At 39.6% G+C, this 72,089-nt stretch overlaps 1 long non-coding RNA gene across 1 annotated transcript; it reads left to right on the top strand.

Moving 5' to 3' along the window:
- The first annotated feature begins 48,449 nt into the window (after positions 1–48,449).
- On the top strand, positions 48,450–49,379 carry LOC143703086 (uncharacterized). The gene is made up of 2 exons (XR_013190719.1): positions 48,450–48,594; positions 49,252–49,379. It is a non-coding gene; the product is annotated as an uncharacterized LOC143703086 (long non-coding RNA).
- The last annotated feature ends 22,710 nt before the right edge of the window (positions 49,380–72,089 follow it).

Genomic DNA, 72,089 nt, shown 5'->3' with positions numbered 1-72,089 from the left:
CATTGAAAATCAATGGAAAAGCAGTGCAGTGGAATGCAATAACTATTTTAATACAGCGTTTTAGTGGTTTTCGTGGATTTGTGTGAACAAGGATCGTTTTATCAACGTTGTGACCTGTACATGAAAAATGCAAAGGAAAAACTTTTTTTAGTTTTGAGTACATCGTTGTCATGTAAACGTACCCTCAGAATTCTTCTTTTTTACCGTTATATTATCCATCAACTTTTGAGTTTGATTGCTTAAAGTAATAGCAAAACTTTCCTCAAGTTAAGGTTACACAAATGATGCCTCATATGGGAAACATTTCAATAGGGCCCTAAAAGCTGAAATTGCTTCCTGAAGTCTTTCAAATGTGGTTTTTATATCTAAAATGCTGAAATATCTGTAAATGTCAGATGACAGTTCAAGGCAGAATGCTAATACTCAAAACAGAGAAAAGTTTCCAAATGACTGAAATCTAGCCTTGAAACTACATACACAACAGTAAAAAAATGGTATGAGAGCATTTATGAATTATAATTTTTATACGTAAATAGTCATGTAATGTGGATATTACTAAACTTCCTATAACATTACTAAAAAGAAACATGCCAACAAGCATTACAGTTTGGAAGGTAGAAGTCTGCAGAACATTGGTAATAGCTAATGTATAGGGTATATTTGTAGTCCAGTCACAGCAAACAAAGTATGGCAGTCCTCCTTTTTTTATTTATTTCTTGAGTCATTTATCTTACAGATGTCTACACAAGCATGTTGTCATTACAAATGATTTCCCTGGGTTTCACCAAAGAGCATCAGAGAGCCACCTTAGTGCTTTCACAATCTATAGTGTGTGCCAATAAAAATACATGCTTTTCTGCAAGCGTTTTCAGGTGTCTGGGAGTGAATTTTTGATTCCATAACATTTGGCTAAAACCACACCACCTAATCACACTCTGAGCAGTCTGTTCTCTTCATTCTGTTCTACTTAATGTACATTTGTGCAAAGATAGAAACATCACTTTTAGTACAAAGAGTTATGAAAAACTGTATTAATCTCAACCTTGACCCAAACTCCAACCTCAACCACAATCTAAAACATTCTCTTACTATAGTTGGCAACCATTGGAGTCTGAAAATAAATATAAAAAGGAGCAAAAATAAAATAAAGAACATTCATGCCTTTAATCAGCCATGGTTACATTACAATATATATGCTGTGTACTAGTGAAATATATATGGAAGGTAAACAACAAAGAATTTTCATGAAAATGTAATAATCGGGCTAAAAGAATCACATAAAAACCACTGATTAGAAATAGGCCCTAGCTCTCTTTTTTTATCTTAAATATCATTAAATATGATTGGGAGATTTCAATAATGCATCACTTAAATTCTAAATACAATAGAAATCCAAATGTAAACTGCAATATTATCTACAGTGGCTTTACAGGAGAGATGTAACATTCCTCTGTCATACAATCTTGCTTCTAGGCAACAAACATATTTGGGCAATTTGTCATTGCATGGAAATAATTCATGTGAATGGTGATATGATGTCATTTTAAATGTTTAAAAATAAAGTTTACTCTCTAACAAATGCAAATCTTATGATAAGTGAAAAAAAGTAAAGAAAAGAAAAATGCTTTTCTGAGGTCAGTTCTAAGTCAGAGATGTGCATCCACCACATGGTCAGGAGAAACAACATTTTATTGATTTATTTAAAGTCATCGCTCCAATATTAACCCTTCATTGTCATCATGTGCTTGCAAAGTCAAGAAAATGGTTCTGTTACCCAGAGGCAATGTTGTGCAATTGAGTATTAGTCTATTTATAAATCAAATAGGTGCATATTACCTCTTTTATAAGAACATTTTGAACAGGATGTCCTGCGTGAGCCAAGTAAGGGATAATCCACGACTAGCTCTGCATTAAACGATTTTGTGCGTTTAAACGATTGGAGGCAAAGAACCACCCAACGCGAAGCAGATGGTGGTTGGCTCCACGGATTGCATTCAAATTGTTTAAAGGGGACCTATTATGCAAAATTCACTTGTATAAGGTGTTTGAACACAGATGTGCTACTACCCTTTGTGTAAACAACCAGCCTATAATGGTAAAAATCCACACAATCCTTTATTATAATCCCCATAAATCATAAACAGTCTCTCCAAACAAGCGCTTCCAGATTTCCCCCTACTCTTACGTAAGAACCCTGCCCATGACTGGTGACGATCTGCCCTATTAGCATAGATATTGAGCCGCAGAAATCTGCTATTTCCGTTTCCTCACTGTATGAATTTCATTTATGCATGAATTTCATTTATGAAGGAAATATGCCTAAGAAAGTCATTAAAGTGTTATATTTGCACAAATTATTATTTAACTGATTCATAATTGAGGGTCAGTTCAACGCTGGATTTGCACAAAAGTTGTTTCTGTAAGATTTTTAGATTAACATGATGGTACATGCTGGTCGAACTCCACAACAACTACATCAATTTATTCACTAAGCATTCAGAAACATCCAGTTGTATTCTAAAAGTTGTAACTTCTTCCTGAGTCTCTCAATCAGTATCTGACTCTGGTTCAAACATGTAAGGGTGTTCTCTCACTAGGTAATCTGAACCGTGCTCTTGCATGTTTGACACCCAAAGTCTGGTTCATTTGACTAGTGTGATCGGTCCTTACCATGCCCAGGCATGGTTAGTTTAACCGTCTCTGGCCCGCTTGGAAGACGTTCAGTTGGACTTGGACGCGGTACACATGTAAAATGATCGCTAACCGTGCCGGAGCATGGAACCGCTACTAATTTTGTGTGCGCTACTGTCATTACGACAGCAAACATCTTCTATTACTACTTGGATTGTACAATTAATGTTCAATTTTGCTGCGTGACATTCTCCAGTTTTGATGTTACCGAAGTATCCGAAGCACCAGCTGTAATGGCTCCACCCTCTTCTGGAAAGCGGGGCGGGGAGTAGCAGCTCATTTGCATTTAAAGGGACACACACCAGAACGGTGTGTTTTTGTTCACACCCAAATAGGGGCAAATTTGACAAGCTATAATAATTGATCTGTTGGTATTTTAAGCCGAAACTTCACAAACAAATTCTGGGGACACCAGAGACTTTGATTGCAGTTGAGTGATTGCATGTTTAACCTAGCTAAATGCATGGAGATACGAGCATCAGAAGTAATTAAGTTTGCACAAGTTATTTTAGCAGTTCCTGCCAGGTTTTGCTTAATAAGGGACTTGTGTCAGGAGTCAAGCTCAAAGAAACCTATGGCTGCTGTTGGCCATTATAAGCACTGAGGGATGTGTTTACATCATTCTGATGGTGTTGTTACCCCCTCGTACCCTGTCCTTGCCATGTAGAGTAAAATTCTGTAATTGTCACAAGCATGATGCCTGATTTTGGTGTTTGTTTTCTCTCACTCAATGATCACTCCAATACTGTAACATTCTCACTTCAATTCCAAATGGTGCACAGCCCTAAACGTCAAAGCGGAGACTGAATGTGTATTAACTGTCCAATTCTGATTGTTCCCTGAATGTTACTCTTCTAAAAAAACATCTAGTCTGACTGCATCAAGGAAAGGGAATAAAATGACTAGTGTTTCTCTAGTGCTTCAGGAAAACCAAGATTGTATCTTCTGCTCCACTCCAGGGCCAAAGCACTGTTTAATTATGCACTTCAATATCAACCGTTTGATGTTGTTCTCTCTGTGCAGTCAACAAACTCCAATCTGGGTTTTGAAAAGTGATCATTAAGGAATAAGCTGTCTGCAGAAGGGACTTATAAAAAGAAAAGATTACTAAGAGGCGGGCTCCTTTGTGACTTTTATACTGTAATTAACAGTTTTAAATGTGAAGAGAGAGGCCTTTGCTCATAATTAAAGTCAGACATGATACACTAAACGCATTCTGAAGTCCCTCCGGGAGGAAGATAAGGGCTATTTCACTAACGAGCTATTGTAGTCTGATGAGCCAGTGAGGAGAGGGCAATACATGTGACTCTGCCAACACAGAAGGGCGTATTTATTGCCCGGACATGAGATAAGGACCAATAAAATCTCCAAGGAAATATTATTACGCTTTGTGTAAAATTGGCCCCAAAAAGGCTTATCAAGAGAGGTCAGACTGTTCTTACACACGCAGGTCAGAATGTTGTTGAATAACACTTGCTAACTTTAATGATACTCTACATTATGACACATGGAGACAGTTCATGTTGATTATAAAGCTGAAGGGCTTAAACTCCTACATCCAGTGATGCTTTGAAAGTGAATGGAAGGGTATGACTTACACAATCAGAGTTTACAAATGAGCTTGATGTATGCAAGAAATAAGAATCTGCAAATTATTTAAAACACTATATTAAACTATTTTAACTATATAAAACTGCTTTTTGTGCAGTTTTTGGTGTAAAAATAATTTAAATTTGAAATCTGCATTGCTCTTGTTTAATAGAGTTGGGGGGTAACACATTACAAGGAATGTGAGTTATGTAATCAGATTTCTTTTTCAAGTAGCTAGTAAAGTAACACATTACTTTTAAATTTACAAAAAAATATCTAAGTGGAAAAAATATCAGTTACTTTTTTCAAATAAGTAATGGAACTTATTTATTTATGTTGAGAGAAATCGTAAGTGTAGAGGTGTTGTAGAGGTAAACATGATGCTTATTGTGGTTCTAAACTAAATATGAGCATGCATTTACTCATCTCACTTGCTCAAAAACAGATTTAGTATTCCTCAAAATGAATAAAAACAGTGAATACAAACTCATAACATGTTAAATAACGCAAATAACGCAAATATTGTGCATTTAATATCACTTTATTAACAAATGTCTTTGCTGCTGACCTTCGATGATCTGATTCAACCATACTAATAATAAGCAAAGATTATTTAAACCTCATATTTGTGTTTACTTTTTTATTGCTAAAGTAAGAGTGTTGAACTTTAATCTGTACAGGGGCAAATTTGCATTTTCTTCAGGCTGAGGCTCATTCATATCACTTTTGGTGTGAAAGCCTTTACAATTGCAAAAAACATAACTTTATATATATTATATATATATATATATGAAAACTATGGAATAACATGGTGACACTCTCCCTCATCCCACGAAGGATATGAAACATGTAAATATTTGCTTATAAACTATCAAACATACATTGTACAACCTGTGCAAAATGCACATTTTTGCTTTGTTTGTGAACAAATACAACCAATCTATTAACTTTCATTAGTAGTAAGAATACAACATGTTTTAATAAACTGTTTATTTACACACTTTCAAGGTGACTGCATTATAGAAATTATGAAAAATTCAAACACAAGTGATAAATCATGTCTTTTACCTGTGGTGACTGACTAAACATTATTAAATTAACAGCAATTAAAAAAATAAACATTAAATGTTTAAGATGTAATAAATGTGAACATAGGCAGAGAGAGAGAGAGAGAGAGAGAGAGAGAGAGAGAGAGAGAGAGAGAGGATAGAGAGAGAGAGAGAGAGAGAGAGAGAGAGAGAGAGAGAGAGAGAGAGAGAGAGAGAGAGAGAGAGAGAGAGAGAGAGAGAGAGAGAGAGAGAGAGAGAGAGAGAGAGACTCCGCCGTCTGTCATTGGTGAGACAAAAATTGTCCCACCCTCAAAACCAATCATTGGTTGAGTCAGTGTTGCTCAAAATTATTTTGATAGCACCTCAAAGTGTTACACCTTTCAGGGAAATCAACCTACAAATGGCTTAATTATAGTTGTCTCTGCATATTAAACTGGAATTGGAGAAAATATTTTAGCATTGAAAAAATTATACACATCAGCTTTCATCAAAATGTACATAATTTAAGGACACTTCAGAACTCTAGTGCTCTTCCCTTAAGTGAAGTGAAGTTGATGATTAAGCGGAGGGAAATATTAGAGACCTCTCTGACCACAGCAGGGTGCAGTAATCTCATATTTATAGTGCACATTAACTCATTTGTAACGGTCTTTATAAACCAGCAGATATCTGTGGTTGAATAATTTTGTGGCTTGTAAAACTAATAAACATGGCACTAAATGTGAAACTAATTAACTGTTGAGTTTACAAAATCTGCTGAGTAAAAACATCAGCAGGCAAAACTCATTACAATATCTCAGTTGCCATACTCGGTATCAGAATTCCCTGTCCTCGGTTTGCCGAGATGCAGAAAGTAGGAATCAAGAACATGCTTTCATCCTCCAGATATCTCAGAGCAAGAATCTTTCCCACTTGATATCTCAGGTTAAACCTTTAATTAAAGTCATCATATCAACAGGCAACAGGTCCTTTCCTTGATCTTTTCAAATAAAATAATTTGATTTACTACATGCAATATTCAGAAGTCCAGTCCGAAAAGACAATTTATTAAAACTAAGATGCAAAATGTTTATGAAAACAAAACAATGAGAACATTAACATATCATTCAGTTACACATAAACAATAACTATTAGGTTTTGACAACTTGGCACAGCAAAAGAAAATAGTCAGAGAGAGGGTTATTTGCTGTGTAAAATGTCTGCCAATATGCATATGGAAATGATAAGCAGATGAGGCTGTGCATAATAAAGAAATGGTTTCTTTCGGGAGAAAAAGAGTGCATACACACACTTTTATGATGGATACTGGATTTAGCATATGTACAGTTTTATAAACCTTTTGTGCAAAATCAAAATCTGATGTGTGAAATTCACACAAAGTGCATGAAAGCCCCAGATCATCTCATTATTACATCTAGCACCAGATGCTCATCATCTCAAGATGATAGACACTCATTTATTGTTTTCCAGTGCTGTGCAATCCTCCAGATAGTTCCAGTCCAATGGGGAGAACAGAGAGTGTGACAGCCACTGATGGAGAGGACCAATAATATCACAGCCCACTTTTCACAATCCAATCAAAAGCCCATGGATTAAAAAAAAAACATAGTTTCCCTCTGACAATTCTGTTTCAGGAGAACAGGAACCAATCAAAATATAAACTAAAAATCAAAACAAACACTGACACTTGACAGTACCTCCCCTTCCCGGAAGGCGCGGCCTCGCGCCGTAGATAGACCAACTGCGGAGGGAGGGGGTTCAGGAGGAGGACGAAGAACAGGTGAAGGACTGACAGAAGGTAGGAGGGACCAGGGTGGAGCAGGCTGTGCAGGGGGTCAGGGCGGAGACGACCGTACAGGCGGCCTGGTGGAGAAAGGGCTGACAACTCCAGGGGGCCAACTGACGGAGGTGGAGCAGGTGGAAGTGGAGACCCGGATGGATCCGGAGAGCCGACGAGCCAGAGCGATGCAAAGGATCCCGAGGGACATGGCGATGCCGACGGCTCAGGTGACCGAGGCGCAGGCGGGGATCCAGAAGGCCGCAGTGGAGCCGGAGCGACAGAGGACCAAGATGGAGTTGGAGGGAATGAGGTGCCCAATGGAGCTAGAGGAACGAAGGGACGAGGCGAAGCCAGAGGAGTGTAGTCCCAAGGCGAGGGAGGGCCGACAAACGACCAAGGCGAAGCCGGAGGGACGAGGAAGCCCGGCGGAGCTGGTGGTCTGATGGGCCATGGTGGAGATGAGGGAGGTAGGAACCAAGGTTGAGCGGACAGGCCGACAGGCCGAGGTGGAGTCCTGGTCACGGAGGCCGGAGGCGGACACCGGGGATCCACCAACCATGCTGGAGCTGAACACTAGTAGACCCACGAGCTCACCTCACTGAAGGTGGCATGTGGGTGAGCTGTGGGGCCAGCAGGAGGTGGCGACAGCGTGGTTGAGGAAGGGATGATGGGAGGAGGTGGGAGAGGGAGGCTCTCAGGTGACACAACTGAACTGATAATGACAGTAACCATGGGTACAAAGGAGTGGCAGGGAAAGAACAAAGGAGAACAGGAACCAATCAAAATACAAACTGAAAGTCCAAACAAACACTGACACGTGACAAACACTTTAGTATTTGTGTACTTTCTTTTGTTTCTTTACTTACTTTTGTGCTTTGCGAGTCTGTATTGATACTGGGTCAAATACTGAAAATAACTTTATTGTTGCCATCAGAGTCTCTCCAAACATCAAAACAGAAATATATCTCTGAAGCCAGCAAGGCAGATGTGCCGAGAGAAAATGTGCCCACTTACCCAACTTTAACAACCTCTGAGAGAAGAATCCTGGAATCACATCATGAACAGAATTACTCCAGCTATTCCATCTCCAGATCCAGATCCAGGGCAATGCCATCCGGACACAACTTGTCACAAGGATTTGTTCTGTTCTTAGAATGTGTCTGGAAGAGAAATGACAGCATAAACAAGGTTACAGCAAGCTCCAGTTCAACAGCCTGGATTTCACAATCTACTTTCCCCCTGCTGCATCTGCTTATAATGAAATCCCATAAATGTACAGCTCTCTGTATCTGGATATCTGCATATAATACCCTCCATAGCCCCGTCTTGAATTCTGCCAGGGATACTGTCACTTGCAGGAGATAATTCAGAGACACAAAACAACTATTTTGCAAAGGCATGACAAGATAAGCAGCCTTGATGAATAGGTATGAGATGCCAGCACCAACAAATGCATGGCATTCAGAACTGATTCTGCTTAAAAAGAGAGAACGGCAGGCTTTCTGAGAGAGGATGAGAAACAAATGAGACCTTTGTTGATCTGAACCCAGAGGAGACTTTTAATGACTTCATTTGAATTTCTTATCAAGACAGTCATCTTAAGTTAAACTAATGAAAAGTTAAAACAATGGACGTGACGTGTGTCCTCGCTTTGGTTCTGATAAAAAATCATTTTAGACACTTTAGCTTGAATGATAGATTAAATTTTTTTTGTCATAATTTCCATCAATGTCCTTCATTTACATGTATGCATTGTATATATAGATATATATATATTTTTTTTTTTGTGTGTGTGTGTGTGTGTGTGTTTGTTTTTTATTTCTATTTTAGCTAAGTGACTTGCACTGCATTCAAAATATACATTTTATCACTTCATACTTTACCTGAAAATTGAACCTTGGCATTGGTGGCCCATGCTCAACTGTTTGCATTACACAAGCGTTTTAATATTGAAGATCTTCATTTTGTGAAAATGCTAGCAACATATACTCACTGCTGTCCACTGCTCGGTTTTTTAAGCTTATTCACGCCTGATTAATATGTCAGCTATAGCAGATCGGTAGTGAATTTAAATAGGACTATTCCTTGTACTCATGTCAGTCAGCCCTCCCGCCTGCTTTAAACCATAAGGTCATCTATCTGTCATTACACTCAACTCGCATGGCGCATGTAGACTATCACAACGGTAAGTCAGTGCGCGCACGGAGAGCGTGCTGTGGCTGACTCGTGCAGAAAAAAATTCACAGGAGAACGAGCTGACTCAGTTTTTAAAAGGAATCATGACAGAAAAAACAGGTATGCTATGGAAATATACTCAGCTTTATTTCGAAGAAACAGAGCCAGAAGTGCATTCACCAAACGTAACAAATGCCAAAGCAGGAGACGACGGTGAACATTACAACACAAAAAGTGGGCCGCCCCCGCAGAATAACACAGATAACAGCATGGCAGATGATGCCCCACATAAAATAATAAACAGCAACAGATCTAACATTGCATAAAATTCGTTAAAAGAGTTGCTACACCCAAACTAAACGTGAATAGGCTTTGTTTTAATAGCCTAGTAGCAGAATCAGATAATCCTTTCAGAAAAAGCAGTAATGCCACGGCGGGCCAGCATAAAAAAACACAGTGCTGTACAGCAGCCTACCTGAGCTCTAAACCAGGCGGAGTCTCCTGGGCTTTGAGTTGAAAACGTTGATTATGTCATCATAATCCGAACTGTCAATAAGTTCTCTTTCAAACGACAGAAGTGGCAAGTTGTTCAGGCGTCCTGTCAGCATTGATGATCTCAGGCGCGTTTGGATCCTGTTTGTTGCGGAGAAAAGTCTCTCTACGCTCCAGGATGTTAAAGGCAGTGTTATAATGGCCCTCAACAAACGATTGATGTTGGGGAAAATGTCGGCAGGGCAGCTATCCAGTAATTCCATTAATGTGGGGAAGTTCTCCTTATCCATTTTCCGTCTGATGTGTTGGATGAATACCGCATGTTCAGCATCAGCAATGTCAATGCCATACAAAGCACACGGATCATTTAAAATGTTTTTCACTCCAAAAGTGGTAGATCCAGGTGTGAAAGAGGCCGAGGCTCTCATTACACCGTAGGTGTCATCTTTAAACCTGCAGTTTAACTCTGTTATCTGTCGGTCAATGATGCAGTTCCACAGGGCCCTTAAATCCTCATTGCTTCTGACAGCCGAGGTCGGTTCCCGCTACTTTCTAAAGGTGCACGTAACTGCCAACTGTCGGTGCTAACGCTGCGTGATAGCGTAACTGGACTGACACATGATATGCCGACATATCAACTTTTGTAGCTATTTTTCATAGCAACTGTACATATTTTAAAATTTAAATGTCCTCAAGAAACTATTATAATTAAATAAATAAGTAATTAATTAATTGTTTTTTTAAAAAAAATAAAAAAATAAAATCTGAAATCTAAAATTTTAAATCTGATTGGGTGGGCCACCTGTCAATCTGGGTGGGCATGTGCCCACCCAGGCCCACCCATAAATCCGCGCCTGTTATAGTCAATGCTCTTAAGTCCACCAGCTGCGGACGCAGGGCATCTCAGAAGTTTCCCAGTAGCGTCTCTCCGCTCCGCTCCGCAGAGAATAGGTAGCAGGTCTGTTTTCGGCGCTTGCCGCGTCAACTGTCCGCTCCTGAGCCAAAAGAGGACAAATGAACAACAAATAAACAACGCTCCGATTCTGAGGAAAAATGAAGAAGTCACCAATGCTCCGCTGCTGAAACACGTCTGAGACGCTTCCAGTGGACTTTGACGCTGAGCTAGGGACGCATCAAAAACGTGGCGCTGACGTTCCGCGCCGTAGAAGTATCCAGTGGATTTTAGGGGTTACTGTTTATTGTTTAATAAACGAGTGTTTACCTATTTTCCATTTCTGGCCGTGACAGTATATAAGTATACATTTTTTAAAAAATCCTACTGGCCCCCCAAAAATATGACAAAATAATGTAAAAATAAGGAATTTATAAAATAACTGAAAAAATATAATTGAAGGGGATCTATGAAATGACTATTGAATAATACAATAATAATTGATGAAATAATAATTGAATAAGTAGGCTTACCCAACCGCATTTTCCCTGCATTTCATACTACATCTATTGGCTGGATTAGGAGATGCCGCTTGATCACCACTTAATGAAAAATGAAAGCTTTGCTAATGAAAGTTACTACTTGTATAATTGTAAGGCCCACTTACTTTTTTTAGTCAGACTGAATCATTAAAAATTCAAGGTTTAAGAATGTGAATTTACTCATTTTTGTATAAAAAAATATTTACAAATGAAACTGTCACAAGAGTCTATGGACAAAATAGTGACACCTATGCCATGACGTCTGACATGTTTTAGTAGTCAACTGCATTGTTTTCTCCTGGACATAACTGGAGATGACACTTTATTTTCTTCCTCCCCTCAATCACGTCTCTGTGTGTAAATCAGCGGCTCGTCTTTTGCTCAGGGCAGGCTGGAGCTAATTAACGTCTGTGTCTGAGAACAGAGTCTACTGGTCTTTATCATTAAAGGGCAGCGGAGAGCTTCAGGTCACAGCCTAACACAACCACAACGAGAGAAATTCCTAAGAGAAGCAAATATACACTCTCCATTCAAATGACCCTTGGGCTATTGCTAATTTAAGCCTGCTTAAGACGCCTATGTCCATCAAATGCAAGCAGTTGACCTTGAAAAAAGTAACACAATGAGGAAAAAAAAATCAGATTTTTTCTTAAGGAGACCTATATGTTTCAAAAAGCACAAAACATGTCTGTTACTGTAGCATACAGTATAGTATATATCTGTGCTTCTGTTCCTGGAAGCACACCAACAGTACACATTTTGGATATCTCTCTCTTATCTGACCTATCCATTTCAAGCCTTGGAGTCTCTACTAATGAGCTGATGAAGTGAAAATGTGAACTGTTGGTGTGCCTCTAGTCTCAGCCTCAGGATCGTTGAATTCTACAGGATTTCCAGGAGACGTGCGTCTCATTCTTTAGCAGTCTGCCTGGAAACCAAGATGACGTGACGCCAAACCTGTTTATGGAAGAAGCAACCCGTTGTGTTTACAACTGTGACAATGAGTTATCAGGATCAACTAAACACTGGATTTTCAAAAGTAAGTGAAGCATGACTCTTTAAAATACGTCCAAGAGTTTTACACATTTTAGGGGTCGAAGCTACATTTTTATACCCCTAAACATGACGTTTATCAAAACAAACTGTGATTGGTTGCTGCCTGTCAGATGGTCTCTGGTCAGTCCTTGGCCAATGAAAGCTGCTATGGAGTTCAGACCTTCTGCCGTCAGTCTGAACATCTGGCTATGTGAGACTAGTGTGCCTCGAAACAGGGTTGGGAAACGCGAGTATACACTACCGTTCAAAAGTTTAGGGTCAGTCCAAATTTAGACAAAATTTTCTGAAAAACCATGATGGCTTTATATGATTAACAGATTTAAGTTAGTCTTTTATTCACATATAAACGTTGATCAGCTAATATAAACAGAAGCTCAACCGTACTTGCTTGATGCGTGAGAACAAACCTCATTGGTTCTTGTAGAAGCTCAAACGTGCTGCATAACACGAGAATGAACCTCATTGGTTCTCACACGTCAAGTGAACATGCTCGAGCTTCCATTGACCACAACTAATGTGTGAGTTGATGAGTGCTTATATGTGAAAAAAAACTAAATTAAATCTGTTCATCATACAAACTCTTCATAAAATTTGGACTAAACCGCTCAATTCATAAGTATTAATTTTACGATCTCTTTATGCACCTTTTGATGCGAAGTGGTAGCTGCGTAGACTGTCAGTGGAGGGACATCCCTCAGATTTCGTTCAAAAGATCTTCATTTGTGTTCCGAAGATTAACAATTTCCATTACACGAGAGTAGATGTTAAAACTTCATGCTGATTTGTACTCGGCTTTCGCCAAGATAAGCACCAACTAAGACATAGCTTTACAGTAACCTATGCTTCTCCATCCATTTACGCTTCTTTCCATATGGTGATGTAAATCTCCTTCTGTCTAGTGTTAACACGCGTCAGCACACACAACAGCTGCAACGACAGTGCGGTCCCCCCATGACAACTGTCTGGATTGAGCTAGGGGACATCTCTAGGGTCTTCAAGTGGGCACCTTCCGTCCTCAGTGTTTCGTCGACTAGCCCACGACACCTCAAGAGGGCTCGACAGTGACTCTGGCATCCCAGAGTCACCCCCCTCCGTCCCCCACTCAACTCAACCCAGCTTACTGACCTCTACATCCCTCCTGCTGCTGAGACCTAACCACAATCTCACAATCTCTCCCCAACCCAACCATACGCGCCAACCCGTTTGACTTAGGCTGTCGAGCCCCACTGGTGCGTTAATATGCAGTTTCAGGGGCAACGGTTCCATATGGCATACCACCTACCGCAAAACACAATATCTGCCCAACCACCCGTAATTCACGCAATATACAGAGGAAAGTAATGACTGTAAATACTATACAACCTATACAAATAAACCAACAGACTCTTCAAGTTTTCAAGAATTCTACGAAACAGTAGCATGGCGGCCTGTACACAGCCAGCTAGAATCTTTCCGTCTCAACCACAGCCAGTTGCTGCTCCTTTCTGCTGCTTCAGATAAGTTATTTACTGTGCGACGCAACTCTTTTCCACTGAATCCGACGTCTCTGAGGAACCGGTTTGTAGAGTGTGCCACAAAACCTCGACAACCCACTTCCACTGGATAAACCTGGACTCTCCATCCTCGCTTTTCTGCTTCAGTGGCCAGATGAGCATACCGCAGTTTCTTCCTCTCATATGCCTCATCTACCGCATCCTCCCATGGCACTGTTAACTCTATCAGTTGAAAAATGCGTGCTGATCCAGACCACAAAACAATATCTGGTCGTAGGTTAGTGGTGGCAATCTCAGGTGGAAAAATAAGCCGTTGATCAAGATCAGCCAGCATCTTCCAGTCCCTAGCAGTTGTCCTGGGCGAGAATTGGGGTTAGCACCTTTTCTTGGTGGTTGCTCGCCTGGGCGGAGGAATATTGTCTTCTGCGTGTAATGTTTTGCTAGAACAGGCGGCAACTTATTGGTCATACTACACTTGCCTTCCAATGCTAAAGCCAAACATCGCAATACTTGGTCATGGCGCCAAGTAAACCGACCTTGGCTAAGAGCCACCTTACATCCTGTCAAAATGTGCCTTAATGTGGCAGGTGATGAACACAAAGGACAAGAGGGATCCTCTCCTACCCAGAGGTTTAGGTTCTGCGGTGATGGGAGAACATCATATGTTGACCTAATAAGGAAACTGATTCTACTCTCTTCAATTGACCAAAGGTCTTGCCAGCCCATTTTGCATTTTTCCACACTCTCCCATCTCATCCACTCTCCCTGCTTGGCCTGGGAAATGGGCTTTATACATCTCATCCTCTCCTCCTGCTTTCGCCCCTCGTTGACTACCAGCTTCCTCCTTTGAGCGGGGCCTGTCTTGTGCCATTTAGGAGGAGCTAAACTGAGCCCAAAACCCCCTCTTCCATGCTGTACCTGTCCCACGATATCCCCAATTTGAATGTCAGCCTTTGCCTCTACTACAGATGTCTTTGCTGACCACTTTCTACCAGTTTTTACCACAGGGGTTGCCTCCCTTACACATTTGTTGCGTGACTCTGCTAAAGTCATTTCCAGTCTGACCATGGTACACTTAAACTCCTCGGTAAAAGCAGAGACTGGCAGCTGCAATACTCCTTTACTATAAAGTCCCACTCTGCTGAGGCAGCGTGGAACTCCCAACCATTTCCTGATGTATGAACTTATTAACGCTTCCAGCTTATCCACTGTTGTCAAAGAAACCTCGTACACAGTCAGTGGCCACAGCAACCTTGCCAGTAGACCAAACTGAAAGCACCAGAGTTTTAGTTTGCCTGGTAGAGTACAGCTGTTTATGCTCTTCAACCCTTCCACTGCTTGTCGTCTAACTTCTCCCACTCGAACTGTGTCCTTTAGATCCCCATCGTACCATCTCCCAAGACTATTCACTGGTTTCTCAGAAACTGTTGGTATTGCCTCACCATTAATGAAGAATGTTTTACCTACTACCTTTCCTTTAACTATTGAGACGCTCCTTGATTTAGAGGGCTTAAATTGCATTCGTGCCCATTAGATATTATCTGTTAACTTCCCCAATAACCGATTAGTGCAGGCTAATGTTGTAGCCATGGTTGTCATGTCATCCATGTATGCTCTGATTGGTGGTAGTCGCATCCCAGAAGCCAAGCGCTCTCCTCCTACTACCCATCTTGATGCCCTAATTATTACTTCCATTGCCATGGTAAAAGCCAGTGGAGAAATGGTGCATCCTGCCATTATTCCAACCTCTAAGCATTGCCATGCGGTGCTGAATTTTGGAGTTGAGAAACTAAATTGCAAATCTGCAAAATAGGCTTTCACTAAATTTGTTATTGACATTGGTACTCTAAAAAAATCAAATGCTGCCCAAAGAAGCTCATGTGGCACTGAATCATATGCATTAGCCAAATCCAGGAATGTCACATGGAGCTCCTTCCTCTCCTTTTTAGCTGATTAAATGCGTTGCCAGATAACATTGATGTGTTCTAAGCATCCCGAGAACCCTGGAATCCCCACTTTTTGTACTGAAGTGTCAATAAAGCCATTCTTTAATAGGTAGGTTGACAATCTCTGCGCAATAATGCTGAAGAAAATCTTAACTTCGACGTTTAATAGTGAAATAGGACGAAACTGACTGATGCTTGTAGCATCTTTTTCTTTAGGTATAAAGACTCCACCTGCTCGGCGCCATGCTCTAGGTACAACCTGCTTTTCCCATGCCACTTTTATCAATTTCCACAGAATTCGTAGAACTCCTGAAGCACTCTTGTACACTCTGTACGGAACTCCATTAGGCCCTGGAGATGATGAAGCCCTTGCCTTTCTCACAACCTGCTCTATCTCTTTCCACTTAGGTGCACAGACCTCCATTTGGTATTCTGGTGGATTGATAGGTGGGATATCTGACGGAATTGACATAGGCTCATGCCTTTTTGCATCTGTATGCGTTTCTTCCAAATATCTCTCTAGCTCAACCCTAGATGCTTTTAAAGTGCCATTCTTCTCACTGGTGAATAACTTCTTTACGAATTTGAATGGGTCTTTATAGAAAGGTTTACGAGTTTGGAATGATGTGAGGAAGACTAAATGACGGAATTTTCATATTTGGGTGAATTATCCCTTTAATAAAAGTTATTTAAACAATTAAGTTAATATATTAAAGACTAATAGATTCAGTTCAGCCAAAAGCACTTTAAATGGGTGGCTCTTGGCCAGAACAGGCTGCAATAAGGACCAGACTTTGTGGTGCATATCAAAAGTTCAGCTATTTGATACTATAAGTTTCCTAAAAAGATGGTGTGAGCGAAGAGCTCATTGCCTTATGTTCTCTTTTGGCCTCTCTTACTAACCAAGGCTGGAATCAATTAGCCGTTAACACATCTGCTACTTAACATTAATTGACTGGGTCTGAGATGAGCTGAGTGCTTCTTGATTAGTTTTTAAATGCTTGGATGATATTAGACCACGTTCCAGGGAATCATGCCGATTTAAACACGCAGTCATTACTTTGCCGTCTTTTACACAAATAAATACGATAAAATGATTAATTGTGGGGCTTTTCTCACTGTGGTTGGTGTTGTGCAGGTGGAACGCTTACACAAGCCAGACTGAGTTTCCGTTGCCCGAGAGGAACTAAAGGGCAGTATTTCCAGCCAAATTCTTAAGACTTTAAAGGTGGTCGATCCATCAGAGTGAGCTGGCCTGCTTTTAACCTTGTTACACTGCATGACCTCAGACAGTCTATAATTGAACACAAGCTAAAAGAAAGTTGGCCATTACAAATAAATTTTGACACAGAGCACCACAGTTTGCGAAAACCACATTGTAACACCCAAAGCCAGAGATATGTACCTTTAGTGCCTCAAATGAGGTAGTAGATCCCTCTCAGGGGAGTACAGGTGGCACAGCACAGCAAACCAGGCCTGCTATATCTCAAAGATATATACTACTGGTCAAAAGTTAGTGTATAAAAGTTATATATATATATATATATATATATAATTTTTTTTTAAAATAAATAAATCTTTTTATGCTCACCAAGGCTGCATTTATTTGCTCAGAAACACAATAAAAACAGCAATATATATAAAAAAAATTATGACAATTTAAAATACCTGTTTTCTATTTTAAAATATTTTAAAATGCAATTTGGCAAAGCTGAATTTCCAGAATCACTACTCCAGTCACATGATCCTTTTATCATCAGTGTTTAAATTGTGAGAATATTTCACAATGTTACATTTTTTTTTTACTGAGTTTTTATCAAATACATGCAGCCCTGGTAATCTTGAAAGACTTCTTTTAAAAACATTTTTAAGAATTGTAATTTTTCTAAACTTTTGAGCGGTAGAGAATATAGCGAGGTTCAAACGTCTTAAACCTGGAAATAAAAGTTTGAATGATTGAAGCAAAGAAGTTATGCTATAAAAGGAAGAAGTACTTTTCCCATAAAGCTCTTTGGAACAGTCTCATATAGTGCTTGATAACATGATCATCAGGTTTTGCACAAACTTCATGCCAGCACGACTTGTCACCTATTTCATCAATACTACATATTAACACAAAATCAATAAACTCATAAAATGCTGTGTGTGTGTGTGTGTGTGTGTGTGTGTGTGTGTGTGTGTGTGTGTGTGTGTGTGTGTGTGTGTGTGTGTGTGTGTGTGTGTGTGTGTGTGTGTGTGTGTGTGGCAGGGCAGCCACAGAATAATTCAAATAAACTAGATGGGTCTAATCCTGCTATTACCAGATCGGCAATGACCTTGTTCACAGATGGAGGCCTGTGTATTCTCTGTCTGTGCTTGTTCTCTTTCCAGGAAACAATCTGTTGTGACGTTGCCAACAGCCAGTGATAAAGTGGGCTATCAGGCCCATTGGGCTTCTAGACTCGTTTGGAAATATCTTTCTCTGTGTGCATTTCCCTTTCTGGGAGAGGAAGCAGATGCTTGGACACATAATGGTCATGCTACAACAAGCGTGTCTCTATAATGATGCAGGCCAGAAGAATGAGGACAGTGTCCTGTCTGTCACTCTACAGAATTTTTTTTTAATTCATATATATCATATTGTATGTTACACATAACATTATTTACTCACTGTTATGTTGTTTAAACAACTAGTAGTTAAGGGCATAGTATCATGTTCCATATAACGGAAGTGGACAGTGATGAAAAAAAAGAAAAGACATTGAAAGAAAATGTAAATGGTTAAATGGTTTAAGAGTTAATTTAATTTAAAAGTTTAAGTTTAAAAAGTAAACTTTTGACATAATTTACTTAACTCTTTCTATCATTTACTGAATTTCTTATGAATTTGTAATTTGTAATTGTTCGAAAAAAAAAAAAAAGGTCCACCCCCTCAGTGTGGCCTATAGATTGTACGGAAATGTATAAATGTGATCATATAAATTTCTACTAAATCGCCCAAATATAAAATAGAATTGATGCCAAATCCATTGGTTCCTCTAAGTCATGTGACGCCTTTACTATGGCATTACGGAATAAAACAAGTAATTTAAAAATTGTAGGCCGTTTCTCAAAACCAAGAATGCAAAGAACGGACTTGTGTTCTTGGGGAGAACGCTCTTGCTAGTTGTTCTTGGAAGAATGAACAAGGTGACGAGCACACAGAACGCTGCTGACAGTTTGAGGCGATGTGTTCTTGCTGGTATTGCGCTATACCCCCGCACAGCGCCGTCTTGAGTACCCAAACATAACAAGAATTATTGATGATAACAGCCAGGTTTTTAGCATGACTGGCTGGCATGATTAGCGCTAATGCACTGCAGGTGCGAGAGGGAGAGGAGCGGCGTTCACACAGGCTTCCGGCTTTACAAGCCAAAGATAAAAGGGCTATTCAGCGAGGTTTTGAGGGGGACGTCGAGGTGGATGTGGTCTGTTTTGTTTTTGGAGCAGTTCGGGGCTCAAGCTTACTCGGGGAAGTTGTCTGGATGTGGAAGCCACCCATTGCAGTCTGCTGGATCAGAGTTCGTCTGTGGGAGTCTGCTGGGCTGATTTATTGATTGAATCTGCACTGTGAAGGGAGAGAGAAAGATAAGTGAATTGATTTCATCTTACGAACATTCGAAAAGCTCAAAGAGGATGCAGTGAATGTAAATCTGACTGTTGGGGAAGCTATATGTTTCAGAGTGTGTCGAGTCTGGAAATATGCAGCATTGCTGGTGAAGTAAGCTTTTAAATCACTGTCTCACTACTGTGCACTGACAAAAGTATCCTATACTAAGAAGAATCCTTACCTTCCTACTTACCGTCTGAGTGGAAGTATGCAGCATCGCTGGTAAAGTAAGCTTTTAAATCACTGTCCCACTACTGTGCACTGACGAAAGTATTCTATACTGAGAAGAATCCTTACCTTCCTACTTACTGTTTGAGTCTGGAAGTATGCAGCATTGCTGGTGAAGTAAGCTTTTAAACCACTTTCTCCCACTACTGTGCACTGATGAAAGTATCCTATACTGAGAAGAATCCTTACCTTCCTACTTACCATCTGAGTCTGGAAGTATGCAGCATTGTTGGTGAAGTAATGCCGGGCGTACACCAAAGGATTTTCACAGTCCCAGACTAAAGACCGGCAGTCTTTAGGAATCTTAATGGAGTCTCGGCGCGCTCCCGTCGTCTCGATCCTTAAATGTGAGGTGATATTCTGCAGTCGGCGACCCAATTTATGCCAGTCTTTCTCTCGTCTTTCATATCAAACATGTTTGATATTATCACAAGTCTTTAGTCTGAGACTAAAAACTGTGAACCCAAGTCTTTAGATGTGAGCTGATAATCTTATAAAGTATTTTCTAAATCTTTTCAAAGTCTTTAGGTGTACAGAAAGCATAAGGGTTTAAATCACTGTCCCACTACTGTGCACTGACGGAAGTATCCTATACTGAGAAGAATCCTTACCTTCCTACTTACCGTCTGAGTCTGGAAGTATGCAGCATTGCTGGTGAAGTAAGCGTTTAAATCACTGTCCCACTACTGTGCACTGATGGAAGTATCCTATACTGAGAAGAATCCTTACCTTCCTACTTACTGTCTGAGTCTGGAAGTATGCAGCATTGCTGGTGAAGTCGCCGTCAGGGCGAAACTGTGACGTTCGATCAGTACCTACTCGTAGCCGAAGAAGACCTAGAGGACACTGAAGTCTATCAAGTTTGCGCTCGTTGATATATTGTGTTCAATAAAGATTGTTATTCCTTTGAACTTATCTCTGGTCGGTATCATCCAATTGTTGCGGTCCCGTGGTGTCGGCTCCTCACGGAGGTGTCTAGGTCAGGGGTGGCTGGTAATCCGAGTCTGCCCCGGCCCGCACCAGAGACGTATATCTTGCAATTCTGACTTAATAACATGATGCAATTGCGAGTTATAAAGTCAGAATCTCAAGATATAAACTCGTAATTGCGGAAAAGTCAGGGTTGCGATATAAACTCAGAATTGCGAGGAAAAACAAAGTAAGAATAATTTGTTTTATTCCATGGTGGAAACAAGCTTCCATACTTATCAATTTAATGCATTCTTGCTGAATAAAAGTATTCATTCGGTTTGAATAATAAAAAAAAAAATTCTGAACTATTTCTTTTAGTACAAATTGTATCCATAGCAATAAGGTTTGTATGTGAACATCAGCATTCTGAACAGTTTCTAATGGAAAAAAGGACAAATAATGATTATTCAGAACAGAAACCCGATACGAAGACTTAAATGATTACAATGCACATTCATATTAACTAACCCTCAAGATCCTTTTTGCCAAAAACCATCACAGTTGACTTGTTTAGTTTATTCACTATGGACAAATACAAATGCTAAGGATTTTTACTACAAGGTATTCAGCGTACTATTATATAGTGTGATATTTTCTGTGTGTTTCTCCTGCTTCCTGCGACTCATGTGATGTAGTAATTGAGCAATTGAGCTATAGTGGAGAGTTGCCATGGCAGGAAGAACCAAAAACAAACATGACCAGCACAAAGCAAATAAGGCTTTCCCCTGCTCGTTTATCTATCCACAGGTCAATACAATAACGACACCAGAAAACACTGTGGACGACAATCTCATCACTCACTCCAAACCTCAGAGAGAAATAGGACATTGAGAGGTGCAATTACCCAGCACTCCGTCTCAATAGGACATCGCCACTTCACTGGACCACACTCCAAATAGAATAAACATTTGATTTGTTTGTTGAACATGACTCTAGTGGTCCTCACTGTTAAATGGAGAAGTCTGAACGACCTATGAGACACTGCGGCCAATTTTCCCAGCCCTTGCCCTGAAATTGGACATCGCATCGGTTTTCTTCTGATTGGTTGGGATTCAGAGAGAAGGGTTTATTGGGCTGCATGCTGTGAATACACAGAACATATCAGACACATGTCACAAAAATAGATGGTCTTTTTTACTCATCTATTAAAAGGAATGAAGAACAAGTCTGCCATTGTTTACTCAACATCTTGTCTTTCCAAACCTTTCTGACGTTACATTTTTCCTGTGAAAGAATGTTGTGTCAGTGACATAATTGGTGATGTCATTGGTGGCAAATCGAATTGGTTTATACGAGTAATGTGACATTTCAAGTTTAATATATGCGATTTTTCATAAGCATCGTAAGCCTAAGTTAATTTGTGAAATCCATTGCAACCAATGGTCTTTATACGAGCAACTTACTGTAGGCTGACCCCTAAAATCCACTGGATCCGTCTACGGCGCGGAACGTCAGCGTCGCGGATGCCGGAGCTAATCGCTGCCATTATAGTCAATGCTCTTAAGTCCACCAGCTGCGGACGCAGCGCGTCTCAGAAGCGTACCAGAAGCGTCTCTCCGCTCTGCAGAGAATAGGTAGCAGGTCTATTTTCGCCGCTTGCCGCGTCAAGCAGCACAGAGTACATCGTACCGGGCAGGAAGTCAGACACAGAACGGCATAGAGGATCCGGTCGATTTTCAAAATAAAAAACCCTGTGGAGACCAACGCTCCGCTGCTGAAACGCGTCTGAGATGCTTCCAGTGGACTTTGACGCCAAGCTAGGGACGCATCAAAAACGTGGCGCTGACGTTCTGCGCCGTAGACGGATCCAGTGGATTTTATGGTGTGTTCACACCGAACGCGAATTGATTACATACAAAGTCAATGCAAAGACGCGAATAGATGCATCATTCGCGCCGGGCGTCGCGAATGACGCGAATTGGGCAACGCGTTTTGCCGCGAACATCTTCCGCGCAAGTTGAAAACTTTGAACTCGAGTGGAGGATTCGCATGACGCTTTGTTGCGCCAGCCAATCAACGAAGAGCTAATCGATACGTCCGGTCTATCACTGTTGAAGAAAATGGAGGAGATGCTAATCATTGCCGTCTGTGGGTACCCTGAAATATATGATACTACATCGTATGCGTACAGTCCCGGGGGAAAAAAGAAATAGCTTGGAGTAAAGTAAGCGAGGAAGTTGGACTACCTGATAAGTGATGAAAATATAAACCCTTTACTTGATTCTAGCTATTTTTACATTATTATGAACTTGTTAGCAGTAGCACTGGCATTAGCCAAAGTTAGCAGTGCCCAGGCATTCAAGGTTTCGACACCGGCATATTTCTCTGGTTTATTAGTAGTGTGTTTACGTGTATTTCTTGTCAGAGGAGACAATCCGTAAAAAGTGGAAGAGTCTCAGAGACACTTACGTCAAGGAGAAAAAGAAAGAGACAGAGAGAAAGAGTGGGTCAGGAGCAAACATGGAGAGGAGGTAGAAGTACTCTGCGGTCTTGTCTTTCCTCGATCCCTTCGTTACCCCGAGAGAGACCAGTAGTAACATGGGGCGGGGGGTTGAGGATTACAGGACCGCAGAGTATACAGATGGACCAGGCAGGAGTCAAGATACAACAGCTGCAGGTCTGTCAGAGCGTGACATGGGAGGTTGGTTGACAAGTGAATACGCAAACACAGGAAAATCATCTGGAAAATATTTTATAGAAAAATAACTAACGTTAGCTGTTTTTTTTAGATCAGTAAAGATATTTCAAAAGTATAGATATGGCTGGAAATGTATGATGTATTAAAATGATTTATGTAGTAATGTACACTGAAAGCTTGAATAATCTTTATTCTTTCAGACAAAACCAAGACATCTTTGTTATATTGTCACTTCATAGACATGGCTGATCCATCATCAGATGGCAGTGAGGTAGGGGAGAGTGCTGCTGCTGAGTCTGATGCTGCTGCTGTTGCCTCGTCCCTGCCAAAACCGCCTAGATGTATGTACATGATAAAAGTCTGTCTGCATTTTTGTATGGTATGAGTATTATTTATTTATTATATTCCCCTTTCATATTTGATCCATGTATTTTTGTCTGTTTCCTGATTTCAGAACTTAAAAACAAAACAAAAAATAAAATAAACAACAAATTTTTACAAACTATTCCATGGATGGAATTCAGAATATATTCAAAGAACGTGTTTCCATTTCATATAGACAGAAGTACTCAGAAGAAAGACAGGGAGGCAGAGATTGAGAGGCTGCTGCTTCAAACATTGCAGAGACCAGCCCCACCTGCCCCACCTCCCCCCACAGAGGATGAGCTTTTCTTCCAAAGCCTGCTTCCTTCCTTACAACAATTGCCACCACAACAAAAACTGTTAGTGAAATTTCAGATTCATAAACTGATTTATGAATCGTCAACTGTGACACTGAATCTGGAGCCAGTATAAGGTTGGAACCAATCCTTTAAGTTGCACATACACTTGATCATTTTTGTTTATTTATTATTATCAAATATGCGCACAAATAAGTTTTTAAAGTGTTAAAGCAATTTGCTTATTTGAGAATGAACTGTTTGAAAATGAAATGGAGTAATTTACTTATTAATATCATCTTTGTTTATTTATTATCAAATATGTTCACAAATCAGTTTTTAAAGTGTTAACATATTAAAGCAATTTGTTTGAGAATGAACTGTTTGTTTGGGTTGCCCCCCCCAAAAAATGTAAAGGTAACAAAATGTGCCTTTCTACATGTCATGACTCTACAACAGTCTGGGGTATGTTGGAGTAATTTATTTATTAATATTAAATCAGGGGATTTATTAACATTTATTAATATTCGAGGGGGGTCCCAACACACAGCTTAACATATAAAAAACAAAAGAATACATAAAAAATAAATACAAATTAGCAATATATCAAAACAGTGTTATAGTGCTTGTGCACTAGACTAGACAGCATCTTGCCATGCGACAGTTCCCTCTGTAGAGAAGTAGGATGTGAAGGCCTCCCTGACCCTGACGGCCTCTCTAGCAGAATTGTTTGCAGAAAGTCTTCCCAGACCTGGCAGTGGCTCCACCTCACCAACTGGGATGATCCTCCTCACCGCAGGTGTCTCGGATGTCTTCCGCAAAAAGTTATGGAGAACAAAGGTGGCTTTGACGCACATCTCAGCAACATCATGGTGGACCTCAATGGCACGCCTGTACATCCTCCACTGGGATGAAAGGATCCCAAAGGCATTTTCAACGACCAATCTAGCCCGGGACAGACGGTAGTTGTAGACTCTACGCTCCTTTGGAAGGATGCGCCCGGGGAAGGGTCTCATGAGGTTTCTCCGTAGTGGAAAAGCCTCATCAGCGACAAATACATGTGGCTGGGGTCCTCGTGGTCAGCTTCTGGTAGTGGCAGGTCAGCAGGGAGGTGGAGGGTACCTGACTGTAGTGCTTTACCAAAAGCGGAGTTGGCAAGAATTCCTCCATCGCTGGTTCTCCCGTAGCCCCCGACATCAGTTACCCTGAAACAATATTGGGCATCCACAACTGCCAAGAGAACTAAGGAGAATGTTCCCTTGTAATTAAAAAACTGGGATCCTGAGTTAGGAGGTGCTTTCAGGACAACATGTTTCCCATCAAGAGCGCCACAGCAGAGAGGAAAATTCCACCTCTCTTCAAACTTCACAGCGATTGACCACCACTCATCAGTGGTGGGGACAGGCATGAAATCTTCTACAAGGCTGTCCCAAATTGCAGTGGCAACATCAGGGACAATCATGGACACTGTAGAGACCCCAACACGGAAGTTGTTGGCAATTGTCCTGAAGGAGTCACCTGTGGCAAGGTATCTGCAGCATAGAAAACATTTAAAATCAGTTGTGGTGTAGATTTATTTTTTATTTTTGGGGGGTTATTAATTAGTATTTATTGCTATTTGTAATGGCGTTACCCTAATGATTTTTTTTACTATAATGTTGTAAGGCCGTCTAACTCGATCCAATGGCGGTATTCGAATTAGCGGTGAAGGTCTTTGCGTGTTACTGTCTTTTCTCGTGGCAAAGTATTTTTGGTTAAATGCAATACATTTTCTCATATGTATTTACTCGTTACTTCATCTGACTCCATAAATGAAAGGTTTTAATAATATCTGTGCCTCACTAAAAGTGAGCGAATGTTTGACTATTCCGTTTAACTCTTCAATGAAAACAATGTCAGAGTCAGTTAAAATAATCAAATGTAACAATTTATTATGTCAGGTAAATGTATCATGCCAATTTCATAATCAATTCAAAGATAATCGATACAACACATCAAATGCTCTGGAATAGAGAGAAGATGCAAACCCGACTTTAAGAAATACATGAGGCTGAGAGGTCTTCCTCTCAGCCTCACGGACCGATCTGAAGTACAGAAAAGGCCCTGAGCTCTCGCTGCGTTTCATTATATACCCAGACCTCATTTCAAATCTAAACATCATTCACAGTGGAAATTTACCTGTAAGTCACCATTTGCTAGCAGTGGAAAATTAGCATTCAGTCAAATGGTCGAAGGTGTTAACTCAAAGACACACCCTCCAGTATTGGAGGGTGTGGAAGATATTTCTTAACTTCCTAAGAACTTTATTACCTTTTGGGTTTACTTCTTTGGGAATGAGACATTTTTACCAGTCGTACCGAGACATTTCAAATAATACCAAATATGTATAAAACTAGATCATAATCATTCACATTAAACCATTTAGATTCTTGTGTGAATTTGGGAGACCTCTGCCAGGATGAAGAATGGGGGAGAGGAATGTAGATTAGGATGAGGGAGGTGAGACCTTCGTCTCAATAGTGCATGAGGGGGGAGTTCAAATGTTAATTTCCTTTGTTTTCTCAGAGAGTGGCCCTCTCTTAAAGTCCTTCAAGTTTTTCCAGTCTTACAATGTATTTAAAATAGGCTACAGTATGTGCCTTTACAATAAATGTATTTTAAATAGATGTTGCTATATATTTTACTAGATATATTGAGCAGCCACAGATCCAAACTCCATTCAGAAAATCAGCATTGTAAACATCTTTTCCCCCTTATCATTTTATGGACAGGCCTGACAAAACAGACGTAGGCCTAGTCTATACAAATCAACATAATTCATTTGTTTCGGCATGTTTTTCATACATTTATTGTAATTAAATCACAGCAAAAACGTTATTCTATGAAACTGCCCCTGACCTGAGACAGATGGATAGGCGCTCCGCATCTGAGACGGATCGCCTGTAGTTGGTGTCCATCCGAGAAATCCTGTCAGCGACCCTAGCTAGCAGGTTATCAAACTGGGCACCCGTCATTCTCATATAGCGCTGGAAGCAGCTGTCATCCAGGCGCAGTTCCTGGAGAAGACGGTGAAATTCACCGAGTTGGATGTGCCTCTGGATGGTGCTGTGAACCCAGACACGTCGCCGTTTGGCTTTCCTCCGTATTTGGGACTTCCACAACAAGTACAGAGCAGCAATATCTTTTATTTCAGACATGACGGAAACGTATGCCAGAAAGAAATTGTGTTGTTGTTTTTTTATTCGCGAGTGACGCGGACGTGCAAATGGGTTCAAAATGTTCAAGCGTCTAACTAGACGCGATAGACGCGTATTTGACGCTCTATTCGCGTTCGGTGTGAACACACCATTAGGGGTCATGCTTTTGGGAAATGCAGCCTTGGAACGTAGCACCTGACACACGTCTTTTTTGTTGTTCATTTTGGATCTTGACAGAACTTTTCATTGTACAAAAAGGGCTATGCAAAGATTCTTAAAAGCTAACACTAAAATAATACAAATAAACAACACTGTAAAACATTATATGATCAATGAGTTATAACAACATATTTTTTTTAATTACTTGAACTCATCAAAATAAGTTAAGCAATTTTTTTTTAATCAGTTGAATGTAATTTAAGTTGAAATGACTTAAACATGCCAGTGACAACAGGTGAGTAAATGATGACAGAATCGTCATTTTTTGGCGAACTATTCCTTTGAGGGTCTTGTGTCCGGGAGATTTATGCACTAGTTAGCTCGACTAGCCTTAAACTCTTTTGTATTCAGTGCTGGCGATAAAGCTCACTGTATGAGACTTAATCGTTTGAGTAGCAGGTCATTTTTTTCTGGTGCCAATTAAAATGAAACAGTAGAGCTGAACAGTCCTCCACACTTGTGTTCCATCTCAACTTCCACCTTTTTATTGTATCCTGACTCTCTCATTCATTGAGCAGAGAGTGGCTTTCTGGTTTCTAATGTGCAATCGCCTCATTTGTGTTATTGTGTCATGCTTGCATTAGCATGGAGTTTCAGGTGCCTAATTAATATTGCAGTGATCGCTTGTTTCCTCACAGTGCTGACCGCTAGTCCTACTGACTGACCTCAAGAATAAATAAGAATCAGAAAGGCATTGGAAAATGAAAGTTTCAAAGCCCAGGAGTAAAAAGAAAGAAATAAAACAAATAAGTCCTGTTCAATTTGTCAACTTGGAGCTCCTAAAAATTAGTATTTTGTTTTTTTTGAGTGATACTTTTCCACCAAGACTGCAGCAAGACAACAATTCGACTCTCTATAAAGTACACATCACTCTTATCAGTGCACAACTGAGAAGATGTGGGCGATAAAGTCAAGGGTGGTTACGGTGGAGTGCAGACCAGCGCTCTGAGGATTCATCAGAAGGCTAAGGCAGAAATGAGCTGCCCGACTCTCTGAGAGCAAAATAAGGAAGCAGTCAAGTGTTTCCTCGAAAACTGAGTGCTGAGTGAGCAAGTATATATCAGTTTATCAGAAGGCTAATGAAGCTAACACATGCTCCATTATTCGGACTGCATGACCTGAGGGGCTTTTGTAAAACAATCTGAGAAGACATGAACGAAGAGGATTAGAATAATTTACATACAGTAAATGCAGTCAATCGCCTAAAAAGCCTTCCTCAAGAACATATGGCTACTCTCTACTAGTCCTGTTGCCTTGAGAATTACATTGAAATTTTCACCATGTCTCTGGCAGAAACACTTTCTAATCCACTTAGATATCATTGTATTCAAAAGGTAATTGGCGTTGATAAATGCACAAAATCAAAAAAATAATACATTTTGCATCACACTAGCAGATCAAGTAAAAATCAACAAATAAAAAATTCATCAGCACACAATCTTGCTCTAATATCACTAATATCCAAAAATATTAAAGTCCCCCTGTGGTGAAAATCAAGCTTTTAATGCTGTTCATACGTATATCTATGTGGTGTTTTTAATATGCTTTAAGACAAACCATGTTCAAATTCATAAGTCAACACCATTGCTGAGTATTTTCTCTTTAAAATTGCAGTGAATCCAAATAGAGACTCAAAAACGTGGTTTGAAATCGCTGGTGCTTCTGATGATGTCACAAACTACCTTGTAAACCAATCACGTCAACTTGTGGATCTCTGAGCTGATGCGAATGAGTGGAGGTGGGAATAATTTGCATATTACCGCGTATACTTAATGAGGCAAGTTTGTAAAGTTACATTCAAGCTATTTTAAGGCATGAAGATGTTTTTCAAGGAAAAAACATTTAAATTTGAAATTTTGGTTTAAATGTAAAAATATGTAAAAATCAAAGATGAGTTTTAAGGGATTAATACAATTATTTACTACAGGGGGACTTTAAAATTACAATATTTTGTCACCATGTTCGTGTGCATCTTAAGGATTTTTTGGGGCCAATCATCAGGCCAAAAATGCCATGTGCGTGATCAAAAGCAAACATCTGTTTCACATTGTTAAGGGCCTTGAAAAATACAATCCCTCGTCAAACACCTACTATAATATAAGGAACTATGAAGTCAGAATAAAGATCTATATTTGAAAGGCCATCAACACAGAAACATGCTGTTTGCCCTAATAATGGTATTATTGCATTAACCAGCAGGACAATTCTAACTCTGAGCTGGTGGAGAACAGGCTTGTCACCTGATACTTCACTGTCACATGACATCATGCAGCTGCCATGTTAGCAGGATGGAGTTTAGGTGAGTAAGTTAGATTCAGCAACTTGATTTTCATCTCAAGACATCCAAAATTGCAAGCATGTGTAGAGAATTATACACATGTGAACAACTAATGTAGTTTTTCTATTATTATTATTATTATTATTATTATTATTATTATTATTATTATTATTATTATTATTATTATTATTATTATCATTATTATTATGTCTTGCATTTTATTGCTGCTTTTGTTGTTAATGAGTACTTCAGTTTTAGGGGATTAAATAATAGGATCTACAGGGGACTCTTTTAGAAAACATTTATGAAGGTAAAATCAGATGAATTATGTGTGATATGTCATTGTTATCTTATATTGCTTTGGGTGATTGTTGCTGTTCGCTGGCAGCCTTTGAAATTGTGGATTTCTAATGTGAATTAGTTTATGATACACATAAAAAGGACTGAACTTGCTTATAGGATGACACTGAAATTGTTTAGAAATGAAACATTATTCCTCATAACATTAGAGAGCATGTCTCAGAGAAGCTTTTATGCAAAAACATCTAGGTTACGACTGTAACCTCTGTTCCCTGAGAACAGGGAACGAGACACTGCGTCGATGACGCTATTGGGGAATGCCCTCCACGTGAACCGGTGTCTGAAAAGCTATCCAATCACGGCAATCGATATTTGACCGGCGACAGCCTATGACGTCACTACTAGTGCGACCCGGAAGGATAAAAGGGGTGTCTAGAGAACATGTCATCCACTTTCTTCTGAAGGGACTGTTCAGCAGGCATCCCCGAGGCATGGCTAACGATGCAGTGTCTCGTTCCCTGTTCTAAATAATAAATACGCACACACACACACACATAACATAACATTTCATAATTGGCCTGATAACTTAAAAAAAGAGCGCTTAATAAGCTATGGACCTTAACTAGCAAAATAAGCCATCGATTGCCATAACAAAAAATCTGTCAATTGAAGTAACTTTTACATTTCAATTAAAATAAAAGTGGAACTGCACAAGGAATTAAAAGGTGATGGGTTCAGTAGGGAATAATATTCCTTTTAGAAAGCAGTGAAAGTCCTTGTGAATTCATTCTGATTTTTCTTAGAAATGTGACTTGCAGATACTGATCTCAGGTCTGTGGCAGCTCCGCTGTTTTTCTTGTTCTTCTTTGCCTGTTATGATGATAACAGAAGCATGCATGACGTCTCTGGGCCTCTTAGCCCTCAGGTGAAGCGACATGCTGGTAAACACCTGCGTCCTGGTGGGGCTGATGTGATCAGCGTGCGTGTGACGCTCGGCTCGTTGGGCTGCAGATAATGGGAATACGCAAAGGTGTAAATGAGCTCTGTGCTCGGCTGACAGGGTCTTTATGGATGGTCGCCTGCTATCGCACGCCTAAGAGGCAGATCCATTTCTGACGGCCATTAGAGTGTCGCCCCGGCAGAGGCCCGCTGACGCTTTGCGGAGATCCAATTTAACACGCAGCACCCGTTCACGTCCCAATAACATCAGCTCTCATCCTGTGTGTGGCCATCATAAGCGGATATCATTGTGCTTATCAGGATGACACAGGTCTAGAATATGTGAGGTGGATTTCTGTAGCTTTTGTTCAGTGATGGAGGCCCAGAAGGGATGGATTTTAGTCATATCATGCTGATGATGATGATGGTGGTGGTGCATTTTGGACAATTCAGAAGTTAAATTCAACATGAAATCAAAATTGACTCTTGTGGTACCCGCTTTTCAAAATCCAGTCAAGTCCTACAGTCAGGGCATGACATTAACACCTGCAAAATGTGAGTGGATTTCAGCATTTGCGTGTAATGCAATCCCTCCTAATAGCCACTTCGGTAAGTTGAAATTTATTTATAATAATACATTTTTCAATTGTAGTCTTTTAAAAAGGCATCTGAAATAATAAACTAAGTGCAATGTAGTGTTGTCAAAAATATAGATTTTTTCGATACATATCAACACTGAAATATCTGAAATGCTTCCAATACTCATTTTCCATAGAATAGAGACACGATACAGCTGTGCTTTCTCTCTCATCTCTCCGACTGTGAGTTGACACACAAACCCTCCTCCCCTCACTCACTCCTTTTATTTGCCCGGATGAAAATTGTTGGTTTTACAGGGCATTAATTTCAGCTTGGCACTGCGCATATTTTGCATAATTTTACTCATAGCTCATAGATAAAGGGGCCTCTCAGTACTAAATGTACTTATTTTTTGCTGCTTAATGCACTTAAACATTCAAATACACACAAAATAATGCCAAAATGGGTCTTGGTGAGTAAAACGCATTTGTAACAGTATAAGGGTCTGTATGTCAGGTCTTAAAGTGACAGCAGCCTACTAAACCTGTTGCCAAATTATGAGATAATATTAAAAATATTTATATGGCACTATTTCCCGTTATCAATGTCAAAATTGTGGCCAGTGGAAATGCTGAGTGGCTAGTACAATTTTTTCTTATTGAATATCCTGTAAAAAACTACATTTTACAAAAGTAAATGTTTACTAGACCTCTGTAGATTTGTAAGATCGTTGTTAACCTGAAAGAGCAATGTTTTTTTTTGTTGCAAAATAATCCGTCAACATTCAAAGATCTTCTTTCAGCTGGTAATACACACTGAAAAAAAATATTTTTGCTGCTTGTATAAATTGCTCAATTAAAATTAGCTTAATTAAAATTAAGCAACACAATTGCTATACATTTTGTCCTAACTTAATTTGATTGTGTTTAATCTGCTTAAATATATGTAAAATTTAAGTTTACTTAATCCGTTTGTGTTAGATTGCATGAATGATTTGTGTCGCATTAACTGAAACATGGTAGTGCGTGTTAGTTCCCAGCATGCTTTGCATATAGCTGAATTAAGAAATGTTGAAATGAAGTGTTATTTTATGTGTTTTTGAGAAAAGGGGAAGACTTGATAGTGTGTAATTGTGTTTAATGTTAATGTTCAATTACATTGGAATTATTAGAACCATTTAAATTGCAGTGGGTTACCATTGTGGAGAAGAATGGAGCATTTGGTTAGGGTTTGGACTGATTCAGTTATCTTTAACTGCTTTAGCTGAAGGAGCATGTAACTCTTAGCATTTAAGATGCTAATAAGATAGCTTTGGTTTAGGGGAATCAATATGCAGATGGATTAGTCTGTTAAATACAGAATGTCAGAGTTGTAAATTGGTTAATGACCGTCTTTCACCCCGTTACGGTTCGTTCAGGAGCTTGCCAGGGTTGTGGCTTATCTCTGTTGCTTTTGTATTAGTTATAGAATCATTAGCTCAAGCTATTAGGCAAAGTCTTGCATTGAAAGGGTTTAAGATCAGCGAAGTTACACTTTTACAGTGAAATTAAATGTATTTTATACCTATATTGTTTTTAGCTATTTAGAAAATTGTGGGATCTGGCATTCATAATTTTGTCTCTATAGCCTTGCACCATATGTAATAAATAAATACAAATAATTTCACTGTTTTGTAGAATTTTGTAAAGTATTTTGGTTACCAGGGTCAATTTTCATTGTCATGCAAACATTATGCAAAAAAATGTGTATATATATATATATATATATATATATATATATATATATATATATATATATATATATATATATATATATATATATATATATATATATATATACATACAAGTACTAGTCTTGTTTTGTTAATATCTCCTGTTGCTTGTGATGAAAATTTGTATTCTTTGACATGTAAGTCAGTTTTGGCAGAGCTCATTGTGACATCAGAGCTTATAACTGTGGTGACAGCCCAGCCAGGATCACTCTGAAGAGAGGAACTGAGGGCCGACATGCTGTTCGGAGCACGCTCTGTGTTGAGCAGCGAATGTGGAAGAAGCACATGCATATTTTATAGATGTCAGCACTTATTTAGGATCAGATTAAGAAGGGAAAGGCCTGGATGAGGACGAAAGGGAATGTTGAGCAGGAGAGAGGAAATATATATATATATATATATATATTTTTTTTTACATGTTCTGAAGAAAATGTGAGCGGTCATTGCTTGTGTAAAACTCATTGCCTTGCCTCATTGTTTTTTGAGTGTGGAGTGATGCTGTGCACTTGCTAGGGTGTTCTGGATGGTCACTAGGTGGTTATTAACCAAATCAAAATAGCCCCAAGTCTCATAATATTCTCATCTCTATGTCTCTGGAACCTCTTTCAATTGAAGTCTTTATGATTGAAGCTAGAATAAAAATCACTCATAAAAGTGCTAGCAGTCCTTCAGTGATTTGAAGACACTTGATTTTAATTATCATGTATATCTGTAATTTATGTCATTTTTATTATAGCTGGTTTGATGGTCTTAACTGGTTTAAACTAGTCTCACCCACACTGGTGTTTATGCTATTTGAAATGTTCAGGTTGGAAGGATGTTTTAATGTTTTTAAAAGAAGTCTCCTTGCTCACCAACACTGCATTTATTTACAGCAATATTGTGGAATATTAGTAAAAACTGTTTTGTCTTTGAATATATTTTCAAAATGAATTTATTCCTGTGATTTTTCAGCATTATAACTCCAGTCTTGCTACTTGATACTCCATTCATGATCTAATTGCTGCTCAAGAAACATTTTTTTAATATTATCAATGTTGAAAACAGTTGTGCTGCTTTATATCCTTGTGGAGACCATGATATATGTTTTTCAGGATTGTTTGATGAATAGAAAGTAAAAAAAAGCATCTGTTTTAAATAAAAAAAAATATATATGTTACAAATGTCTTTACTGTCACTTTTGAACAATTTAATGTGTCCTTGTTAAATATAAGAATTAATTTCTTAAAAAAAAAAAAAAAAAAGAGGAAATAAAAGTCTAGATAAATAAAACCCCTTCTAATGCCCGGTGCACATTGCAAGATTTTGGGGTGTCCCAGACGAAAGGTAACCAATCATGTTGATTTATGTGGTTGTGGCTCCTAAACGGTGGTCCTTCGTCATACAGTGATGAAGGTTCAAATACGCTTTTGTCATGGTCTTGAGACCAAAGATAGTCTGCGATCATTTTCTGAAAGTGTCTGTGAAATTTAGCAATGATCATCTCAGTGTGTTTGCTGCTACGACCTACGTATACTGACTACCAATAAAAACGCAACATGAAATGGCGTATTGATTAATGCGACATGGCGCTTAAACTTAAAATAACTATTTACCTCAAGCTTCACTTTACAAGAGTTGGCCTCTTTAGCCATATTCTCCTCTTTTGCTTCCTCAACTTTTTTCAGAACACTTAAAAACCACAATTGCCAAAGTACGTTTCAATTTCCTCTATTTGTTTACCACTAGTGCATGCTGGTGACGTTTTATTCTTCTGTATTAACTTATGTCGTAGTTTACTATTCAATAGGTGTTATCATCGTAGAGTCTACATACATGTCGAAGTTTATTAGATCCATGTCGTACAGTGTGATTTGATCTTAGGGTTGCTGAAATCGCACCGACTATATAGCAGATATAAATCCAGTTAGGCTGTGAGACCAGCAAACTAGTTTAGGCTGGTTTTATGTTGTTAAACAACAGCTAACAACAATCGTGGTATGTTAGAACGTATAAAAAGTGGAACATTGTCCTTTGTTTGTTCTTCATTGTCTTGTGATGGATCACTTCGCCTCTGTGGGTTTCTCTCCTCAGTCTTCAGTTCTGTGATATAGAGTCAATCTAATGTGTGTAGGTGAATTTAATTTTCCCACATACCTCCTTCACTCGAATGAATTTCTATCTGTGCTCTGATTCTGCGTTGTGCACTTCGGCACTGGATCTGTTGGGGGGTCCTGGCAATCTCTCTTTCTTTTAAAAGTCCTCTTTCTCCATCCCCTCTCGGTGTAGTGCTCCTATTGGTTTTCCTCTTCCTCTCTCTCTCTGGAACTCTCTCGTCTTTTCCCAAACGGGATTATTTACTCCAGATTCCAGCTGAATTTCTCCATTCGCTGCAGGACTGCCTGGAGCAACATAACAATCAAAGCACGATCATCCTCTCCTCACAACCCCCAGAGAGATTATGTAGAGATGGATCTAAGGTCATGGCTTTCTGTACTTTAGCTGTATTGGGGAATAAAGGTCATGAATGGAGAATACTTTTGTGCACGAGTGAGAACAAAAAAAAAAAAAAAAAAAAAAAGCTGTGATCATTTACTCACCCTCATGTCTTTCCAAATCTGAAAGACTTTTTATTTCATGTGATAACAAAATATGAATTTTTGATCCTGGCTTTTTTTTTTAAAGCTAAATCTTCCCTTTCAATTAGCTGTTAACTCAAGACTTGCGGCTGTTAAGTCAGTTTGTCAAATCAGTATAATTTGTGAACAACTTGGTTCAGTTAGATTTGTTTACAACTGTTTAATTGGAAAAAACTAGATACCTAAGAAACCGGTTTAACAGCCATAGTAAGTGTGAACAGTTTTATATATATATATATATATATATATATATATATATACAGTGATGTGAATAAGTTAGGACACCCATGCTAAAGTTGCCTAAAAAGAGAAATAAAAAATCATCTTTTGGAAATTGATCTTTATGCCTTAATTAGAAAAATGAGGAAAAATCCAACATTTAAGGACACCAATTTTCTTTGTGAATGAATAATGTATCATAAATATATAAATGTTCTTCCTTAAAATACAGGGTGCATAAGTCAGGACACCCCTATGTTAAATTCCCATAGAGTCAGGCAGATTTTTATTTTTAAAGGCCTGTTATTTCATGGATCCAGGATAATATGCATCCTGATAAAGTTCTCTTGGCCTTCGGAATTAAAATATCCCACATCATCACATTCTCTTCACCATACCTAGAGATTGGCATGGTTTTATTTCAGTTAACCTAATAGCTGGTTTGATTTGCATTGAAAGATGATCTTATGGAAAGTACCCCATGCCAATCTCTAGGTATTGTGAAGGGTGTGTGATGATGTGGGGATATTTTAATTCCAAAGACTCTATGGGAATTTAACATAGGGGTGTCCTGACTTATGCACCCTGCATTTTAAGGAAGAACATTTATTTATGATACATTATTCATACACAAAGAAAATTGGTGTCCTTAAAGGTTGGATTTTTCCTCATTTTTCTAATTAAGGCATTGAGATCAATTTCCAAAAGATGATTTTTTTTATTCCTCTTTTTAGGCAACTTTAGCATCGGTGTCCTAACTTATTCACATCACTGTATATATATATATATATATATATATATATATATATATATATTAAGAAAATGTCAGCAAGTGATTTCTATTTCAAATAAATGTTGTTCTTTTGAACGGTTTCCACCAAAATCTTAAGCAGCACAACTGTTTTCAACATTGATCATAATCAGTAATGTTTCTTGAGCAGTGCAACCAGGTTTAAGGAAGAAGGAGGCGGGAACCGGCGACCATTCAAAGACTTAAATTTTTAAAATAAAACAAATACAAAAACCAAAAGTCTGCCAGCAGCCCCTCGCGGATGACTGCTGGCTACACAAAACACAAATAAAACACAACATAAACACAGGCCTGTTCTCTCTCGATCTTCCGCGTCGTCGCTCCTCCTTTATGCTTCCACTCCTCCGTGAGAGATGCGAGACCGGTGCGTCTCACAGGTGTAGTTCGTTAACACTCACTCCACCGGCCTCACGCCGTTCTCTCACGTCCCTCTGCCTCGTCCTGCTCGCCACAAGCAGCAAATCAGCATTTTAGAATGATTTCTGAAGGAACACGTGACACTGAAGACTGGAGTAATGATGCTGAAAATTCAGCTTTGCATCACAGGAATAAATTATATTTTAAAATATATAAAATAGAAAACAGTTATTTTAAATGTTAATAATATTTCACAGTGTTACTGTCTTTATTGTATTTTTTGAGCAGCCATGGTGATCATAAGAGACTTATTTGTAGACCATTAAACAAATTTTAGCAACCCCAAACTTTTGAATGGCAGTGTACAGTAGGCCTATCTGCATTATTTTGGCCAAAAATCTCTGGCACGAATAACTCTTAGATCATTTTAGGAGAGGCAATTTTCTGTTAAAGAGTGTGGTAACTTTTATGTTACTCTTTAACAGCTCATAGTATCCTTAGCTGATTAGCTGTATTTAAATGGACTAAATGTTCCAGCTTATTAATCATTCATGGAAACCTAATTCCGCTTACATAACACTGACTTGTTAATGCTGAATAAAACATTTATTTGTGCACTCAGTACACCGACCCATGCTAATTGAAATGAGGTGACGGCAAATGTAAGGTGAATCTTAATTAGGTGTTGAATCGCATTTAATTTTTACAGATGGCAGATTCTGAGCAAAAGCCCACTGGAGTAGGATACTCATCTTTGAAGGATCAGGTCAAATGTATAGACCCCGTCCCTTTTCAACGCTGCGTTCGTTGTGTTCTGTCTTCCGGTTTGTATTCATTCCACAGCATGGAGGTCTTGCAGATCTTAACACAAAATAAAGCTCCTTTCAATTTCTGGTTTATAGATCTATGGATGGTTTCCGCCACAGAATGAAAAATAAAAAAAGGTTGTCCACAAAAACTAAACAATTCTGACTTTTTTTCCTCACAATTGCGAGTTTACATCTAGCAATTCTTATTATCTCAGAAATGTGTGATATAAAGTCGCAACTGTGTGTTATAAAGTCAGAATTGCGTGATATAAAGTCGCAATTGTGTGTTATAAAGTCAGAATTGCATGATATAAAGTCACAATTGCGAGTTTACATCTCGCAATTCTAATTGCGAGTTATAAAGTCAGAATTGTAAGATAAGGTCGCAATAGCTAGAAATAAACTTGAAATTCTGATTTTTTTTTTCAGAATTGCATGTTTATATCACGCAAATCTGACAAGCACTTGAGAGATATAAAGTCAGAATTCTGAGATATAAACTCATTGTGAGATATAAATTCTAACTTCCTTAGAACTGGACTTTATAAAAGTCAGAATTGTGAGATGTAAACTCACAATTGTGAGATAAAAAGTCACAATCATCTAAGCTCCAAATTTACAAACACACTAAAAAAGCACTGTAAAATTAGTCGAAGTCTTCTGAAGAATTATGATACTGTAGCTCTGTGAGATTTTGAATCAGTGAGTTGAACTTGAGAATCAGATCAGTGAATTAATCATTCATTTGAGCAGGTTAAACATTTTAAAATATTGTTATAGATGTGCAATGTGTCGTCCACCAGAAAGTTGACAAACTTCAGTGACTTTACTCTTAACCAAAGAGCACTGTAAACACATTCATTCGCTTGGTGTTAAAAGTTCTGGATCTTCCATTATAAATTACCCTTAAAATAATTTATAATATGATGTCTTTATTAAAAAATAAAAGAAAAATGTAATACAATACATAGTTTTTTGCTTCGCAATAGCAAAAATTAATGGTAGCATTGACCCATGATACCAGTGACTAATTACTTCCATTATGATCATGCTTTTCACAATATACCTATATTTAAACCTTATAGTTTAGTGGGAGTTGTGGGAGTTGTGGCCTAGCAGTTGACGTCCTAAATTTTGGGTTTATTATTACCCTTATTAGTTTTATTTAGGATACAAGCTGTACGTGCTGGCGGGGATGAATCATATCTTCATTACAAAAAGGTCTTCATGGATACGTTGACCTTGAAAAGGATTTAGCGTCAGATGGCTTTTAACTCAGTTAACCTCAGTGCTGATATATCGAAAGCCAGGGATCCTTCACCCGTCAAAGCTGATGTGTCACAAAGCACTGTGATTCACTGTGTGAATCACTCTGAAAGGGCAGACAAATCTTCAAAGACACTCAGAGACAATGCTTCTCACAGAGAGATAGAGAGTGAGAGAGATATCCTTGTGGGTTGGGATAGAAATAAAGAAAGAGAGGTTATATGTGAAGCAGATTACAGAGTGTGTGTGTGTGGGGGGTTAAGAGAAATGAATTAAAGTTTGCAGTGAATCATCTATGAGAATTTGAGGGTAGAGTCGTGTATAGAGTAGATTTGAGAGGGAAAGGCCTCTGTGTGAGTGCTGGGGTTTCATACTTTTGTTTAGATTTTAAAACACACACTCACACACTCACTCACTCACTCACACACACTCACACACTCACTCACTCACTCACTCACTCACTCACTCACTCACTCACTCACTCACACACAGACACACAGACACAGACACACACACACACACACACACACACACACACACACACACACACACACACACACACACACACACACACACACACACACACACACACACACACACACACACACACACACACACACACACACACCCGCACACACACACACACACACACACACACACACACACACACTTCTGTTTGTGTTTGGACTTCCTCTATGTTCTCTGTGTTCAGTTTCTAGCCACTCCTCCTTCATTAGTTGATCCCAAGCCTGACTGTTACCATGGTTACCGTCATTATTAGTTCATTTGTCCCAGCTGTGTCTCATTTCCCCATCTACTCTGTGTATTTAAGCCCTGTGTTTTGTCCTGTTCAGTGTCCGTCGTTGTTAATGTTAAGCTGGTTGTGTTGTCCTGGTTCCTAGTCTCCCGAGCGTTTCTGTAAGTTTATTGTTAATAACTGGTGCACAGAAATCCTGTTTCCTCGTTGCTGCCTTCATCAATCTCCACCATTGAGGACTACCCCTCAGTGATTACTCTGCCAAATTCTGTGAGTTGGTGGAATTTACAAATCTGGATAATACCAGCCTCAAGACCTTTTGCGCCGACGTCACAATTACGTCACGGCGTTAGCTGGAGGCAAAACAATGTGAAAACTGGAGGCGGCCAATACAAACCAGCACAGATTTGGCTACATAAAAAGGATCTAAAATTATTATTATTTTCATTAAATGTCATCTTGTTGTGTTTCTGTGTGCAAGAATCACCTACAGGATCCAATTTGAAATTTTATCGCATAATGTTTTCCAAATTATTGTGAATATTTGTGAATCATCTATGATTGTACACATTGTTGTGATTGATTGTGATAGACTTTTTGAAGAACCTGGTGAGAAAGAATAATCAAATACATAGTTAATTAATATAATTTTAATACATAAAAAAATATTTTTATTTCTAGAAAATATTCACATCATTAAAATTGCACTGTAATGTCACTTTACATTGTCGTCTTTTGGCCTTAGCGCTGGGCAGGACCGCGAAATGTAACGTTGCCACAATTCAAGACCATTCATCACATAGTTATAGGCATCTAAAGATTGATATGCCCTCAGTTTGTCTTTATGCTCGGATTCTCTATCAGGTCGGTGTAGAAGTCAGGCCACTCACTCAACCGAGGTAACGTTAATCCTGTCAGATCGTCCATCCATTGACTGAGCGTGTATGGGTCGGACAATCTGGTTCCGTCCGTTAAAATTAACTTTTGCAAATAACAATCGCGGTTCTGGACAGTGAGTGACCTTGCACATGAAGATACAATCTGATTTTCTCCCGCCATTGTTAAAAAACAACAAGCTAACAAAACTTGCAAACTAGCGTTAGTGAAGCGGCCAGAGGGATCGTTCTGCCTCCACATAAGCTCCGCCCACATAAAAACGTCATCATGTGTACCAACTGAAAAGGGATCTATAGGTCACCGGCCATAGTAGCCAGGTTGGACTCCCATGGAAAGGCCATGAATGCTTGTGTGTTCTCTTGTTCTTAGTCTTGTGTAACAAGACTTCTGACTGTCTGGAGCTTATTCTGGCCATGAACCGGCCACTGAACGGCATGAAAAATAACCAACTAGTTTGTTTTCCTTTTGCTTGATGTTTAAGAGTTGGTTGATCTAAAATATATGACCACAAAAGGCCAGTGCAGGAAAAACTTGGTTTAGAAAACACAAGAAATGGGCAGAAATAAAGTAGTTTGGAGGAGTTAAGATTCTTGAGAATTTTTTTTAATTTTATTTAGCAAGGACACAATACATTTATAATGTTACAAATAATTAATACAGGTTCTATTTTTCTGTTCATCCAGCCAGCATCCCTGTAAAGCTGTTTCGAAACAATCTGTATTGTATAAAGCGATCTATAATGATAATAAATGTTTCTTGAGCAGCAATTATGCTGGTTTGTGATTTCTCTTTATTTTAATGAGCGATTATTTATATGTTCTGATTAGACAGACTAAAATGATTAACTCTTGAGTTAGAAACTGATACAGTACATGAGCTTTTCAACCGATTAAAAAGACCTGGCTCATTCACTCACTATTCGGTTGCTCTCGTTGCTTGTTTTGTTAGATATTTAGTATCAAAGTTTTGTGTGTATTCTGTGGCAGATTATGGAGTTTAAAAGTCTTTGCTGATCAGCTCTTATCTAAACTCTACAGCAGTAAAGGCCAAGTGCTGTTGCTTTAGTTTATACAGTACATTTTACAGTCCAGTGCAATGCCAGAACTCCTTTCCCTTCAGAAACCTCAAACACGTTTCCACAAAATTATGTGACTATTATACGCTCAGTAAACGGAGTAGGACACTGATTGAAAAGCCTCTGTTACAGTGCAGCTATCTGTCCGTTAATGCTGATAAACTCTAATGTGTGTGTGTGAGAGAGAGAGAGAGAGAGAGACCAATATAAAACCCTCCTCGCCAATGAAACCTCAGCAGAATCTCATCCTCTAAACACACTTGCTCTTCAACTCGTCCATCAAACTATACTCCCCATTGACTACAGCTACAACCCAAAACTATTATAAAATAAATCCACAAAAATCTAAAAGACACTCATGATGAATCACTAAAAGCTCATTATGACCTCCAAAATAAACTCCAATGTTACTCGACCCTCAATAGAACCACTAAATAGGCCAGTTATCTATTTATTAAACATTTTAAAGAAGGACAAGATTAAGTGACCATGATCTAGAGAGAGTGGAAGACTCTCATGTAGACAAACATGGACAGAGGATCTGTAGACACTGTGATCTACAGCACATAGAGAATGAGAAACACTTTCTGCTCATCTGTTTTATACCAATATAAGAGAAACCTCTCTGCCCAGATTTGAAACCTTGATTCCATCATTCTTTGAACTGAGTGACACTGAAAAAAATGTCCTTCTTACTTGGAGAAGATGATAGTACAGCTGCACTAGCGGCTAAATATGTGTTAGCTATTCACAGTGCCAGAGACAGCTAAGTCTCTAGAGAGCCCCAAATTTATTTATTTATTTATTAAGATGGATTGTGTTTATTTATCTATCTATTTATATGCTACATATGACATGGTGTATACATGTATGTTTTGTTTATTTGTTTTTGTTTTATTATTTATACATAATATGTTGATGCTTTGGCAGCATTGTGTTACACGGTCATGCTAATAAAGCTAATTTGAAATTTAAAAAAAATAAATTTCAAATGGAGAGAGAGCGAGAGAGACCGAGACAGAGAGACCTGAGCTTTATGCTCGGGACAGAAACACAGGACAGTAAAGTATCCATTAGGAGACAGAGGGATTCATGAGTCTGCAGTGGCCTATTTGCAGGATTTACAGCTGGGCTCTGCTGCACTGCATGGGCAGACGAAAGGTAACGCAGGGATTCCTTTCCAAAATGTACTAAAATGCCTTGATGCCTTGCTACAACTGCATCCTACACTGAAAACAAATCTGGTGTAGGGTTTACTGTGATTTTTAATTTTTTTTAATTTTACTCAGGAATTGCTAGTGCAGTTACAATTAAACAACAAGTAACATATTTGATTAAACGTGAAGTAGAAATACTGAAATAGTATTTTCTTGTAAAATGTTTTTATTTACAACTTTGAAAAAATCGTCTTTTTTTTACAGTGTAACAAATTTTAGTTTTAACGAATTTGTTTTTGATTTATCTGGAACACTTTACACACTGTATAGGCAACTCTGCCTATAGAGTGGAGTTTAGCATTGATTCTCTACTAAGCATAAAAATATCACATGCAAATATTGAGTAAACCCATGCATTTTAATTGTATTGAACTGCAGTATGTTTTATTGATCATCTTAGGCATTGAATTGATTTCTCTAGCTACATCCATCATCTTGGATTGATTTTTCTCACTGGTCAGGGCTGCATTTTTTCAAAATCATTGTCTCAATTGTCTTCAATCAGCTGTCTCTGCTATTGTGTTTTCAGTGAAAAACATGCAATTCTGGTTTGCACTTTGTCTACCATGAAAACACCCTTTGCGTCATAAATTAGCGCAACCTAAGTTGATTAACTATTTATTTTGTTAAGGCTGCAGATACATATACGAACGATAATGTCATTTAAATATCATATTTATTAATAAAATGTATTTAATTATTTTATTTTTCTATTAAACCTGGTAAGGTTAGTTTTTTTTTATTTTAATTTCATTTGTTTCATTTTCATTTAATCTGAATTGAACACATTCACACTTTCTCACACAACCTCTATAAGAATAATGGAACAAATTAGCAAATGTTTCAGCTAATAACATATTTTCTAAGAAATCAAATCTCATCCGGATTATTGTAAAGTACTCGTTGCGCTGCGGGATTCACCTTCATTGTGAATTCAGACATTTTTGCCAACTTTCTTAGTAAGGTAGTTGTTCTGACATTTGAGTCCAGACTTCACAGAACAGCCACTGTAGAAGCAGCGTCAGGTATACCTTCACCTTAATTATGAGTGTGACGTCCCATTGGTCGCTTCCAGTGTAAACATGGTGTTTGGAAGCTGCGCTGGCCTATATTCAGGATTTACAGCTTGGTCTCTGCTCGACTGGGAAGACTTCTTCTCCCACCATCCTTTCCCACCGACAGGTTCTTTTATCACTAGCACCTCACTAGTATATCATTATACTTCCTTTAGTTAGTTTCCTTCTGCAACTTTTCCTTGCTCCTCCTTTTCTTTTTTTCTCTCTTTCTTCCACCCCCCATCTCTCTAATTCCCACTTCAATCCCAGCATCCCTCTCTGCTCTACCACCTCCTTACCCAAGGGTCCCGTAAAGCAGACTGTGACTCACTCTGGTGATCGGGATAACAAATAACCTTGGAGAACCGGCTGGATGGGGAACACTGCTTACCAGCAGCCACGGACAGGTGTGACAATGGCCCAGCATGCAACAGGAGGAGCGGGGAGATATATTTAGTGTCTGATCTCTCCGGTGGCCGGGGTTTGGTGGTATTAGTGGTGTAAAGTGTGGATTGGTCAGACCCCAGGCTATGTGTCTCTGTCAGTCCTGACAGTCTGTAAAAATGTAGAGTTATCTTTCATCGGGGCTTGGATGATTTGGGGCCAGTCAGCAAGTTCATATTTTCATGGTGTTTGGACAACAAATTATAACCTTTTTTATGCTGTGTTACTTCAGCACCATTACCCCAGCAAAAAATGTATCTCTCCATTTGTAAAAAAAATAAATGGTGTGTTCGTGTGTCGAAAATGTTATTTTAATTAAATGATTGTACTATATTTTAGTTCAATAATATTTGTATTTAATATTTTGTATTTGTATGGGATTTTGTGTTACTAAATATTTATGCCATAAATGTTGTTTTTAAATATTTTGTTATGAAAAATGCACAAAATATTTAAATTTTTATATAAAAGATATATTTTCCAAAACAAGTTTTACTCTAAAACTGTGAGAAAATCAAAGCCATAAATCTAAACAAGTTGTGTTCCAAATTTAAAGTTGAAATGAGCTTTCAGTAAGAATTTGTTTGAGTTTCCAATAGATAAAATTCGTCTCCCATAATTTTTTTTAATGCATTCATTATTGACAGCACTCAATACAGTTGTCACTTTTTTTCAGGACCATTTAAGTTTTATTTTATCGTTTTGTCCATCTTTCACTGAGCTTGTTGAAATGTATTGTGGGGTTGCATTTTCTGTAAAGAATGAATGCTATGCTACTTTAGAATTTGACTAAAAGAAGGTATCTTACCTTGGTGTCACCTGTGACGCTTACGATTGGCAACTACGATTTGAAATCGATAGGTTTTGGAACACCGCTACAGTCTATCATGTGCATCTAATTTATGACCAGACAAACAAGATACTCATCATTTCATTGCGGTCCTCTAGTCATCCATACACCTGCTGATCTACTCATTCTATCTTACAGAAACTCCGCAGTCCTCCTCACTGTCAGCTCTAGTTAAGGCCATGAGGAAGTGTTTTAGACTGACAGGAAACCAGAGGCCACGAGAGGATCTAATTGCAAAGTGGGACAGAGTCAATAAGGTGAACAAATTATAAATGGCGGTTAAATAGAAACAGGCCTCAACTGATTGCACAGAGGTGACAGAGACCAGACAGAAAGTTAGTGAGACATTTAGAAATACAAGATGCAATTAATCTCTTTTTTTCTGTTTCGAAGAAGGAAAGTAGCTAAATTGTAGCAGGGTGTGCTCAAACTTGTAGTTTGGTTCTCAAACATCTAAAACAATGCTGTGTTCTGAACTGAATGCGTTTGTTGTATGTGTGTACAGATATGATGGTATTTTCTACCAGCTGAGAACTCATGAAGAGCTTCTAAAATGTGTAAAGGAGTCAAAACAGCACCAGGAATTCCTTCATCACTCACAAATGAAGATCTTCTGCAAGGAGATGCGGTTCCAAGGCCTGTACTGTGATGGGAGACAGAGCTCCTGTGACGAGAAGAACCAGGTATGCTTGAGCATTCTGTCCTTTTTGGGTCTCATCTTGTGACATCACATCCTGTTATTGGTTCGTTTAGATGTCTTTGGTCTGTGTTGTGTTCATATTTTAGTCAAATCTCACCAATTTATTTGAAAGAGGACAAAAAGGGGAGTCTGCTTGTTGTTCCGCTTGTTCAAATGTGAACACACCCTAAATTACCATTTTAAAAACCGGATATAATACAATAGAATGGACACTGAATGTGTATCAACTTTTTTTTTTTTTGAGTGATTGTGAAGTGGTCTGGTTTTTCAGATGTAAAGTAAAAAAAAGTTACAAAATTAATTTGCTATATTTTCTAGAATTCAATAAAACTTTAATAGTTACTGTATTAGGTACAAGGGTTGTGACACTTACATGCACATCTTTTGAGTATAAAAATCACTCTGAGTGACCAGACAAATCCCTTGAGCAAAATAGGAAACAAATTGAGTCAATAAATCCATATGCAAGACAGTGTCTCTGTGAAATTGTGAAGTGAATGTCTTTTGATGTTGTGGCATCTTCTGATTAGCCAAAATCTGTAGTTTGGGACGTGCAGTCTGTAAAAAGTTTGATAATGCCAATTCAGACAGGATTAAAATCACTGTAAGTGTGTGTGTGTGTGTGTGTGTGTGTGTGTGTGTGTGTGTGTGTGTGTGTGTGTGTGTGTGTGTGTGTGTGTGTGTGTGTGTGTGTGTGCGTGCGTGCGTGCGTGCGTGCGTGCGTGCGTGCGTGTGTGTGTGCGCGCGCGCGCGTGCGCACGTGTGTGTGCGTGTGTTTTAAAATCTAATAAAAAGTATCAAATTCCAGGGTGATGTCATTCCATGCTTTAGTCTGTAAAAGGTGTGCACAAATGTTTAATAGTTGCATAGACTCTAATACATAAATGATCAACGTATTGACATTATCTAAAATGAAAGCTCTTATATGTCCAACTTTAGAGACATAAAGATCCTTGTGAAGAAAATGCATGTTAGAACCACACTTAACATGCAAACACTTATATGAATACTAACGAGTAAACTATTTTCATGAGAAAGATATGGAACCCCCCCTTGTGTTTTGATGTATTTCAGTGGTCCGGGCACTAGGAGAGTGCTGTTCACCCATGAGAACAAGTAAAGCTAAGAGCAGATGAATTACCAGAACTGTGAGCTGTTGAGATCGGACTGTTCTCATCTCTGAATTGTCCAGAAGTGTCCATGATAAACTAGCAGCACTGTGAAACCATTGTGCCTTACCGTTTGCAATTCCTATTATATGAGTCCTTTCAGAATTGCCACTTTTCAAAGGGTTAGAGCCTGACTCAAGGTATAGTAATGGCCACTTCAGACTGGGCAGCACATCAGGGACAATTCAGCACATAGCTTCAGTGCATCAGGCAATGGAAGCATCTCATGCTGCTTTTACCTACAGGGTGCATGAAAAGCACTGCAGACAGTGTCACAAAAAGGTGATTTTATGGCACTGCCAGGCAGGGAGCAAGCATGAAGTGTGCATAGTAAACAGTAAAAACATGTGTCCTTAGTGCAGAAACAAGTTCTATTGATTGTTTTGATATATTGCAGAAGGAAAACAATGACTCTTGTTCTTTATGAAATTGTACTTTCTTGTTATGCTCTCAGTGAATTTAAATGAGTTCAAGAACTGATGGACCGTGACGACAGGTTCTGTCTCGCGTCACCCTGCTCGACAACCAGTTTGACCTTCTCATGGAAAGAGTTGAACTTTTTTAAAGCTGAATTGCATTGCGTTTTCACATCATGTCGAATGTCATACTGGTGTCCATTACATCTATCAGATTTGTCCATTTTCTGAATGTCCTGTATAAGTGTCTCTTGCTCTTGCACTGTTAAGCCAGGTGGTTGCTCACTGGCCCTGGCTAAAAGAGCCCATAAGTTTCAATGATATTCTGCAGCCAGTTGCATAAAACAACACACATAGGACTTGTTTATAATTACAACTAAAGATTTTCTTAACTCATAAGAGGTTTGTGCAAGTAGGCCCTGGCCTCTAGATATATAAGCTTAAGTCATTCCTTCAACGTAAAGGGATAGTTCACCAAAAAATTTAAAGGGGTGGCTGATTATGATTTCACTTTTTTAACTTTAGTTAGTGTGTACTGTTTCTGTTTGTGCATAAACAAAACATCTGCAAAGTTACAATGCTCAAAGTTCAAAGCAAAGGAAGATATTTGCTTTTGAAAAAATATTTTTTTAAGGACTACAACAAACGGCTGGTTGGGACCAGAGCCATATAGAGTGAGAGTTGCGACAACTCCATTGACTTCAATGGAACGTTTTTTTACTGCAATGGCGGTTCGCGGAGCCTCTCAATAGTTCCCGGAAGTAGCAGCAGCGCGGTAGAGTTACAGCAGAACAGACCGTTTGTGATGCACTTTTAAAAGGTAAGACGTTTAAAGAATAAGATTGTATATTATCAGTACATCTGAATCAAATTAACTTATGTATTAAAGCATGCTAGTTGATTATTGCTCTCTAAATTAGTAGTTTTAGGGGACGTTATCAGGTAAAATAAAGGTCTTTGGATAAAGTTAATACCGCATAACAAACCACGAACAGCCTATTAATGGTTAAACCCGTTCTATTAATGCATGTTTATCCTTTGTTGTGTAATAAGAGGGAAAATACTTCTAAACAGGGGTTAAATATAACATTGGGGAGTGTGATAGTTGTAATTGATTAAATGAGAATATCGGTTTCATTCCATATTAAATGTTCAATAACGGGAAAAAATCCTTATTTTAGATTTCATATTCGAGTAAGGAAAAACGTATGGTTGGAGTTTTTTATTCATTGTGTTTCTGTTGACTATTAGCCTACCTGTCTATTATGTTTCAGCTCAGCTGATTTGTATTGATGGGAAAGGGGGATGAAAGTTTATAAGTAAGATTAAAAACCATGCTTAAAACGGCAGCAAGCCATTTTCTAGATCAAATCACACTAGGCTAAATGGGGTATTATAAATACCATAACTGTATTATATACTGACTACTATATACAATGTATCCCGTTTTTGTTTCCTTTATCTCTTTCAACACAAGAAGCACAAAGGGGATTCAGTGGATCCTGAAGACTCCTGCACTGACGCTGTACCCTCACCTTCAGTCTCAGATCCTTGGATTTTGCAAGACTTTACTTGCTCCTTATTTTTAATAAACATTAAACTTCCCAGTGTTGGTCTTTGTGAAAAAGTGCAGATATACCTAAGTATGATTAGCACAAAATGTTTAGTTCTATTTAGATTGTTCCTGACTTGAGCATATTTCTGCTCTCTGTGTCGGACAGTACAAGAACAACATAGAGGAAAGGACAGACAACATGCTTGACGTGCAGTTTATTATACATTTATAAATCCCTTTGTGCTAAATCAGTGCAAAAGTGTCTGTATATATATATATATATATATATATATATATATATATATAGGTCATAGACAAATAAACAAATAAATGTTTTTTAAATATTTTCAAAACTGATGTAATGTATATTTTTGTGTCATGAACAATGTATTTAAACAAGTTTCAGTTGTGAACATTTCTAAGAGTTTAAATTCACCTGAAAGTGTACCAACCTACTCATACTTGAAAGCAGTTTTTACCAGTATTTGATCGAGATCTACAAGGATCATTAAGGCTCCTCTGGACAATGCATTATCATGCATACTGTAATTACCATAATAAGAGAGCCATGTTTGCATTTGTGCCATTCTGACATGCAAATTGCTTGACAAAAGGTTTTCAATTATCTCAACAGCTATAAATCTACTGAAATGTATAAAATTTGTTTATATGAACGGTTAAAATGGTGCCATAGAATTTCATTTTTATATTCTTAAAACATCATTTAAATTAGTATTTTAGTCTGTTCATTTGTGCGGACAGTTGCACAACCTGACATTTTGGGGGTTAAGATATAACAGGACTATAAAATATATCATGTATTCATTTATATAGTAATAAGTGCATAAGCATTGTAAACATTGAGATGAATGCAATTTTACATTTTACTTGTTTGCAATGGCTTTTTAAGACAATCACCTGTTTCCTGCAAGTCTCCTGTCCTTGTGAAACCATAGTGAACATTACGTGATAACCCTTAAATAACATACACGTTTAAGAACACAAAAATACTTCAAAACAACTGCAAAACGGTCTTTAACCAAGGTAAAGTTAGCCAGAAAATATGTTAACAAAGGTAGGCAACGCTGGTTGACCACAATAAACATTAAATATTAGCAGAGTTGTATCTTTTAAAAACGATATTTCTGTAACTACATACACATACTACATCCAAATGTCAATATATCATATACATATTCTAAACCAACGCATTTATTGACTACAAACTACCAAAAATGACAGTTCTGCTCTCTAACTCCATTGATTTGAATTGGCTCTGAAGCACTTCCTGGAACTATCTGAGGTCTATGCGAATCACGTGATAACCAAGCATTTAGAACTTCCGTTGTCGCAACTCTCTCTCTATATGGCTCTGTTTGGGACTACACAACATTCCTCCCAGGTTAGTGACATCACTAACCCTAAAATGTACATAAACCCCGCCCCCGGGACTACGATTTATAGATTATCATGACAGAGTATGCTAATCAATGACTAGAAGATACTACACATAAACAACATAAATTCATCCACTAACCATTTAGAAATGTCCTGTTGCATTCTACATTCTATCACTTCTTCTTGAGTCTCTCCATTATTGTCTGACTTAGTCTGAACATAAACATTGACATTTTCAGTGCATGTCTGTGTGAGGTAATAGCATAGACAGTAAAAGAAATGGACAGAGCGACCCCCTTGATTTCAACAGAGAAAACTGAAGCCCGATTAAAGCACTCACTTCCTGAGGGCTGAGCGACTGCGCAGGCTCAAACTGAGCTTGACGACAGTCTGACAGTTGTAAATCTTCTAGTAGCTGTGCCAAGACAAATCTGAATCACCTAATTCCTCAAAAAACGTTGTTGAAATATTTTGTCAAGTAGCTTTTATGGACTCTCTATCTATGGGCTTCTTCCTTGACTTTATGCCTCTATGTCCCCCCGATTGCCTCATAGACAGTAAAAGATTGCCTGCGAGCTTCTCCTCCTATGTATACGTTTACATTTACATTTATTCATTTAGCTGACGCTTTTATCCAAAGCGACTTACAATTGCTATATATGTCAGAGGTCGCACGCCTCTGGAGCAACTAGGGGTTACGTGTCTTGCTCAGGGACACATTGGTGTATCACAGTGGATTCGAACCCGGGTCTCTCACACCAAAGGCATGTGTCTTATCCACTGCGCCATCACCACCCCGGTAATTACGGTAATTTCTCTACAGTGGGACAGAGAGTCACGTTGTTAAGACACAATCGTTAGCCTATTTTTACAAAAACGGCTTTTACGGGGTCACAACTTAAGATACAAAGTAATGGAGCCTTTTTTACATTGTTGTGTTCTTTAGAAATAAATAATGGACAAATAAAGTCTTTGGACGCCTCAGATATTCCCTGTCAAAGTGACGCCAAAATGAATGGGAGTCAATGGAATGCTAACAGCAATTGATGGTCTGCTACAATGGCGGCCCCCATGAGGTTTCAGTTTCCGGCTGATGGATTACCCCCTTGGGTAATAGGACACAAGCTGTTGAAGCTCCGCCCCCCGGCACCGGCACTTTTGCATTTAAAGGGCCAGACACAAAAACGGTGCGTTTTTGCTCACCCTCAGAAAGTGACAATTTTAACATGCTATATAAAAATATATGTGGGGTATTTTGAGCTAAAACTTCACATACACACTCTGGGGACATCAGAGATTTATTTTACATCTTCTGAAAAGGGCATTATACCACCCCTTTAATTCTTTCATTCATTATTCACCCTCATGTCGTTCCAAACATGTAAGACTTTTTTTTATCTTCGGCACACAAATGAAGATCTTTTTGATGAAATCTGAACAATTTCTGTCCCTCCATTGATAGTAACGCAACCAACATTTTGACACTTCAAAAAGTTCATAAAAAGATTGTATAACTAATCCATATGAGTTGAGAGGTTTAGTTCAAATTTTCTGAAGAGACTCAATCACTTTATGATGATCAGATTGAATTTAGGCTTGTATTCACATAAACATTCATCAACTCACACATCAGTTGTGGTAAACGGAAGCTCAAGCATGTTCACTTGATGTGCAAGAACCAATGAGGTTCATTCTTGTGTTAAGCAGCACATTTGAGCTTCAGCAAGAACCAATGATCATGTTTGTTCTTCCTCGTCAAGTAGGTTCGGTTGAGCTTCTGTTTATGTTATACGATCGAGTCTAAACCATTCAATTTAAATGGATTCGTTTAAACGATCTCTTTATGAACCTTTTGAAGCGTCAAAGTGGTAGTTGCGTAGCTGTCAATGGAGGGACAGAAAGCTCTCAGATTTAATCAAAAAGATCTTCATTTGTTTTCCGAAGATGAATGAAAGTCGTACGGGTTTGGAGCGACATGAGGGCGAGTAATAATGACAGAATTTTTTATTTTTGCCTTAACTAACCCTTTAAGTGTAGAGTAAATTTTTTTCACCTGTTTTGTCGTCCACCAGACAATTTGTAAGACTGATCACTTTGAAAAGCATTAACTTACCTCTCCTCCACAATACACATGATTTGAAGTATCATTCATACGCTTAAAGGTTCCAAAAGGGGATTTTTGCAGTGATGCCAATAAAGAACAATTTCCTTTTATAGAACAGTTTTTAAAAGAACCGTTTTTTCTAAGTATGAAGCACTTTTTAATAATCTGAAGAACCCTTTTCCACTATAAAGAACCTTCTGTGCAATTTGAAGGTTCCGTGGATGATTAAGGTTATTCATAGAACTATATACTTGGTCGAATATGTAGGTGTGTGCTCATGAGCGATGATAATATTGATACTTGTCTTAGTAAACACTGCTAAATAATTTCCCTTTTTGTGGTTGCTATTTAGCTTAACACAAAGGAAATGATTAATAACAAGAAAAAAATCACTTACCTAACCAATAATCATCTCTTTCCACTCATGCTCTAAGCAATCTCTCTTACATTATTAAGAGGTCGGGGACTAAATCACCATAACTCTGAGAGCGCTTACTTCCCAACCTCTTCACTGTGTTTATCAGACGCCACCAATTAACAATCTCAAACACCAAACACACTTCTGAATATAATGCAATAAATCAGTATGGCAGCACGTTGGCCATGAAAGCCATTTGCCTTTTTTCAGTGAGGGAGAGAGCGATGACAAACATTGGATTTGACATTACGAAATGGATTACATTTTAGACCAATTAAAATTAAATGGGCTGCAATGAGTGTTGACCCTGACCAAATTGGGCACTACTGATCTCATCAGTACTGTATCTCCTATCGGCCAGACGGGGAGTCTGATTCCAGCGGTCGTCATGGTGAGAAAAGAGGGAAAGAGAGAACTGATAAGCACGAGTAATAATGTGGTTTATAACTGGAAATAATGTGGTGGTAAGTGTAGGATATACAGATTTAAACGTCTCATATTTTATATAGTGATGCATTTAATTGTTTTGTGTTTCCTAAATTCACTGTTATTGTTAGCCATGCAGTGATTGCATAAAAAAAACATAAAATAATGGGTTTGCTTTTATTGAATAGAACTCAAGTGATTTCTTTCCAGAGCATCCAGGCCGCGTTCACACTTCACTTCATTAAAGACAATCACTTTGCAAGTGCGATCCTGCAGTAGGTACTTAAAGCTGTTTGACTTCATCAGGGCTTCGCCACTGACCAGGATGTTGCCAACAGAAGGATTGGTTTTCTTGATTTTAAAGCGGATGCCATATTGGCTGAGGCAATCATTCCATGCCTGGACTTGGTGTTCCAGTTCTTCCCGATTGGTGGCAGCCAGCATAATGTCGTCGGCATAGAGCAGAGCCCATGGGACGCCCTGTTGCATATATATATATATATATATATATATATATATATATATATATATATATATATATATATATATATATATATATAATACACTGCACAACATGTCGGAACTTGTGCCAGAGCAACATGCCATCTCTTAAGGAACATGCAATCATTGACCTATTTTTAGTTAAAGCAAAAGATCCCTCCATTTTTATTTGTGTTTTCAACACTTTTTTAAAATCATTAAATTGTTATCACCACTTGTCTAACTGGGTGACCTGTTTTTGCAGCTTAGTTTTATATGGTTTATGTATGTTTCTCAACTATATAAGGTAACCAAAGCTCCCTTAGAGAGATCTACGTATTTAGTACACATACGCTGCTACTTTCTGCTGATTCAGCATCTCATTAAGATCGCTTAAAGGGATAGTTCATTCATTCAGTGAAATTCAGTCATCATTTACTCATCCTTAAGTTGTTTCAAACCTATATGAATTTCTTTTCTTCTGCTGAACACAAAATAAGATATTTCGGTAACCAAACAATTGATGGACCCCATTGACTTCCGTAGTATTTTTTTTTCATATGGTCGAAGTCCATGAAGCCCATAAACTGTTTGGTTACCCATGTCTTCAAAATATTTTCTTTTGTGTTCAGAAAAAGAATGAAATTCATACAGGTTTGAGGTTTGGAACAACTTGAGGATGAGTAAATGATTTTCATTTTTGGGTGAACTATGCCCTTAATGTTTTAAAGACAGTTCAACTTTGATATCCCTGCATTTATTTATTTTTTATCTGTTTTAAATGCAACTTGAAAACAATTTTGTCAGTTTATTTTGGATTTAAATGTATATATTTTTTTATAATGAAGTATTTTCAAGAGCATGCTTCTAATTGTTCCTTTCTTGGTCTCTGAATGTGTGAAGACCGTATTCAGCATAAGGGTATATTTCACATTCTGTCCATATTGGTCCCTCATTCTCTAAATTGTTTCCATCCTGAGAGGCACTTCAAAACCCTGCGCTTACCCGCAACAATTAAACACAGCAGCGTGGCAGACGATGTTTTGATTGCTCATTAAGATGGAGAGGCAGAAGCCATTGCTGCAGATGCTCTTGTTATCATGTAGGATAATTAATGTGGAATGAACAGAGAGTAATGGAAAGAAAATCAAAGGTGGAGAAGACAGGAATGGTGATAACTGCACAGAGGTGAGATACCCGTCACCCCCCTGCGTTACAGAGAAGAGACCGTTTAATGTCTTCATCAGGGCAAGATGACCTTCGAGGCAGAAGTATCAAGAGAGCTGCTGTAATTGACAAGGCAACCTATCAGAACAGAGCTTGTGAACTACCGAGCCGAGCATGAGGGCTCATGCTATATTAAAAGGGTCTCTTTACATAATCCTCTTTTTCCTTTTTTTCAGTGGAAAAATTTATCCTGAAGTTCAATGTAATTTTTTAAGTAAATATTTTCAAGATATAATATAATATAATATAATATCATATCATATCATATCATATCATATCATATCATATCATATCATATAATACCATAAAGACCATTTGACTTTAACCAATAAATTGCTAAATCAAAATATATCTTATATCTTAAGTTTTTTTTGTTGTTGTTCTTGTATATAAAATTCAAGCACAATTCAACTTTGTCTGTATGTGTGTGTGTGTGTGTGTGTGTGTGTGTGTGTGTGTGTGTGTGTGTGTGTGTGTGTGTGTGTGTGTGTGTGTGTGTGTGTGTGTGTGTGTGTGTGTGCGTGTGCGTGTGCGTGTGTGCATGTGCGTGTGTGTGCGTGAGAGAAAAATACATATATAAAAATAATATATATATATATTTTTTCGATTACTCAAATTGTTTTGGATGCTGCATTAAGGGCTCTAGGTTTTGGAACAGAGCCAATATTACAGGACATGTATTCACGTTGACCTGAACTGCATCTCCACTGCATTAAATATGAATAGCTGAATAAATGGTGGCACTGCAAAGTGGAAGCTTGTGTGGGAGACGTTTGTGTGCGTGTGTGGCTGTGTGCGTGCATGTGTGTCTGTGTGCGTGCATGTGTGTCTGTGTGTGTGTGTGTGTGTGTGTGTGTGTGTGTGTGTATGTGTGTGTGCGTGTGCGTGTGCGTGTGTGTACGTGCATGCGTGCGTATGAGAGAGAGAGAGAGAGAGAGAGAGAGAGAGAGAGAGAGAGAGAGAGAGAGAGAGAGAGAGAGAAAGTGAAAGTGTTTGTTTGTATGGGAGTGTGTCGGGCCCGGAGGCCAGTGTCTGCCCTTAACAGGTGTTACTGTGCTAAACATGCACTGAACTCTGTTATGTCTCTAGTTTTTGCGCTTCAATGACTTCTTTCTTCTCCTTTCTCACTTTTCTTTGCCTTATGCTCACTGTCTGAGATTCCCAAGATGTGCAGACAAATTAATGAAGCACTCATGCAGTTAATGTAACATGGACCTTAACCATTGCAGTCTAACAAGTTTTCATGCAGAACTCAGCTCTATGGCATAGTATCAGAGCTATAAGCATTTATGTTTTGGAATACCATGCATAACATATCCATACCTGGCTGAAATCATTGAAAAAAAGTTTCCCTGATGATTGTTTGACGTATAATGAAAATACGACCTCTGTGTGTGTGTGTGTGTGTGTGTGTGTGTGTGTGTGTGTGTGTGTGTGTGTGTGTGTGTGTGTGTGTGTGTGTGTGTGTGTGTGTGTGTGTGTGTGTGTGTGTGTGAGCGAGCGAGCAAACTGGACATTTTTTTGTAGATATTCCTAATGCTTCTGAAATGTGTGTGGTGGCATCTGATCTGTCTGAGGTCTGCGGCTGTAGATTTGGGCATGATCATGAGCTAAAATATGTATTTTCATTCAGAGTTCTTTTTTCACATGAACGATTGAATAAGCCTCTGTTCTGTCAAATGGCCTGCTGTGATGTTTTAGAAGAGCAGGTATTTTAATCAGAGACAAAATCTACAAAAACTTGTACAAATCCATTGCCATGAGGGATGTCTTTATAACCCGTGAACATCTCTGTGCACCAATTATTACACGGTTCTCTCAAATTCTTGATTCTGATTGACTTTTTTACAATGATCGACCACTAAATTAAATAACTGACCATTGTCCCAGGCTGCTGGTTTCCTAACTGTACTATAGTTTTAAAATATATCTCTCGTATAAAACTTTCTTCTCTCAAAATATCACAACAAATTCTTTATAACAAAATTAACATCACAATTCGAATCTCAAGACTTAGACCTGACTTGACCTGTATAGTTTGTCAAGTTTTTCTTATGTATTCAATTTAAAAGAAGTAAGTTAATAAGTTACAGTTCATTAGTTTGGTTGGTTGATTAATTAGATTGTTAGTTAAATATTTTGATCATTCATTATTGCAAAATAAACCACTTCAGACCTGCATCAGAGTCTTGAATATGATGTAGTCGTTTATTTTCCTATAACAACTGTCTGACTGTACATTATTCTTTACTTACTGTTGTGGGGATAATTCAGATTAATTCAGATTTCCCTGATGTTTGTTAGTGTCTGTTTAAAAGTCACTTTGCATGAGGACAGAACATTTTTGGCGCACCCATATAATTACTTGCTGTAATAATGCTAGTTTAGAAATTGATTTTTTTTAATCATAACTAATGACACATAAAACGAAAGTCTTAGACTGAAGGTAGCAAAATATGATGGTTGTGTCTTAATGAAAGTTTTGGCTCATTTCCACACTGGCTGGAGATGTCCTCAATCCCTCTTAGCATTTTATTAAGGGCCAAGGTGCCCTCATAAACTATTCTGATTGGATTATTTCAAATGGACATGTTTAACCTTTTATCTTGAGGGAGCTGTCTGGAATTACCTTTTTAAGGAATTATGCTTTAGACCGACCAGCTCCATAACTCTACATGAACAGAAGCCAAAGCCAATATCATATCAACATGATCTTCTTCACATCATGTTATAATTTCTGTGTTTATGGTGCTGTTGTCTCATTAATAAGGTTTGAGAGCAGAATGTTAATGCATGCAATTATTTAATGGCAGGGTAGGCAAGAGAATCTCTCTTCACATCCGGATAGCAATCAATTATAGAAGTGATCTAAATATTAAAACATGGGCATATACAGTATCTTCTGTGGAATTTTCGGAACCAAAAAATGTTCATCCAATCATTGCATTTGGCCCGATGATATTCTGTCCTACCTGCCTATCAACATATGTGTTTCCATACCTCTGCGCAAACAACAAGCTTATGCTGCGTTCATGCCATGTCGTAACAGTAATTACGAGATAGCAAACCGTGACGTTCTGCCCAGAGCTGTTCACATCCTCAGACTCAGATTTATGTGTTCAACATTATCAACGGCGAAATAAATCTGCAGCAGTCAGGTGGTACAAGTAAGAGCTCAAGTTATTTACGTTCTCTATTATTGTAATGTTATGTGCTTTGAGACATGAGATAAATTAACGCTGTCTCTCGTCTCGTGACGCTTTGCAAACTCTGCTGTGTGTGTTCATGTGTTTTGAAGGAGGAGTGTCTTTGGAGACGCTCTGGAGGGTGCACGGAAGGGAGGGTGGGATCTTATGCTTTCAAAGCTAGCTTGCTAGATTGAGCTCTAGCCTTTTTAAGAAGTCTCATCCCACATATTGCAGTGTAGCAATGTTCAGGGAAGAAGGAGGCTGGAACCGGCGAACATTCAAATAAACTTTATTAAAATAAAACAAACCAAACTAAAATACCGCCAGCAGCCCCTCGCGGACGACTGCTGGCTTACCTAAAATAAACATAACGGCCAGCAGCCCCTCGCGGAAGACTGCTGGCTAAAATAAAAAAACAAATAAAAAAAACAAAACTCAACTAAAACACAGGCCTGTTCCTCTCTCGATCATCAACGTCGTCGCTCCTCGTTTATGCTTCCGCTCCTCCGTGAGAGATGCGAGACCGGTGTGCTTCATAGGTGTTGCTCATTAGCAATCGCACCACCGGCCTCGCGCCGTTCTCTCACGTCCCTGTGCCGTCCTGTTCGCCACATACCCCCATCGCCCCTCACAGGACGGGGGGTACCCACGAGCCTGTGCCTACTCCCCCACGGCGGTGGCGATCCCTGGGGGGTATGGACCGACAAGCCGAAGGAAACGGAGACGGAAGCATGAGGAGCGACAGATCGAGAGAGGGGAGAGAGGGAAAAAAAAATCTGGCTGGACGGCTTTTTTTCCTCTCGATCGTCTCTTCACAGGCTGACTGTGATTGGCTCTGAATCAGCTCACTGCCAGAGCATCAACCGGGCTCCTGAACAAGTCCTCTCCACCGTCATTCTGTCCAGAACTCACCGCTGTCTCCAGTGAAGGTGCTGGTAATTGTAGAAAGACGATTTGTTTTGCTGTTGAAATAAGCCAGAACAGGAAGTGCATGCAAATAGCAGCTGCAGGATTGAATTTATCTGCCGGTTTATGGAGTCTAAAGAGTTGAATGGAATAAAATCTGCTATGGTTATTGGCATATTGTCAGTTAAACAGCCAAGCTGCAAAAATGACTAAAATTGTCATAAAATTTGCGCACACCACTTATAAATTTTTTCATAAGTCTTCTGAAGTCATAATATAGCTTTCAAAGTAATCTCATTCACTCAAATTTTATCAAATTCCAGTTATACTTGTTCAATTAAAATTGGAGCTTTACATCAAGTTTGATCTCATTGATGCAAAACATCACTTGTTATCTCCTGCCGCCTGACTGATTTCATTTAAGTTCCTCACACAAAACTGTCAAAGGCTTTAAAAATTGTGAATGTGTTGGGGCTGTTTAAAAGAAAAAAACAAACAGTTGATGGGCCCAATTGACAAATAAGATATTTCGGTTTCACTTTATTTTGATTGTCTCCTTAACACATTCTGTTGACTATAAGTAATATAACACATACATGTCTAATGCTGGGTACACACCAAAAGATTTTTTACATCTTATAAGATTTTCAAAATGTGATAGACCACAAACATGAGGACAAAAAATCCTAGATTTAACCGTTTTGCTCCTATAGACCATACACGAACAGATTTTCAACCAGAGTCTCGACTGTGGACACCAGAGATCTCGCAAAATCTCGCGAGACTTCAGAATAAGCATGGCGGACGATATGCAGGAAGAAATTGCGATGATAGTTTTTGGAATAATTTTCACAGAAAATTCACGGGGAAAAAAGAAAAGGGTTTGGGTGAAGTCGTGTAAGGAACCTAGCTATAGGAAACATTAATAATCAATTATAACTTGTTATGATTAATTATGAATATTTGGGTCAGTTAATTGGATTAACTTGACATGGCTAAATTAATATTACAATAAATTAATCAGTTCGTCCAACGAACTCTTTTGATTATTAATTTATTTTAAGGAAAGGGTATCTTCCCTGGCCACGGAAGAATAATTATTTCTTTGCATGTACAGCGTTTTGAGTATGTAGCAAGAACAAAAACCATAAAGGGACTTCGTATTGCAAGTAAATCAGAACCAAATACATAAAGTGCACAAGTTTTATTAACTAAATCATAAACATAAATAAACTAAACACACATATATACAGAAATACAGAAATAGGTTAGTGATAGGATTAAATTGGAAACCGGAAAAGGGGACTATGAGAAGAACCATCAGAAATTAATTTTCATTGAATTGAATACTCGCATTTGTAGTGCGGACAATTCTTGAAGTTGTTGAAAATTGAAGTCGTTGATGGTTCCGGCAGTGTCAAGTGGAACGAGGAGGTCCAAGGAGGTCCAGTGTCAAGCAGGAGGTCAGAAGGTGGTTGTTAGCCTCTCAGTCACGGGAGGTCTGAAGGATTGAAGTGTTGTTCTGTCCTTATGGTGGTGCCGACGCAAGCTTGCCTAAGCTGGGGTGGGCAAGGAGTCGGAAGCTTGTACTTTACAGGACTCCTCGGGTGAGTCCTGTGCAGGGAGCTATTTTGCGTGTGTCAGCGGCTCCAGTAACTCTGAGGCAGGGTCGTCCAGCTGTCCTTGTGGAGCCTCAGATTGACACCTGTGTGAAGGGTGTGGAAGAGGATGCTGTCGTTGACAGCTGTTGGTCCTCCTGTGGTGTTTGCAGGTTGAGGGTGCTGTCCTCAATGGCTTCTCCAAGGGGCTTGGCTGGTACCTGGATTGTTGCCATGGTGACAGTTCTGTGCTGGTCCTAGGCATGCTCAGTCCAGCTGCATTGAATCTGGTTCGAACCTCTGTCTCTAGCTGGTCTGTAAGGCTTTTGGGCACAGGTCCGCTCCTTGTGGGACACTATGATCTGTTATGTGATCAGTCACTGTCACTGACTGGTGAAGCTGGTTGAGAGGTTTCTTTCTCCAGGAACGCATGGCTGGTTTGGTCAAGGCCTGGGGCCCTGTTGAGGCCACGCCGAGCAACCAGGAGAAGTGAGGAAGTAGGAATGAGTGGGTGATTGGAGTCGTTGTTGGTTGGAGTCTTTGTTCCAAAACTCCTGAGATTGTCCTTGGTTCTTTGTGAGAGAGTCTTCTCTCTCCTGCCTAAGCCCATATCTGGTTGGATCGAGGCCTGCTGGGCCCTGGGGCCCCTGTGGAGGGGGAGGGGGTTCCCCAGTATCACCAGAACAGTGTTGCGGCTGGATGAAAGAACTAAGAGAAAGAGGTCACATGTGGACTGTCTCTAATAAAGCCTGGAAAAGATCCTCCCCTAAGGGTTGAACTCAACCAATAAAAAAGGTGCCATGTCTGAGAGGGAAAGTGGCTCTTAGTTGATTTACGAGTCTTGTCCCACGCATGGTTATACCTTCATTAATGCTCAGATAGCTATAACACATCCACACTCTATTCTAGAAGAAGGTGATGTACATCAAAGTGTGAGTCATTAAATGATGATTAATTAGGTAGGAGGCTTGATACAGGTGAGGTTACATTGATTGTTAGTTGGTTGTATACCAGGGTACATACCATAATATATACCCAATAGTACACAAGACAGTAAACCATTTACACTGTTTCTTTCACAGTTTTATGCATGTTAATTTATAGATCAGTTAGTCTATGATTCATGCAGCAAAGTCTGTTTTAAAGAGGGTTTCTGTTTTCCATTGTCCCTCTCTTGTGCATGTGGCCACATTCCTCGGAGGTCGTAAAATCTCCTTATTAGCCCTTGTAACATGACACTGTTTCTGCCCTTGTGTTCGTTCATTTGGGCTGTTAGTTTTGGAGTTTCATAAACCTTTGTATATAATGAATAATCAGTGTGTGTCGGATTGGTCCATACCCTACAGTCGTGAAGTCTCTCTCTCTCTCTCTCTCTCTCTCTCTCTCTCTCTCTCTCTCTCTCTCTCTCTCTCTCTCTCTCTCTCTCTCTCTCTCTCTCTCTCTCTCTTTCACTCACACACACAAACACATCATGTGTACTGGTACACCTATCCTTATATGGAATCGTTTTTATACTGAGCTAATTACATTTTCTTTCCCCAACCTATTCAACACAGAAAACTTTCAGCATTTTTACTTTTGACTAAATATGGGTCCTCATAATGTAGGTCAAACCAGTAATCACACACACACACACCCACACACACACACACACACACACACACACACACACACACACACACACACACACACTCACACACACCTAGTTACCTAGCTACCTGGTAATAACTTTGCAAAAGCTATTTCTGACCAACTCTTCTCCTTGTCCAGTCTATTATGGTACGTAGGTTTTACATGACACGTTGTACAAACATTCGTGCTGTTGCCACAAATCAACAAGCTGATCTTCAATCTCTGCTGTCCAGATCAATTTCACTTTGTGCTGCGCCATGACTGCATTTGTTATGCTTCCGTCTTCCATCATCTCGCTTTCTAGAGTAGAGTATTAGCGGACTGGTAGGGTTAGGATTAGAATAAGTTGACATGTAGTTGCAAAGTTACTTATAGTCGGTAGAATGTCTGTTGGGGAGCATCAAATTAAAGACAAAATAAAGGCCTTACAAGACGCTCACAAGTGAGCCTCAAAAGGGATGGTGATAGACACCAATGTGTCCCTGAGCAAGACACTTAACCCCTAGTTGCTTCAGAGGTGTGGGACCTCTGACATATAGCAATTGTAAGTCGCTTTGGATAAAAGCATCTGCTAAATGAATAAATGTAAATGTAAAGAGTTAGCAGATATTAAGCAGACAGTCTACTAATACTCTACTGAGACTTAATTGGCATGTTGTTGCAAAGTTACTGATAGTCAACAGAATGTTCAAAAGGGACCATCAAAATAAAGTGTTACCAATATTTTCCCATTGAATTCCAGAGTATGGTGAAAAAAAATTACTATGGAAATCAATAGGGGCCGTCTACTGTTTGGTTACTATCACGGCTGCGACAAAATGTGACAAAGAAGGAGAAAACACGTTGGATAATGATTCACATTGCCTGATTCACGTTCATCTGTCTTAAATAAAAGTAGTGCCACACTGGACATTTCACTTTCAAAATGTTGTTAAATGTAATATTATTTTTTTAGAAATGTTTCCATATGCACATTCTTCCAATGAGCCTGGGATGTGCTTTTTGTTCCGTTGGCCACTATCCACTTTCCTTCTATGGAAGAAGAGAGAAATTATATTCTGCATAACATCTTGTTTCATAGAAGAAAGTGTAATATAGATTCTGAATGACATGAAGGAGCGTAAATGGTAACCAAATGTTAATTTTTGTGTGAACTATTCCAATAGACTTAAATTATATTTGAACACTGGTCTGCTTGTTCACCCTGGTCTCATGAAATGTCTCTCTATAGCACTTTATATTGCAATTTATACGTGAAAATTAGTTTTTACGTGCATATGATACGCAGTTTTCGCATGCGTATGCACTTTATAGCGTGTAATACGCATGTACCCTACACCACTAATCCTATTCCCAAGGGGTTTACAAGTGTATAATTTGCACGATAAATACAATATAGAAACACATTTCATGAGATTATGTAGGCTAGTTTAACAATGTCTACTTGGAAATAAAATCTACCATGGAAAAGAAGAGAGAAATATAATTTAAAAAAGAAACTCAACAAAGCCATTCTCCACAGAAGTCCACATCCTGCTGTTCGTTCTGTATGGCTCTCCAGGTGAGTGGAAGCAAACAGATGGAAGTGGAAGCAGAATTGTATGACAGCTGTGCTGTTTGGCACGTCCGGTGGGTTGAGGGCTCCATATTTAGGTGCTAAAGGTGAGTGAGTCGCAGTCCCGCTGCTAAAACCCTTCAACCGCATTCACAGCTTCCTACTCCTAATTTTTATTTTCCTATTCACAAGCACTTCCGCACTCAAAACTGACCTTTCGCCAATCAGGAAGCCCCAGGCAGCCTGGCTTTCAACACTTGTTTGTGTGTGTGAGAGGAAAAGACAGATAGACAGCGTCTGCTTGTGTGTGTGCTCAACGTCTGCTGTACACATACGTACTGAACTTAAACATGTCGGTTGGCTGAAGGGTTTAGACAGTTTTGCTGTGGAAAGGTCGAGAGATGTCTTCAGGAACTGAGTACACAAGTGAGCCTCAAAAGGGTTACATAATCCATTTATTTATTAGTAGAATTAGTTAAAGCTTCACTTATATTGCTAGTAAACATGTTTTCACAAAACAGAAACAATTTAGTTTTAACATGCATTTTTTTTTACTCTTTTTTTTGGGACCTTTTTTTGTTGCTGTTTCTTTGCTAATTTTGCTCATAATACTACTACTAATAATATAATGCTAATATAAAATGATTTTTTATTTGAAGGTTGATTAATATATCCAAAAAATAAATATTAATTTAATTTAATCCTTTGGTCTCCTTTGTTAATTTAAACCTTTAATTTTATAGTAATTTATCAAGAACGTTTCCTGTATTGTTTAAAGCATCAAGGTGCAGTCAAGTTAGTGATAATACAGGAGCGGTAAATTTGACCACAACTAATTAGTCGAGAGAGATCTGAAAAATAGACATCCAAATAAGTCAGAATCAAATTGAATCTAAAGCTTGTATATATATATATATATATATATATATATATATATATATATATATATATATATATATATATATATATATATATATATGATTCATGGATCATTTAGTTCTGTTTCCAATTAAGTCATATAATCTTGTAAAGAAATCAATATCATAGAAATAACGAATGACATTAGACAGTGTTAAGATCATGTAGAGTTTCAAAACAACCTTTCAGAGACGTAATGATAGAATCTAGAGATGTTCTGAGACGATAAGTGTTTCTCACAGATCAAGCCGACAGATCCACAGCTGTACAATTCACTAACAGTCAATGAGCCTGACAGCACCACTGGGCATGAATCTCATGAATCGAGTATCGCCAATCGGGTCAGAAGCCATTTCCCATTACAGATGCCCTATAAATATTCACGAGGTCATCTATAAATTAGCCGTTGAATATTAATGCTCTGTAAAGGATCAATTAGCATACTGTATCACATCATCTGCTATGAGATTTTCAGCCTGTTTGCATCTCATTTCATAAATTTCTCACCCTGTTTCTTTGCCTCTGTGCAAAAATCTCACCCTCCTAATCCCTTGGTAATGTCTTTAACTGTTCCAATCCGATCTGATGAATTATTAATGTCATCGCTCATTAATTAATGGCCCTTTACGCTGGACTAAGCAAGTGAGTCGCCTCACAAATTGTGCCAGGGAGACTATCATCAGAAAAGCCCTCCTATATAGCAGAGTTGATTGACAGGTGGCTTATCCAATCACATGCATCCATCTGGGAGGTCAATGTGCCCATGAGGTTTGCTTGACTTGGCTGAAAGTGAGGAAAGTGTGAGATTTCAGACTTCACTAAATGTCCCTGTCAGCCATTCTGTCTTTGTCACATTGTGTCAAATCAAGGCCCTGTGAGAGGTCAACTTATTAAAAATGTTTCACAGCAATTTATGTGGTAATTTTCAGGGAGTCACTTTGACAGGCAGTTGTCAGGTCTATATGTAAAACACATCTTCATGTAAACATTACATTTACATTCATGCATTTGGCAGATGCTTTTATCCAAACGTTGCAATCAACGTGTATATTTTATCAGCTTATGCATTCCTATATGTCTGTCTATCATTCTATCCGTCCGTCCGTCCATCCATCCGTCCATCAATCTACCTATCTGTCTATCTATAAGTCTATCTATCCATCTGTCTATCTGTCGATCTACCTATCCGTCTGTCTATCCGTCTATCTATCCATCAGTCTACCAACCCCTCTGTCTGTCTGTCTATCTGTCTATCTATCCATCCATTCATCCATTCGTCCATCTATCCATCTATCTATCTGTCTATCTGTCTGTCTGCCCATCTGTCTATCCGTCTGTCCATCTGTCTATCCGTCTATCTGTCTGTCGCTCTTCCTTCATTCTCTCGTTTGTTCATTCCTTCGTTCCTTCCTTTGATCCATTGCTCTATCATATGAACATCATTACCTCATTCATGTAATGTTTTTAAAAAAAAAAAATTGTATTCATAGTTACCAAGATGACAATTTTGAGAAAGCTGAGCCTCCTCTATTGGACTGATCCTAAAACTTTACCCTCACGTTTTTTTGCTTCCACAGAAGAGCCGTACTTCATAGTTTTCTTTCTACTACATATTCATTTTCGAACACAGGTGTCTTCAGCTAAAAACTAATAACAAAGCTGTAGCGAAGTCTTCTCTCATTCTTACACCCTAACCAATAAAGTCCTGGATAAATGAAGCGATACGGGTCCAGTGTATTCCCTCCCTCCGTTGTCATCGACTGCCCTGATGGTGGATGATAAAACTTCTTTCATTTTCTGGACTATTGTAGACAAGGGGACCATTCTTACATTAATAACATCCAGGGCGGTTGTGTCCAGGCTGAATCTTGCACATGGGGTGAACTAAAACCTTTTATGTCTGTGTTTTGGAGCCAAAGTGTTCCAGGCAGATATTCGTTATGTGGGTTTCTCTGGATAGCAGGCCAAATGGTGCACTAAATTCAAAAATGAGGCCTGTTTTTTTTTTTCACTTTTAAGAGATTTTTTTTCTTCTTATAAGCACATTCCAATCAATTCCATTTTTGATATTGTGATTTTTATAGTTGAGTGTAAATCCTTTTGGTTTATTTCATTCAAAGCCATTGATTTTTCCCCCCTCTTCCATTTGTATAAGACAAGACACAACTAGCTTAAGTGGAGCAAGTCTCTCAGCCATTAAAAAAGTTTCTGCTGATCAATGGAAGGTCTAACCAACCAAAACAGACTTGAAACTAGCTGTACGTGTGGAAAGTTTTCAGAAAATGTACAGTGACACTGTAAGCAGATGTAAGAGAAGGAATAAACACTCAGGAATGGGGATGCTCGAAGATGAAGCTACACAGATGATGCAAGAACAATGTAAGACAGTGATACATAGAAATACAGAGAGTGAGAGGGAGTAAACAAAAACACACTGAGATCTCTCCCCACGTGACTGACAGTACAGTGTATTACTTTTGGCATAAACTTTAGTATAGCCTGTTGTGTTTATCTAGTCTCATAAAAATTTGAGTTTATCTTAAAAATCATAAGATACCATACGAGTTGGCACATACAAAACATGCAACCTTTACTCCGATTGAGAGACATGTTGTTTAGTTCACTTGCTATCCTAGATGTTATTTGAAGAAAGGAAAAGCTTGCCTACATCAGTAAAGAATACGATGTGTCGACGATACACACAGTGAAGTTTTTGCACAGTTTCTGCATTTTGGACATAACATAACTTTCCATTGAGTTAAAAGTCAGAATAAGTGTGAGGTGCTACATTACTTTACGATATACTCGTACATATTCTTATTTTGAATGAGCTTTTATTAGTTTATTAGTATTAGTTCAGTTTGAATTTTTATTTAAATTGATTATCAGTTCCCTTTTGTAGTCACTCCGAGTAACGTCGGATGACGACGAATGGGGGTTACGCCTAGAAAGCCAATCATCTTCGTGTATTACAAAATGAGCCAATGGCGATGAAATGCCATGGGTCTGCGGAATTTGCATAGCGTATCTCCCCCCCACCGCGTGGGTATAAAAGGAGGACGCCAGCAACATGCAGATATGTTTTCGCTTCGGAGCCAAGAGCTTCTCTTCACTCCACAAGCCAAATCCTGAGTTTTCTGTGACATCATCTTCTTCGAGACGAGCGAACTCTCCGGTGTTGGTGTGACGGCGGTACCCAGCGAGTTTCACATTGCCTGCGATCTGAGCAGTGATCTGCCAGTCTGTGTGCTTCTCCCTGGTCGCCTCAGCATCGCTCAGTTTTTCCTCTCTAAAAGAGCTGCACGTGGCACGTCTTTTTAAAGATGTCTCGCCCGTGTTCTTCTGGGTGCGGTCGATTCCTGTCTTCCTTTGATGGGCACAATCGCTGCTTTGCGTGTCTGGGCTTAGAGCACCCTAAAGCAGCGCTTGTGGATGACTCATGTTCCTTCTGTGGGAACATGGCCATCGCAACACTGAGGTCGAGACTCAATGATCTAATTCGAGAGAGAGTCCCCTAATCCACACCCCGATCTACACCCTCCACGAGAGGTGGTACTTCGGCTGGTGGACAGGGTGACTTGAGGGTGACGGTGTGGGACAATCCGACGATGCGTCCTCGGACCACGCCCCCCTCTACAGTGTTGCTACCCGCGAGCACTGCAGTGATTCTACCGGGTCCATCTTCTGATGCCCTGCGTGTTTCATTCGGCGCTCCAGAGGAAGACTCGATGTCGATCGCGGCATTACAAGGCGGGCAGGAGTCATCGGGAAGTGACAATGCGGCTGCATTGCCTCCTTCTGGAGTACCAGCGTTGCCCGTATCAGATCCCGAGATGACGGCCATGCTCTCCCGGGCCGCCGCGAGCATCGGGCTTGAGTGGAACCCTCCGCCCTGCCCTGAGCGCTCGCGGTTGGATGACTGGTTTTTGGGTGCGGCTGCCGCCTCACGGCCACAGCCAACCCCAATACCATTCTTCCCGGAAGTGCATGAGGAACTGACAAAGTCATGGAAGGCTACCTTGACCTCCCGTGTACGTTCGTCAGCTTTCTCCGCCTTTCCCCCCCTCGATGGGGCGGTCGCCCATGGGTACACTGGGATTCCCCTGGTTGAACGCTCTGTTGCCATGCAACTGTGTCCTGAGAGCGCTTCATCTCGTGGTATTCCTAAGCACCCCTCCAAGGCCTGTAGATTTTCGTCGACCCTCGTGGCGAGATCTCACAGAGCTGCAGGACAGGCGGCCGCCGCTCTGCATGCCATGAGCACCTTGCAGGTCTACCAGGCCCAGCTGCTCAGAGATATGCACGAGGCGGGGACTGACCCAGGGCTCTTCGATGAGCTGCGTGCCGCCACTGACCTTGCTCTCCCAGCGACGAAAGTGGCCGCACGCTCCCTGGGTCAGGTGAACCTGTGTGGTCCAGGAGCGTCACCTGTGGCTGAACCTGGACGATATGCGGGACGCTGAGCGCACTCGTCTGCTCGACGCCCCCATATCCCAGGCCCGCCTCTTCGGCGGAGCGGTTGAGGACTTTGCCCGGCAGTTCTCAACCGCACAGAAGCAGTCTGAGGCAATCAAACATATTCTGCCCGGACAGCCTGCTGCTGCCTCCACCCAGCCGTCGGTACAGACGCCTCAGCCTGCTCACCGCCGAGGGCGCCCTCCGGTGGCTCCCTCCCCTCCTGCACGGCCCCCTGCAGCAGCCTTCACCCGGGCCGCGTCGCGTAGGAGGCCGCAGGAAGGCGCCGCAGCCCTCTCCAGCCCCGCGCCCCGCTAAACGCCAGGCTAAGCGGCGCTCCTGAGACGGGCTGCTCAGTGATGGTGTCGGTTTTTCCCCAGGAGGTGGTTGCAGGCCCCCTCCTTCTTTTGTTCTCCCGCTGCTCACCCACGGGTGGGCAGTACCCTATCATGGTTAAAGAAAGAACCGATACACCTATCACTGAGCACACAGAGCCGGTTGACAGTGTGCGCCGCCCCCGGGCCTCGCCACTCCCGTCCTCCTCTGTTCCAGAGGGCGCGGATGACAGTCTGTGCCGTCCCCGGACCTCATGACTCTCGTCCCCCTCTATCGCCAGACCCCTGGCAGAGCAGACCCCCGTGGAACGCTGGTCCTTCCCTGGTCTCCTCTGTCAGGGCGCGGAGCTTGACCGCGCCCCCGCCTCGGGCCGCTATGCCACCCTTGCTTGGCCCGTCACTCCTCTTCGCTGCCCCTCCGGGGGGACGCCTGTGGTTCGCATGACCCCGTTGGTTCAGTTTCTGGCAGCTTGGTTAGAGCCTCCAAGCCTGTCCCGCTGGGTCGCCCGAACTATCAGGCTCGGTTATGCGATTCAGTTTGCACGGTCTCCTCCCCGCTTCAGGGGAGTTCGCTTCACTATGGTCGGTGGCAATGCACGTATCATGAGAGAGGAGGTTGCTAACCTGCTGGCGAAAGGTGCAATCGAGACTGTCCCTACAGCCGAGATGAAGTCAGGGTATTACAACCCCTACTTCATTGTCCCCAAGAAGACCGGTGGGTTACGGCCGATCCTGGATCTGCGCCTCTTTCCCTGAGGACGGCACTCCACTTGTAGTCTTTGGCGATTTCAACATCCATCTAGAGAAGCCGTATGCTACAGATTTCATCTCTCTCCTAGCCTCATTCGATCTCAAACGGCTCCTCACCACAGGTACTCACAAGTCAGGCAACCAACTGGACCTGGTCTACACATGGTAAATGGTAAATGGACTGCATTTATATAGCGCTTTCACAGACCGAATGGCCACCAAAGCGCTTTACATAGTTGCCTCACATTCACCCATTCATACACACATTCATACACCGACGGCGGTGTCAGCCATGCAAGGCGCCACCCAGCTCGTCGGGAGCAGTTGGGGTTAGGTGTCTTGCTCATGGACACCTCGACACTTGGTCAGGTGGAACCGGGGATTGAACCACCAACCTTTAGGTTTGTAGATAACCTACATGAACCACTGAGCCACTGCCACCCCACTGTACACATGCAACTGCATCACTGACAACATTTTGGTGAAACATCTCCATGTTTCAGATCATTTCCTCATTACTTTCAATCTACGACTCACTATCCACACTCCACCAACTCCCCTACCAGTTACCTTCAGACGAAACCTGCGCTCACTTTCTCCCTCCCGTCTTTCCTCTGCTGTGTCATCTTCTCTTCCCTCACCCTCACAATTCTCATCTGTAGATGTGAATACCGCAACGGATATTTTATGCTCCACTTTAACTTCTTCTTTAGACACTATCTGCCCTCTCTCCTCCAGGCCAGCACGCGCTACCCCCTCTAACCCCTGGTTATCTGAGGTTCTTTGTGAACACCGGACTAAACTCAGGGCAATGGAGAGGAAATGGCGCAAATCAAAAGATACATCTGACCTGAGTATGTACCAATCTCTGCTCTCTTCCTTTTCTGCTGATATTCACGCCGCAAAATCTTCATATTTCCACAACAAGATCAACACCGCCTCTAACACACGAACACTTTTCAAGACATTCAACTCTCTCCTCTGTCCACCTCCACCACCACACACCTCCTCGCTAACTGCTGATGATTTTGCTAACTTCTTTACTAACAAAACAACAACCATTAGCAGTCAGTTCTCTCCTCCACACACACTTGAACCTAGGCCAACCTCTCCCACAGCCAATAACCTTCTCTCCTCCTTCTCTCCACTAACCGAGGAAGAAGTATCTAAACTTCTCCTCTCCAGTCATCCTACCACCTGCCCTCTAGACCCCATCCCCTCACACCTTCTTCAAGCCATCACTCCCACACTTCTACCAGCACTCACACACATCATCAACTCATCCCTCCATACTGGAATTTTTCCTACAGCATTTAAGCAGGCTCGGGTAACCCCACTGCTTAAAAAACCTTAAACACATCCCTTCTAGA

Source organism: Siphateles boraxobius, unplaced genomic scaffold (genome assembly GCF_051911475.1).
Source record: "Siphateles boraxobius isolate OS27281-9 unplaced genomic scaffold, OSU_SipBor_1 37, whole genome shotgun sequence".
Lineage (NCBI taxonomy): Eukaryota > Metazoa > Chordata > Actinopteri > Cypriniformes > Leuciscidae > Siphateles > Siphateles boraxobius.
Note: the sequence above shows the minus strand (reverse complement) of the source record. Positions and strands in the feature narration are given on the sequence as shown.